Source organism: Spermophilus citellus, assembly GCF_964194105.1.
Source record: "Spermophilus citellus genome assembly, chromosome: 1".
NCBI lineage: Eukaryota > Metazoa > Chordata > Mammalia > Rodentia > Sciuridae > Spermophilus > Spermophilus citellus.
The window spans coordinates 244,124,482-244,187,316 of record NC_138182.1 but is presented as its reverse complement, the minus strand read 5'-3'; the positions used below and the strand labels follow the sequence as shown (position 1 = coordinate 244,187,316).

Here is a 62,835-nt window from a genome sequence, read left to right as displayed (position 1 = left end):
CTCACACAAGGCATTGGCAAAGTTGGCTGAGTCCATCTTTGTCCTCATCTTGAGGCTCTGGTCATGGCTCAGATTAACTAGGTCAAGTGTCCCCTCCCTAGTAACTTGCTGAAGAATCAGGTGGTTTCTGGTTAGCCTCTGGCTGGTCTCTCAGAGCCTAGGTGGATGAGTTGGGGCTGGTTAGTGAAAGTGGGTGGGGATGGGGTATTCTGTGCTAAAAGCTGATCCCCCCGAGAACTCTTCTAGGTCCCAGGGGGTACACCTACTGTCAAATCCATTGGAATCTCTACATTTCATATAAATGATGTTGTATTTTGTTCACAAACATTTTGAAAGGGTTTTATGTTTCCTTCTTGAAATGATTTGACTGTATATAACTTTGTTTTCTGATTTCTCAGGAATCATCTTTCCCTTATTGGGATTCTTTTGAGTTGACAATAATCCATCTATTATAGTTTGTATATTGCTTACAAATGTGATACCATACCACTTTAATAAATTCTGAAAAGAATGAATCTGACATTGTTAAGATGTTTTCCCCCCAGTTAATGGAACATTCTTCATTTTCAGTTCTATAATTTTCTTGTTTTGTTGACAATCACTCTTTTCTTTAGGTCAAGTATATTTCTTTCTTTTTTTTTTAAATTCTTTTTTTTTTAAAGAGAGAGTGAGAGAGGGAGATTTTTTTTTTAATATTTATTTTTTAGTTCTCGGCGGACACAACATCTTTGTTGGCATGTGGTGCTGAGGATCGAACCCGGGCCGCACGCATGCCAGGCGAGCGCGCTACCGCTTGAGCCACATTCCCAGCCCAGGTCAAGCATATTTCTTTAGATCTCTGAAGAACTCACAGGTCTTGGATCCTGCATCTTTAGAGCCAGATGTACTGAATATCTGGCTGAGTGTTGTAATGAAAAAAAAAAAAAAAAAGCCCCACTACCACCTAATTGGAAACCTCTGTGGAAGCCACTGGCATTTAAGATGGACACAGAGCAGAAGCGGGCAATGCCCTTCCTTGGGAGATAGTGGGGGTTCCAGGAGGAAGACGTGGGTCAGAGGTCCACAGAGAAGTAGGAAGATACCTGTCCAGCGGACAGAACCCAGCTGCAATTTCCCCCTGCTCCCTATTTCCAAGAGCTGGTGGAACACTGGGTGTTAAATGTGACTCACAAACAGGTTGTCCCAATGGATCTCCTGGGAGGTTGGGGAGCTGCCAGTTTAGGTGATTATCCTTCTAACCATCACCTGGTTCCTTCTGTGTACACCTTCCCAGTATTAGCCCAGATAGAAGGTTATGGTCCTATGGTCACAATTGAAGGCTGCATTTGTACAGAAGTGAGGTTAGGGATGATATCTTAGGTGATGGTCCACATAAGCAAAGCCTGAGAAAAATCCAAGTGTAACTAATATTATCCCTGGTGAAACGAATAGGGGAGCAAGAGAGGACTGGTGAGAAAGGAAGATTCCGGGAGGGAAAAGCATGGTTTCAGATCCAGTCCTGCAGGGCAGCTCCTGCTTGATCCTGTGGAGGACCCTGGAGGTAAGTGACTGCTCAGAGTCCGTCCCACCTGGGCAAGGGGATGCGCAATTATGCTCCTCCTAAAGGGGGCCATTGCCAGGGACTGCCACATGAGGTATGTAACCTCCAGGCACTTGAGACTCTTGGCTGAGGTCTAGAGCTCCAGCAGCCACAGGGGAGCCATGAAGAGGAGCCACTGGAGCAGAAAGTGGGGAGCAAATCTCATGGCAGCTGGCAGAGATGGGGCCACCCTCTGCAGGGCCAACAAACTCGGCAACAAAAGATGCGGAGCTTGTAATGAGTTCACACACACGGGTACTGGCCAGACCCCCCAATCCTCACCCAGCAGGCATTTTCATGGGTGCTTCTGTTTTTAAGGTGGGACACAGTCAAACATCTGGAGCAAGAGATTGGGGTTGCACCTGCTTATGAGCTCCAGCTTTGCTACCTACTCATCTGAGGCCTCCAAGAGTCCCTCCACCTCAGTTTATCTATAAAATGGGGGGAGGGAAATAATGGTATCACTGCAGATGGAGGAGAGATTAAAAGAAGAAAGGATTATATTGTGCTGAACATACTGCTCAGCATGCAGCAGGTGCTCAGTGAATAACCAGCTGGGCTTTTTGGGTGGGATACTCAATCACTTAGCTACATCCCCAGCCCTGTTTTATATTTTATTAAGAGACGGGGTCTCACTGCATTGCTTAGCACCTCACCATTGCTGAGGCTGGTTTTGAACTTGCAATCCTTCTGCCTCAGCCTTCCAAGCCCCTGGGATGACAGGTGTGCGCCACTGCACCCAGCAACAGCTGTGTTTTTGTGGTTCTCACAGATGAACTCACTGAGCCTGGGGAGTTGTAGCAGTCTGTTGGCCTCCCTAGCCCCCACTTTTTCTAATGGTAATTTTGCATCATATATAGTTTCTGGGTGGGACTCTGTAATCAGGAAAGCTGAACACTGGAGCCTGTAAACAGGCTGTTAATGAAAAGGTAGGCAGAGCCTGGGGAAAGACCCCTCCCCATTTTCCTGCCCCTCACCTTCCCTGATGCAGTCCAAAATGGGGAGGGAAGGGTTCAGGCTGGAGGGACTGCAGAATTTCATAGGAGGCTGCAGTCCTAGAGCAGTGTCCTGGGATGAGATGGTACTCGGATCAAGGAAGGAGGGATGGAGACAATAGGCAGGGTGAATCTGAAAGAGGAAGTGAGCTCTTTCTCAGCTCAGCTCGGTGCCTTGCTTGTAGGAGATGCCCTTGTTAGAGCGCCAGGGCAGTCACAGGCAGGAAACACTCTCTAGCCCTCCTCCATGTAGGTAGAGTCACAGCAAGGGCATAGCATGGGTCCTTGAAGTAAGCCCTGCCGGACTCAGGGTGTTGCTTAAAGCTCAGTCCTCATTCCAGTTTTAATCCAGTAATGAGGACAAGTTTTGAGAAAGAGGAAAAAGAAGTTTCATTGCTTTGCTAGCAGAGAAGAAACACAGGGTAGTCCTGTCCCAGAGGTCGTGATCCTGTCAGGGGGACCAAAGGGCTTTTGAGGAGGTGATTCAAAGCCTAATTCCGGCTGTGCCCTGTCAGGGGTCATAATTGACTTGTAACCTTGAAGAGCTGTTTCTTAGGTCTCTGGGGTGCCAGTCCCAAAGCCTGAATGACTTCATTCCTGTGGTGTGTGAGCTCAAGGGCAGGTAACTCGGCCTAGGATGGGAAGAAGGGCATTCATGTTTCACCCACGGTTAGAGAGGGAGAAGAGAGAGGAGAAAAACTATGTCAGTTTAAAAGTAAACTGCAATGGCAGAGCTGCCAGGGTTATGTTCAAAGCATAAAACGGATCCCTGTTATAGGCATGGGAAGAGGGCCTGGCTTCAAGGGGCCCAGAGCCTGGGGTGTCCCTCCTTGTCTCAGGATGTCTTTCTTTGGACTCCTCTACAAACTTAGACGCAGGGTAACAGTTCCTTACCCACCTGTATCCTTCCTGTCCCTCATTTCCTGGAGCCTGGGTCTGGTGGTCATCAGGCTGCTTCTGAAGGTCTTTGCCATCCTGTTTTTCCCCCGGTCTCAGTCCCCTTTCCTGCTTCATCCAAATCAAAGAAAAAGGTGTGCTGATGATTCACCAAGGGGACCTCGTGATGCCAAGTAGAGACTTTGATGCCCAAGTGCAGGTGAGGAGTTGAATGGAATTGTTTCATAAGATACGAGTGAAAAAATCCAAACTACTTCTACATTCCTGGGTTATCCTGTACAATCTAGGGAACGTCTGACTATTATTAATCAACATCTCTGATGCTTATGATCTAAGTGCTTCCCAAACCATTCCTTAGGGTATTATTGAGGGATTGGCACTGCCTCCTATTTGATTCAGCAGATAAGTTGTAGCCTTTTGTGTGGCCCGACTACCAGTCTTTTTGTATGTGTTCTTTCTTTTTTCTTTTTCCCTTTGATACCAGGGATTGGACTCAGGGGAGCTTTCTGCCAATTAGCTCATCCCAGCCCCTTTAGTTTTTATTTTGAGACAGGGTCTCACTAAATTGCCCAGGCTGGTCTGTAAACTTGCGATCCTCCTCCTGCAGCCTCCTGAGTAGATCGTCTTTCTTTTTTAAATTTTTTGTTTTAGTTGTAGATGAACACAACACCTTTTAATTTTATTTATTTATTTTTTAATGTGGTGCTGAGGATTGAACCCAGTGCCTTACACATGTTAGGCGAGTGCTCTACCACTGAGCTACAACCACAGCCCAGATCTTCTTTCTTAAATCTAAGCCTGATCCTGGCATTTATTTTGTCTTCCTCTCTGAAAAGTAACTCTCCACAGAGCAGGGCTGCTTTCTATTTTCCTCTTGTGCCTAAAGTGTGTGTTTTCCCCTGTGGTGTTGGCAAGTACACAAATTTAACTTCTCAGGACCCTGTTTTCCTTATCACTGGGATGAGGAGTTTGTAAGGATGATTTGTAAGGATCTATCTGACTTTTATTTTCTTATTTTTTAAAAATTTTGCTTTTGGACTCAGTGTACATTTTGCTTTTCAAGAAAGGCTTTGCACTTGGAGGGAGTGGGAGTGGGTGGGGAGGAATCAGGAGATGACTTTATGTTGGAGATGGGAGGAGGCAAATCCCTCATTGTCCCTTGGTTAGATGAAAGCACCTTTAAAAAATAAACAAACAAACAAACACCTTCTCCATCCTGTCCTGTCTGTTCATGTCTTCACATAGTGCGCTTTAACAGACGCATGCTATATACCAAGAACTATGCTAAGTGTTAGGGGACTGGAGGTGACTAAGCTGGGCCCCTCTCTCCAGGGGGATCAAGCTGTCTGCATGGCCTCAGGACAGAAGAGGCCCTTCACTCTGGGGGAAGGACAGAGGAGAAAGCTGGAAGATTTCACTAAGAAGAATCCGTCTGAATGGATTCTTGGTGGACAATAAGAATTTTTCAGCTAATCGGAGATTGAGACCTGAAGACCATTTTATAAGAGGAAGTCATGTGCTTAGGCTAGGAGGATCAAAGAAACTCAGTATGGTCTGCAAACGTGCAGAGTGTGTAGCTGGAGAGGAGGTTATGTCAGGCTGGAAAGAGGTGCCAGGCAGAAAGCAAAAGGAGTGAGCGCTTTTGGACCAGCGGGCTGCCTATGCTGCCCTCCAGTGGAGCTGCAGGGGAAGAACAGGAGCTGTAGCCGCCACCAGAAATCAGAGGCTCCTGAGGTGGGACAGGCTGGGGAAGTCTGGACAGAACCAGTGAGGGCAAGGATGTGGTCTGGGTACTCAGGAACAGTCCTCCGTCCTCAGATCCTTCTGTCACCAGCTGAGGCCAGATTACAGCAATAGAAGATTCTTTGGCCAAGATGATGAGACTGTGGGTGTCAAGTGAAAGTGTGTTTACGTGAAAATGTTCACCTCTCTTTTAGGTGTTGCCACATGGGTTAGGGCAAACTCATAGGTGCTAGAGGGGAAGTTCAGGCCTCAGGGCGAACTCTGATGAGGGCCAAAGGAGGAAGAACCTGATCAAAACACTGCTCTGGGCTCAAGGCTGATTAGGGTGCCTCAAAAAGGAGGGAGGGGGCACAGTGTGAGGGCACCCGATCACAGTGTTCATGGGTGGGAAGGCAGCAACAAGAGGGGAGAAACACTCCAGGTCAAAAAGCGCTGGGAAAACAAATGTTCTCCACAAGTGTTGCCAGGGAGTCCTGGACATGCTGAAAGCCATTTGGTACTGTTGGCCACACACTGAAGGATGTGGGCTTGGAAAGTCGGTTTTGAGTCAGAATTGCATTCTGCTATTTGTTGACCATGACCCTGGGCAAATTATGCAACCTCTCAGAGCCCAGGTCTATAAATGGTGCTGGCATTTGCCCCATAAATATTTCCAAGGATTTAATGACTCAAAGCACACACTCCATAGATGGTAGTATTTGCTCACCTTTGGACACCTGTGTCAGCATGTGGCCCCTGTCAGCTGATCAAAAATGTCTGAGGGGCTGGCATTCTGGCTCAGTGGTAGTGTGCTCGCCTAGTAAGCGTGAGGCCCTGGGTTCGATCCTCAGCACCACATAAAAACAAATAAAGGTATTATGTCCAACTACAACTAAAAAATAAATTAAAAAAATGTCTGAGGGTTTGCCTTGAAGGGGAACAGCCTTGGGCATGCATGGAACAACCTCTTATCCCAGCCACATAATCAGCCTCTGACCTTAAACTTCAATTTCCTCAGAGGTCCTTTCCTATACTTTGATGCTGGCCCGGGAGTCCTGGTGTTTATAAGTCTAGACTTATAGTCGCAAAACCCATACCAACTTTTATTTTTGGATGCCTGTGCAGAAAAGTTTTCTGTTGTTGGAACCTTAGTGGCTTTGAGCACCCTTTTGTTAAGCTATTCCTTATCAGGCCTTTCATTTAAAAGTGATTTTTCCCCTCATAGAAGTTGATAGAATCAAAAAATCAATGGCATTTTTGTTAGCCCATTTAAAAGCTATTATTAGTCAATAGCATTATTCTGGTCATGGCCAAAATTGGAAGAAAACAACTTCCCATCATTATGGGACCTGTTATGTATGTAATAGTTGTTTCCTGGACCAGTAACCTAGATGAGAGTGTCTGACAAAGTGGGCCTGGTGTGAGGCATGCCACTTCTAGTCACTGGGTGGGTGTTATCCAGCCCTCAGGGTTCCAACCACTATGGCTGTTTGCTTCCTCTGGCTCCTCTGCCAGGGTTATGAGGAAGCAAACTGTGACAAACACTTCATCTATTTCTTTTCTTCACTTTTGTTTGTGGAGAGTCCCACTATATGTTTCACTATGTTATCCCAGTAAGCTAGAACTTCATGAAAGGCACAATTTTATAAATAAAATGCCACTGAAGTAGGGAATGGTTCTGGCTAAAAGTTCAAGCATGCGGATTCTAGTTATGTTTTCCTGACATGTAAAAATGACATGACCAGAATCACAAAGAATAAATGTAAAAGAACAGATTTAAAAAAAATTTATTTGTTCTCTTTAGATATACATGACAGTAGGGTGTATTTTGGCATATTATACATACATGGAATGTAACTTATTCTAATTAGGATCCCAGTCTTGTGGTTGTACATGATGCCGTTATGCAGGTCATGTATTCAGATACAAGGATGGAAAAGTTATGTCTGATTACTTCTACTATCCTACCTATTCCCCTTCCCCTCTTTTCCTTTCATTCCTTTTTGTCTAATCCAATGGACTTCTATTATTCCCCCTCCCTGCCCCTTGTTGTGGGTTAGCATCCACATATTAGAGAGAACCTTCGGCCTTTGGTTTTTTGGGATTGCCTTATTTCACCTAGCATGATATTCTGGCAAATGCCATAATTTCACTTTTCTTTATGGCTAAGTAACAGTCCACTGTGTATATATATATACCACATTTTTTAATTCATCCATCTGTTGAAGGACACCTAGGTTGGTTCCATACCTTGTCTATTGTGAATTGAATTGCTATAAACATTGATGTGGCTGTGTCACTGTAGTATGCCAATTTTAAGTCCTTTAGGTATATACTAAGGAGTAGGATAACTGGATCAAATGGTGGTTCCAAGTTTTCTAAGGAATCTCTATACTGCTTCCCATAGTGGTTGCACCAATTTGCAGTCCTACCAGCAATGTATGAAAGTACCTTTTCCCCCACATCCTCACCTAACATTTATTGTTACTTGTATTTTTTTTTATAATTGCCATTCTGACTGGAGATGGAATCTCAGTGTAGTTTTATATTTGCATTTCTCTAATTGCTTGAGACATTGAACACTTTTTCATATATTTGTTGACCATTTGTATTTCTTCATCTGTGAGGTGCTTGTTCAGTTTTTGCCCGTTTATTGACTGGGTTACTTGTTTTCTTCGTGTTATTTTGAGTTCTTTGTATATCCTGGAGATTAATGAATGCTCTGTCTACAGATTTCTAAAACAAGCTATACCTTCTCACTGATTAAAACCCTTAGGGTTGGAGGTGGAGCTCAGTGGTAGAGAACTTTCTTAGCATGAAAGAGGCCCTGGGTCTGATTCCCAGTACTGTAACAAGAACCATCACCACCACCACCACCACCACAACAACAACAAACAAACAACAACAACAACCCCCCCCCCAAAAAAAAAAAACAAAAGAAAAAAAAGCCCAAGTTAAACAAAAACAAACAAAAATCTGCTTTGGCAGTTGGGAAAAAATAACTATCATTTTAAAAGTGTAGAATTTTGAGGGAGAGAGAAGGGAAAGCATATGGAAATTGTAGGAAACCTTCAATGATACACAAAATTATAAGAGGTTATGAGGGGCAAGGGGGAGGGGGGAAAAAGGGGAGAGAATTGAACAACAGCAGGGGAGGTAGAGAGGGAAGATGGAAGGGGAGGGGAGGGGAGGGGAGATAGTAGGGGATAGGAAAGGTAGCAGAATACAACAGTCACTAATATGCCATTATGTAATAATGTGAGTATGTAACAGATGTGATTCTGCAATCTGTATTTGGGGTAAAAATGGGAGTTCAAAACCCAATTGAGTCTAATGTATGAAAGATGATATATCATGAGCTCTGTAATGTTTTGAATAATCAATAAAAAAATGGTAAAAAAAAGTGTAGAATTTTGAATAAAGTTTTTTTCTCCTTCAGTAGAGACAGAACTATTTTAAGCTGTTGAGAAATGAAGAAGCTGGCTAAGGTTTCTCTAGGATGGTGGAGAGGCAGCCTAAACATACAATTGCCCCGACTACCTCCAGACTTGCTGCTTCACCAAACTTTCTCCTTTTCTCTCTCAATGCTCCTTTTCTCACCCTCTTGTTTATCCCATTAACTAGCCAAAGCATTGGACTTACCTGTGTATGGAAGAGCATATGTACTGAGGTAATGTTTTATGTGTTGAAAGTCTAAAAAAGAATGTGTGCTATTACTTTAGAAAGAACAAAGTTTAAATGGAAAGTTAAGTAATCCTGAATCATTTCTTGGCCTTTAAGCCAGAAAAACAAAATAGGCAATCTTTGTGGAAGCAGGAAGGCCTATATCCATTATACAAATTAGGATCAGACAAGAGGCACATACATTAAAGACATCAGGCTGAGACAGGTGCTGTGACCCATGCATGTAACCTCAGCTAGTTGGGAGGCTGAGGCAGAAGGATTGTCAGTTGGAGGCCAGCCTGTGCAACTTAGGACCTGTCTCAAAAAATAACAAGGGTTGGGAATGTAGCTCTGTGGTAGGGCTTCCCTGGGTTCGCTCCCCAGTACTGCCAAACAAAACAAAAAAACAGACACAGCAAAACATGTGATTTTAAACAAATGAACACATGGCCTAGAGCCAAGATATTTCTATAAATGCTGATAATAGATTTGAAGGGATAAAACATTGGTTTGTGGATTTTTTTTTTTACTCACTGCATATTTTAGATGAAATCATAATATGAAGGCATAAAGTTCCACTAGTAACAATTTTTTTTCCCAGGTGGGCTTGTTGACTCTATCAGTTTCATCAACTCTTACTCAGTGATCTCAAGAGAAGCAGTGGGACGCTGTGTGTCAACCTGCTTCAGGTCTCCCAACAAGGAGGGAAACACAGTACAGTGTGGGCATACACAGGCCACAGGAAGGCACGCACCTGTGTGCTAGGTCCCTTTCATCCCTGCAAGAGATTCCAGAACTCATGGAGAAAATCTGGTAAATGAAATCTGCCATCTCCATTCTACATTATTAAGGCTATGATATTGTATTGCTTTTCTTCTTAATCCTATGCCATGATGCCAAATGAACAGTTAAAAAAACCACAGAAACTCATAAAACATTTGTGTTTATACTAAGGCCCTTATTTAACCAATGCTAGTACTGACAACTGCCATTACCTCAAGCATTATGCAGGACAGATGGTTGTAACCACACACAGAAAAAACTTAATGCGAATTTATTTCTTAAACTTACTTAAATGATTAGAATTGATATATAGTAAAATGTTTATGATAATATTTTGAGTTATGTCAACATAAAAATGACAGCTGTGGTTTTAATTAGCACACACAATTCACTGCAATTTAAAAATACATACAAGAGCCTTCCAAATGAAATCAGATGAGGTGGGGTGAGACAGCATGTGAACATAAAGGATTGCACTTACAAGAAATAGGGCACGGCTAGGATGTACACAGGACACACGCCTAATGCTAATCACTGCATGTTGTGCTAGCAAATTGCACATTTAAAGTATATCATTTAATATAATGCACATTAAAGACTACAAACAGTTCTCAAATACCCATCTTTAAATTGTTTCTGACACATCATTTTGGTATTCATGTAACGGCATTTGAAACCTGTAGTTACCAAAGCATGTATTCAAGGGATAAAGACTGGGAATATTTATCACCACCGGCCTTGAGTGCATTTTCATTATTATCTGTCAACAACTGGGTAATGAAACTAACCAGTCTGAGGGAGTTATTGATAGAAAAAAGCCCTTAAAAATATAGGAACAAGTAAGTAACAGAAGAGCTCACCCTGAGCTGTACCTTTTATCTAATGCTGTGTATACTAGAACATATGCTAATGCACAGACTTGGAGAATACATGATGGGAAAAATCAACTAATCCAAAAGATATTGTTGACTTTAGAAATTTTTTTGACTTATATTTTAATTCACTTTATTAACAATCTGAAAAGGAACTGCTGCCAAGGACCAGTCTAAAGAATTAGGCTGTAGGCTTGCTAGTATATACTTTTTTTCTTTGCAGTCTGTGATAATCCCCAGTTTTAGACTAATCCTAAATAGCTGGCCATTATTATGGCTGTGTGTTTTCTAAATGTACATAAAAGTACAAAATTTTTTTTAATTAAAAAGTAATCTTACCTGGGCAATGTAACAGTGATGCCTATAATAGAAAGCTATTCCAATTCTTTGAAATAACATTAAGTTTTACATAGCTTATTGTTTTGATATTTTACTCATTTCACCATAATAAAACTTTACTGAAACACAAGTATGTGGTTTAGAAATTTGCTCTTAAAACCAGCTGAGTAAAACAAAAAAGGAGAATGATGTAGGATATAAGTGAATGGAGGAAGATTTCTCCTTCTTGATTTCCTTGGTTAAACATATGATAATAGACAAATATTTCTGGGAATTCTATCTGATCATCATACTTTTATATATATGTTATAGTTTTAACTAGTTAACATGGGCAAAAAATTACATATTTAAAAATTATTTGATTTCTATTTCTAAAACTACCTTAAATATGAGCTTTAATAAATAAGTATCTTATAAGTATACAAACTTCATTAACCTTTAATTTCAAAATAAGAGCTATGGTCACTGGGTGGACTTCAGGTGGTAGAATCACTTTTCAAGGAATAAGGCTGAAGTTAAATGAACTAGGTAGAGAACAGGTATGAAGACATAAATGGTTTTGCGTTTTTCTCCCTGGTTCTATTCAAATGTTGAGTGTGTTCATATTTAAAAAAAGGATGAAAAATTTATATTTTAACAGAAAAAGCCTGAAGTTTTAATTTTCTGATAATTATTCAGCATTATCCTTTAAAAGACGAGTAACTGACGGTTAAATTACAATAGCAACACATATAACATAGATTGGTTTTTGTTTTTTAATCCTAAAAGGGGCAAACTGCATTAGAAGCAGTGTATTAATTTTGTCCACAAAGACACTGTCTTCTGGCGTACTAGCATTAAACCACACTAACAATTTAAAGAGTAATAAATCCACTAACTTTATTAGACTAGTTTTTACATAAATAAACCAGATTTCTCTGCCTACCTATAATACAATGTACATGCATCAAAAGATTATTCTAAAACATGCTCTATTTTGTATTTAAAACAAGTTTTATGATTGCTTTTCTTTTCAGGGCAAAGTGTACATTACTTATTGGTGTGCCAATATTTTTTTTCCTGAAATGAATTTTTGAACAGTAACAAATGTAACCACGTAACATGTCTAAAGTGCTCTGTGGCATTCACTCACTGGACCATCTTCTATATGGGATTCAACATGCAAATCTACTTACATGCAGTCCTTTCTTCCATGACCCTCCATTCTCATGCCCTTGGGTCATGAGTTCACATTTTATAAATGCTCCCCCAAATGTACAAAGTTTACAATGTTCTTCACAACACTGCTATTTGTTATGAGGAAGGGTAGAGTTAAACATGATCACAATAACATCATTACTTAATTTGAGGAAATAAAAAATAAAATAGGTACAAATTTCCTGACAGAAATATACATAGCAAAAGATACATCTAGTCCTGACCTGGAACAGCATTTGATGGCCATCTAGAATGCTGGTAACACCGTTATCTTGTAGTGTGAATCTGGGTCTCTCTGTCCCTTCTTGACCTCTCTGGGCCCTATTTTCTTCATCTACTTATTCTATCATTTTATTAATCTCAATTTGGTTTTGCCAAAGTAGGAAACTAGATATCAGAATAAAGCATCTACTCTCACAAAGACCATATATGTAAAAGAACTCAGAAAAGTATTAGGCATTATATAAATGCAAGAACACAAATGATAAAATATAGCAGGAAGCCTAATAGATCAATATTCCAAGTAAAAGAATTCAAATATATACCAATGTTTTAGCCTTTTACTCTTTAATAACGTCTACAAACTATTTTAAGTCTGCCTGTTTTCTGAAACTTACTAGTAAAAAATAAAACCCTTTTCCTCTGAATTCACTTGACGGTAGTAGTTAACCACTAATAGAGCATGACAATTTCTTCTCATTTACTCAACCCCATTCTTTAACCCCTGCTTCCAGGTCATGCATAGGTTATCAGAGGATGGCACAAATGAATTAGTGACTTTAAGCTAAACCCTGGAAGCCTGGCTCGCTTCTCCCCTGAAGAACAGAATTGGGAGAGGTTTAAAATATTTCTATATCACAATGTAGAAATAAGTTCCACTCTACCTCAGAACAGGCAGATATTAAAATACTATTCTTGGCAGGTGCATGGCACATGCCTGTGTCCCAGCTACTGGGGTGGCTGGGCAGGATCATTTGAGCTCAGAAGTTTGAGGCCAGCCCAGGCAACACAGAAAACAAAAACTGATCCCTACCCATGCAAAACAAAACAAAAAAATACCTCTCATACTATAATCAATATGTACGTTTTTAGGGTTCTGTTTTTGTTCTGATGAATACTGCCCTCTTAGTTTTCTTCAAACACTTATTAGAAAAATTTAAAGCTTGGTATACTTAAAAACAAGGCATATTCAGTAAAAATACATTTTAAGCTGCAGACATTGTACAAAGTGCTTTGAATTAACCAAATTCTGTGAAGTTTTAACAAGGGTCAATGATGTTTACACATATATATATAAAATGTTAATTTGTCTTAAAAATGACAAACAATTTTTAAGATTCTTGAGACAGTTTGTGATGTTTATTCCTAGCTCTTATAAGGGCCCTCTGCTTAATTTGTGAAATGGATCTTAAAAGAGGATGTTAGTAATTTTTTAAATTTAGTAAGATCTTGATTATATAATATTAAAAATATTTTTAATCTGCCAAGTTAGAGCTCTGGAGTTCCTTTTTTCTAGTAACATTTGACAGCATCATTACCTACATAAGGGAACTGAAGTATATTCTGTGTCCTATAAATGAATACCCCCACCATTTCTTTTGTGAGACCTCAAAAGATGGGCTCAGATAGTCATGCCCTATGGACCTCTTTTTAAATTATGATGTCAGATGAAGTAAAGGATCTAGATCTTGCTCCTCTTTTTGTACATTAACTATCCCTAAACCACTTGTTTTTGATGATTATTCTCATCAAAATCAGTATGACTATTCGATTGCTGCTCATTATGTAAATACTATTTTCTATGTAAAGTAAAACACAAAGTTTAATTCCATAAAGTTCAGATAAGCTTTCTGTTTTTCTTCAGTGCAAACATTGTAAAAGAGCACAAAGTCATTCAGCTATTCAGAGGATAAAGTCTGTTTCTGTAGTGCTTAAAGTAAAATCCCAGTTGTTCTGGAATGAAAACAGTCCAGGTGAGATTTTTGTCCTTCAGGGCAAATGATCATCTTCAGGGAGTGAAGATTGTTTTGTATCTGAAGTCACAGACAAAATATTTTTAGCTTTATTTCATAGGTGTTGAAGTTGAAGGAACTAGTCTTTTACTGAGGCATGTAGCCACCTTGTCTTACAGTCTGTGGTAGGTAACTTTTAGGCATCCCTTCATCAATTGCAGCCTCAATCCCAACTGTTTCAAATCTCTCTACTTGTCCCTCAGTCCCTGGGCCAAAAGCATCTGCTACAGAAACTTCCTGAAACATTTTCATTTGGCCAGATCCAGAGGACTGTGAATTATGATTAGAAATCTGCTGCTGTTTAAGTCTCATAAAATCTTCCTCGTTGCCTGATGAAACTTGCTTTGACCTTTCAAAATGTGAAATATCTGGACTGGTTTCAGGTTGGTTGCAGTTTTGTTTGAAATACTGTTGCCTGGGCAAAATGCCATCACCGCTGTCTACATTATCTACCAACTGCAGATCTTCTGGTCGCTCCTCTGACTCTAACAAGGGCTGGGTAGACTCAGATCTTGAAAAGACCTGGACAGATGGAACCTGGTGTCTGTAGCCACTATGCACGACAGTAGAATACTGCACAGTGCTTGAAGTGTTTTGTGTAGATTCATTTTCATCACTGCTAGAAATGCTTGGCCTAGAAGATGACATGCATGAAGACCCCCCAATACCACTACTGTGTCCTTCAGTACTAATTTTTTCCTTCTTGAACAGGTCCAGTGATTTCAGATCTTCTGGAAAAGGCTTTTTATCATTTGCTTCTATTTCCACAACACTTACATCAGTGAAATTTCCATCTGAATACATTTGATCTTTTGAATTAAAATTGTGCTAGTAAAGAGAAAAAGTGGATTATTACTTTTGCCATAACACTCAGTTAATACATCTCTGAAACTTCTCAATAACTTTCATTGGTGTGGAATTAATGTCACTAAATGACTGTCAACTATCCAAATTGCAGATAATGTTATGTAAAATGAGCTAATGAATAAGTTTCTTAGTATTTCTAAATCAATACTGTTGGTGTTAAATTTTGATAGCTAACTGTCTAAAAATAACATTTAGTATTTTGTGCTTAGAGCAGGCAGCCTAGGATTAAATGGATTTAAAAAAACAAAACAAAACTAGGAAATAAGAAAAATCAGGCTGGATATGATAGTGCATGCCTATAGTCCCAGTGATCCAGGAAGAAGATAGAGGGTCTCAAGTTCAAAGCCAGCCTCAGCAATGTAGAGAGAGACTATCTTTAAAAAAAAAAATAGTGTGTGGGGGGACTGGGGAATGTGTCTCAGTGGTAAAGCATCCCTGGGTTCAATTCCTAGTACAAAGAAAACAAAACAACTTCGTAAGGTTTTATAAAAGGTAAAAAATATACAACACATCTTTAATTTGTTAATATAAAAACTCAGGGATTATTAGAGGATAATAAATACAAACAACTTGCCCTTTAGGACTTTAAAAAATTTTTTTTTTTTTTAGTCATTGACAGACCTTTATTTTATTTATTTTTATGTGGTGCTGAGAATCGAACCCAGTGCCTCACATATGCTGGGCAAGTGCACCTCCATTGAGCCACAGTCCCAGCACCTAGGACATATTTTTAGTTTGAAGAATTTAGTGTAGAAATCATTTCATCAGTATTAAAACAGTAGATTGGTAAACCAGATTTAAATATCAAATCCAATCTTGAATGCTCACATAACAGTTTCTCTCACATTGGCAGTTTTAGCACTTCAAGTTTTCAGCTTGCAAGTTTAATCAAATATTTGTAATGTTTATTGAACAGAACAGAATAAGGAATATCAAATATGCTATGAAATGAACCCCAGAAAGCAGTTGTTATTTAAAATTTTGACTGTAACATTCATCTACATACTATATTATTTTCATTTACTTTTTTTTTTTTCCTATACTGGGGATTGAATTCAGGGGGCACTCTATCACATTACCAGCCCTTTTTGTGTTTTATTTTTAGACAAGGACAAGGTTAGCCTCAAACTTGTGATCCTACTGCCTCAGTCTTCTGAGCAGCTAATTATAGGTGCATGCTACTGCACCTGACACATTTACTTTTTTGATTCAGCCTGATTATCTTTTGGTTAAACTCTATAAATGTATCCTAATATATCTCTGCATTATAAACAAATCAGATGCATTTTATCTTACCCTTGGAGGGGTATGAGGTGACCACTGGGCAATATGACTCTTTGAAGGATCTGGAACATTAGGCCAGATGTGTTTTTTAATTCTGAAGACAGAGAAAAAAAAAAGGCATATGTAGAACCACATGTAATAAACAACTAATATTCTCTTTCTTTCTGAACTGGTCATCTAAAACTATTAAGAAGCAAATCAATTAACTAAAGAACAAAACATACCTACACTTTACCCCAATGCTAAACAAATTATTTTTTTGTGACAAATATAAATATACTGTTAAAATATTTATGGATAAATACTGTTAAAATATATACGGACCTTAATGTATTCACAATGAAAAACAGTAATAAGGCTAAACTCAATCAGTATTCAATTTAAAGTCTCTGATATCCTGCAATAAAATCACTTAAAAATTTAATTTAGCCAAAATAAAATTAAAAGCAAAAAATGTATAATTTCCAATTATCAGTATTCACTGATACAAAATATGATCGATTTTCTTTCTCTCTCTCTCTCTCTCTTTTTTTTTTTTTTTTTTTTTTTTTTTTACAAAAAAGACAAGACAGTGTGGTACTGGCATGAGAATAGACACAGAGTGAAATGTAACAGAACTGAGGGCCCAGAAATAGATATAAACTTTTATGTCCAGACTAATGATTTCTAGAAAAGGTGCCAAGGCAATTCACTAGCAAAACAATAATCTTATAAAAATAAACGGTGTTAGAATTAGGTATCTGTGGGATAAAAATATACCTTCACCCTGAACTCACACCGTGCACAAAAATTAACTAGGAATAAATTGTAGACATGGTAGTGAAAATTACTGAACTTCTAGAAGAAAACACAGGAGAGAACATTTTTGACACTGGGTCAGGCAGAGATTTTTTAAACATGACACAAAATGCAGGAAACAAAATGGATTTCACAGTTAAAAACTTCTGCTGTTTTAATGTCACAGTTAAGCGAACAAAATGGCAATGTACAGCCTGGGACAAAAATTTGCAAAACACATTTGGTAAAAACTTTGTAATGAGAGCATGAACTCTTGCAGCTCAATATTAACAAATCAACTTAAGTTTTTAAACTTCCAACAGACATGTCACAAAAGAAGATATGTGACATATGAGAAGATCCATTAATAGTCAGCAAGGAAATGGATATTAAACCATAATGAGACAATACTATACAACCACTAAAATGAAAAACTGACAGAATCAAGTGTTGGTGATGGTACGGAACACTGCTGGTGGGAATGCCAGATGGTGTAGCCATTTTGAAAAAGTCTAGCAGATTTCTTACAAAGTTAAACATAGGCTTACCATATAGCCCAGCACTCCCAATTATAGTTATTTATTAAAGATAAATGAAAATATATGCCCAAAGTTTTGCACATGAATGTTCACAACATTATTATACATGTTGGCCAAAGATTAGAAACAACCAAACTTCCATAACAAATGGATAAATTTTAACATATCCATACTGCAGAATACTATACAGCCATAGAAAGGAGAAAAGAAGTAAATGCAACAACATGAATCTCAAAAATGTTAAGTGAAAGACATCACACACAAAAGACTACAAGCTGTTTGATTTCAAGTACATGAAATTCTAGATAAGGCAAACCTATAGTTACAGATTAGTAATTGCCTGAGGTCAAGGATTGAGGGAGGAAGATAAGTATAAACAATGAAGAAATTTAGGGTGATGGAAATGTTATACATCTGTGCACTTTTGCAAACTTTCATCAAACCGTAAACTAAAAATGGATGAATTTTAGGGTCTGGGGTTGTGGCTCAGTGGTAGAGCACTTGCCTAGCATGAGTGAGGCACTGGGTTTGATCCCCGGCATCACATAAAAATAAACAAATACAATAAAGGTGTTGTGTCCATCTACAACTAAAAAAAAATTTTTTTAAATGGATGAATTTTATTGTATGTAAATTATAGATCAATAATGCTTGGGGGAAATACAAAACTATGAATATAGGTACTTACAAGTCTCTCTTATTAAAGCAGAACAATACTCCCAGAAGAGTTGTCAACAGGAATGCTAAGCAAACAGGCACGACTATGGCTTCTATTTCTCCTTGCGCTAAAAAAAAGGAAAGATTGTGATGAGAAATAATTGACACACACACAAAAGGGAAATAATACAACCTCCCAACCAATGCCTGTTGAATAGATAAAGTACTTTCTTGATTTTTCAGTCTTTTTGAACTTTAAAAGTGTTCCTTCCCTCCTTGTTAAATTATATCCTAACAATTTCTCCTTACATAGTACCATGACCAGGTAGTAAGCATAAAATACATGTTGGTTGGGGGAATAAAATGACTCAAAAGACAATGTATCTGGTCTGTTAAAGCTTTCAAACCTAACCATTCATTATAATCATGATCTGCACTCAGAATCTTAGCAAAAGCTTAATATTATAATGTTTATCACCATAAAATGGAAAAATTATATCTGAATATGAACACTGGGTAGAACTGCAAAAGCTATGAAACAATTGAACAACAAATTTAACTTTTTTATAAGGAATAAAAATACAATTGAGGGCTGGGGTGTGGCTCAGTGGTAAAATACTTGCCTGGCTCGAATGAGGATTCAATCCTCAGCATCACATATAAATAAATTACATAAAGGTATTGTGTCCATCTACAACTAAAAAAATTAATAAAAAATACAATTGAGGTAAAAATTGTAAGTTATTTTCAAAAAGATAATATACTGGATATAGAGTTGAGAATTTTAGGAAAGATGCTCACGAGGCACGCAGACTGGCACAGAAAAAGTGGCTTTTATGTTTTCATGCCTTGGACATTTGCTTGTGCCACTCTATGACATCTTCTTTTTCCCCAATTGTCCACATCCTAAACTTAAGGCTCCAGCATTGCCTTTTCCATGAACTCTTCTTTAAAGATGAAAATCCCCCTACTATCGTTAAACTCCTACTCACATAGCCCAGTATATTTTTTTTAACTTTTGCCATGTTTCTTCAACTAAGTTATATGTTAGATTATTTATAAATGAGGGATTAAGAATAATTTTTCTTCCCCTTTGTATTTTACTGTATATATTCCCTATAATGAACATTACTTTTGTAATTAGGGAAAATATTTTTCAAGTCTTATTATTTTTTTCAATGCTTTATTTCAAGTATCATTCACTATATATCTATTAACATGTCACAATACAGGACAAACCTTATCCTCAAAACTATATTCATTATTAGCCCTAATAGAAATGCTCAGGACCTTTTATTTTATGTAGTCACTCATCATTTATTTTCTCATTCAGCAATCAATGAACTAATGAGGAACATGTAGATTGCTATTTATCATTCCCCTTATTGAAGCATTTGGGGGGTGAGAGCCACAAATATAATTCAAGAAAATAAGGTAATTTCTATAATAATTCAAATAGTTGGAACAAGAAAGAATGCATTTAAGTGTTCTTTTGGAAGGCTACAGGAACAATAAAAACAAGAAAAGAAGAGGATCCACACTAGGATAATGCAGGACAAGGTGAAAAGTTGGACAGAATAATGAGGAGATTGCAGTTGGAGCAAGCTGCTGCTTCTGAAAGCACAGGGGCCAGCAATAATTAGGTATAACTGATAGAACTTGACACTTGGTGTCAAGGAGGGAAAAAAGAAATTTTTTGTAATCACATCTAAATTTCTGTTTTGGCAGAGCTGGATGATTGTGGCCTGGAACAAAGAAAGAGAAATGTATTCAAGAAGGAAAGAGGATGGTTTACTCATGACAGGGAGTATGAATAGGCAGATAAAGAAATTGGCCAAGAACAGAGTTTTGGGGAATAAATGATGTAAAGGCTGAACAGAAAAAGAATAAGAGGGACGTGCCAGAGAGGAGGGAGATTCAGGAGAGTGCTAGTAGAAAAACAAAGAAAGGTATGATTGGATAAACCAGGGGAGGAGGGAGTTTCAAGAATGGAAAGGCCAAATAGATGCTATAATAAATAAAATGGAAAAAAGGTAAAGTTTAAAAAGTATGCACTGGATATGATGTCTAAGGTCTTCGATGAGAACACCAGAGAGGTTTCAGAACAGTGGTGGAGTGGGAAGCCTGCTTCTAGTGACTGAGCTGGAGGTACTACTAGTGGAGATTCCAAGGTGCACTAGATTTTCAAGCAACCTGATTATAAATGGAAGGAACAAGAGAAGAGAAGAGGAAAAACTATAACAACTAATCCAGTGGAAAAAGATGAACCCACTGAGGGGGATATGCAAGTTCTTGTGGGATTCAGAGTATAGGTGAATTCAGTCAGAAACAGTGTAACACCAAAAAGGTCAGGAATAACATTCCCTATAGTTAAAAGAAACAACTAAACCATATAAATATAAAAATCATAATTTATGAACACTTCATTTTATGAATCCAATGGTACATTATTTTGTTTTATTTTGTGCTGGGGATCAAACACAGGGCACTGTGCACTACAGAGCTATGCCCCTATCGGCTAAAGGTGTACTTTTAAACAAAATTTTAGCACAGTAGGCCCATTTCTAGTCTGTTTAATTTTAAAACAAGATAAAATAAGAAAAAACAATTCATCATTTCTTACCAAACTTTGGTGTAGTAAAAGTGAATTCTGGACCGTCCTTTCCACCTTCATCTGTGTATGCTGTCATCCGTACCATGTACAATGTGTCACTGGTCAAGGAGGACAGTGTATATTCTGTGTGGGAAGAATCCACATTCACAGCTGGAAGAAATAAAAAACAGCTTTATTCAATAATTCAACATTTTGGGGGCTGTGGCTCAGTGGTACAGCACTTGCCTAGCATATGCGAGGCCCTGGGTTTGATCCTCAGCACCACATAAAAATAAATAAATAAAATAAAGGTGTTGTGTCCAACTACAACTTAAAAATAAATATTTTTAAAAAATAATTCAATGGTTTTGCTTTGTCCTATATTTGTTACTGTGCAAATATTTAAAAGTAATAAAAACATTTTCTCAAAAAACAACCTTTATAACTCTGACATAATATTCTTCCTTAAGCACGATGTAATAATTTTTAAATAAAGCCATGAACAAGCATGACATATTCTCAAGTGTCTTAAAAAATAATATATGTAAACAACAATAAAATATATGCAATAAAAAGATGGATAATGCAGCAAGATGAGAAATTAGTATTTAATAGCTTAAGAAAAAAATATAATTCTTAGTAACTGATACAGTTTTATTATTACCAGTTTCATTTCCAATGATGGTTCTGTAAAATATAGTGTAATTTCTGATAAATCCATTCTGAACATCAACAGGAAGTTGGTCCCACTCTAAGACAGCTTCATTCTTCCCCACTTTTTTTGTCCGAACAGTAGGTCCTTTGGAAGGTGCTATAACAGAATAAATGTATTTGCTAATTATAAAGCAACAGAATTTAGAAACTAACTAAAATTATTTGAATATCATGAGAAGTATCCTTACTTAAAGATGATAAAAGGTCTTTGTTAAAACTAAACAACATTCTTCAATGAAAGTGAGTGTGGACTTACGAGCTTGTTTAAGGTATGCCTTTGTAGATTCAGGGCTTCCTGGTCCATTGGCATAAACTGGAGTAATAGTTATCAAATAACATTTGCTCTCCATTAGTTTCCCTAAAGTAAAAATAGCAGATTAAGCATTTTTTTGATAATGAAAAATACAAATTAATTCTATGATCTATTTTCACATTATAATTTCATTATCATTACATTTTCCTTTAAAATGGCAGTTTTCTAAGTAAGCATTATCTTTTATTTATGGGACTCAAACTTAAGAGTAAAACTGTTCATAAAAAGTCAATATTACTTTTATTGCCAATACAGTATATAAAACTACTTATATTGTTAATAAAAGCAGTTATTATATTTACATTCAGGACTTATAAAACACTGACCTCAAATTCTTCTAAATCTTACTTAGTTTGACAACTCATATCTTACCTAATTCTGAGAACTGCCTAATGAGCAAGATGCCACTAATAGACCTAAGGGAAAGCATTAAGGGTTATGGCTTCTCAGGTAAGTTGAAAAAAAAAATTAAAAAAAGTGATAATTTCCCCTGTAATTTAAAAGAAAAAGTTATCTTAAATGCAGATTTCTTTTATTAATAATCTCTTCAAATTATCAAAGTAATCTATTCTTTTAGTATGTAGAATGAAGTTTTCCCTTTTTATACAGTGTATTATCTATCCACATCAGAAAATAGTGTTTATCCAAAAAAACAAATAGCTCTATCAATAAATGGGCCAAAGACCTAAATAAACACTTCTCAGAAGATATATAATCAATTAACAAATATATGAAAAAATGTTCATCATAGGAATTAGAGAAATGCAAATCAAATCTACTCTAAGATTTCATCTTATTCCAGTCAGAATGGCAGCGATTATGAATATAAACAATAGTAAGTGTTGGTGAGGATGTGGGGAAAAAGGTGCACTCATACATTGCTGGTGGGACTGCAAATTGGTGTAGCCAATATGGAAAGCAGTATGGAGATTCCTTGCAAAACTGGGAATAGAACCAACATTTGACCCAGCTATCCCTCTCCTAGGTCTATACCCAAAGGACTTAAAAAACAGCATACTACAGGGACACAGCCACATCAATGATTATAGCAGCACAATTCACAATAGCTAAATTGTGGAACCAACCTAGATGCTCTTCAATAGATGAATGGATAAAGAAACTGTGGTTATAAGAAAAATGTGGCATATATACACAATGGAATATTACTTAGCAATAAAAGAAAATAAAATCATGGCATTTGCAGGTAAATGGATGGAATTGGAGAAGATAATGCTAAGTGAAGTTAGCCAATCCCAAAAAAACAAATGCCGGACCTTTTCTCTGATATAAGGAGGCTGATTCATAGTGGGTAGGGAGGGGGAGCATGGGAGGAATAGACGAACTCTAGATAGGCCAGAAGGGTGAGAGGGGAAGGGGAGGGACAGGGGGTTAGAAATGATGGTGGAATGTGATGGACATCATTATCCAAAATACATGTATGAAGACACAAATTGGTGTGAATATACTTTGTATACAACCAGAGATATGAAAAAGTGTTCTCTGTGTGTGTAATATGAATTGTAATGCATTCCACTGTAATATATAAAAAATTAATAAAAATTTTAAAAAGATATGCAAACATACACACACACAAAAGAAAATGGTGTTTGATATTGAAGCTTTTATCTTCAACAAGAACTTGTATTTCCTTAACTATTATTCATAAAGTTATATGCACATTTGCCTTCTTACACAGAGTAATTTTACCTTTTCTTGAAGAGACCACATTATCAAGAAATACGCTATTTTTAAAGTCTACTGTGATAGTGATGATTTCAGGCCTGTTGAGCCTTGAAACCCTGATGTCTCCAGAACCTACACTAGGCTTTTTAAGCTTCTTAGGTCTAGTTATTTCCAGTCTGTCTTCTCCTTGGTTCCACCATTGCTTTTATTCAATAAGGTTGATAAACTAGACAATCAGGCATATTTAAACTGTACATTAAATAATAGGTTAGTAAAATCCAAACAACCTACCTAATGAATAAAGCTCAAAAAATTTATGGCAGGTTCTCTCTCTGCTTAGGGCTTTTCTCTGATATTATCTACAGGTTAAGTGTAATGATTATTCCCTTCTTTATTAAAAAAGCACATACTCACTGAATGTTCTTATTTTCTCTTCATAGCCATTATATATTACAGCCGCGTAAGTAGTTACTCACCACACAGAATAATTCTGTTTGGAATGCTACAAAACTATTATGTTTTGGAGTTGGGGATGTGGCTCAGTGGTAGAGGGCTTGCCCAGCATACGCCAGGCCCTGGGTCCAATCCCCAGCACCACAAACAACAAAAACAACAAATCAAAAACCCCAAACAAAACACATTATTTTCTGTTCTGTTAGCAGTTAAAATTAAAAGGTACAAGGAAACCTGCATTCTGGTTGGACTACCCTAATCTATGGCTCTAAGAAGTTCAGCAAGTCATCCAAAGGCTATAAGGAACTATTTTCTCATCGGAAGAATGAAGAGTTAAGTCAGGTGCAGAGATACACAACCAATCAGTACTCAAGACTAGATTATTTTATACTTTTTTACGGTTTTGTGAGTGTTCTTGTGGTGATAAGAATGATATTTGGGTATAAAAAGCCAAAAAGACAGTATTACCCCTATTCTGTCCATAGTTCAGAGAGGTTAAATGTTACTCGTTGATAGTCACACATTTAGTAATTAGTAGGGTTACGCTAAATTGGTTCTTTTCAATGGACTACAATGCGTATAAGCCAGAAAAGAATATGCAAAAGAAAAAGCTGTCTAAATGCATTAGAAAAAGGATATCAGCTTAGATATTTCTAGCCAGGTATACCTCTTAAATAGGTGAGATGCACGGTACCATCTTCTTGCTGCCAGTCTGGGATACAGGGTGATTTATCCGACAGTACACACCATTCAAGTATATATTTCTTTACAGATTTACTTGGAGCAGTCCATTCTACCCAAAGCATGTTATCTTTGGGAAACGCTTTCAGATTTGTTACAGGGTGAGTAGCTTTAAAACAAAGTTTGATGTCAATACAATGAATGAACATTTGTGATTTCAAACTTCAATCTCTTATAGTCATTTCTAAGTGCAATTTATCATGTTTTGTAGCACATAACATTTATTTCCATGAATAAAAAGCGCTTTCTTTTAACTTACATGTCAACTGATCTTTAAAAATTCTTGTTTTCCTTAAATTCTTTAAATATTTTGTGTATTCAAGTTTGTAACAGTAACTTTCAACTTTTTTCTTCTCTGAAAACCACCAATAAACAATATATGCATAGAAACTTCTCAAAACCTTAAATATTTCTAAAATTAGGTTAATCAATCAGAAAATGCTTAAATGAGCTGAACAGCATGCTAAAAAGTCTAAATGAGTTACATGGGGATGGGAAGTCATTCCATGCATTCTAAAGAAATCTGCTTTCTGACTGATTTTTGAAAATACCATCATCTCTGATACTCAGGTAATCTTAATTCATTTGTGTTTTTACAGGATCCTTATCTATACCTAACCACTCTTTTCATCCATGATCCAGACTCCATTTTACAGACACAAACCTTGAAAGTCAGAGGCAGGGATAGTTAAAATGGAAGCATCTGATTTGCCAACTAGATTTCTGGCTGTCAGAGTTGCACTATAGCGATCATTTGTGAGGTTTACTGTCAATTTTGTGTCATTAACTGTGTAATTTTGTAAAAGTGATTTCCATCTTGTAAGAGTCACTTCATAATCCAAGATTTTCCCATTGGCTTCAAAAGGAGGCAATGTCTGTAATAAAATATTATTTTAAAAAGTTTCATAAATATTGAATAATTACTTTTTTATATTCACAAATTCTACCATTATATCAAACCTCTAAACATTTAATTGGAAGAAACTGGTAAATTTATTTTTTAGTCAGTACTAAAGTAATACCACTATCCACTGGATGAAGAGTAAAAGAATGAAGCTCAACTGAACAAGGGGAAGTACCATTTTTCAGTTAGCTTCCAGTTCTGCACAGAATTCTGCATTATGCTATGTTGGTCTATATTATTTATACTTGGGTATTTTCTCCCTACTCTTTTTAGTATGATGTACTCATGTACACATATCAACTTATTATAATACATTTTGATTACTGCAAACCTTTATTGCTTTCTATGAGGCACCCTGGTAAATTCAATAAAGTATACAAAAGGGTACCTCTTGTAGGTTTTACACTTTCATATAACTGTGCTGAAATAACAAATGAGATATTATTTGCAGTTTATGAACTTAATCCCTACATAAAGCTTTGTTAAAAATATCAAATGCTGATCTTAAGATGAATAAAAATTAAGTATTAAAAAACTTACACCAATAATAACATTAAAATATACTTATAAGAGAGATAAAAATAGAAATAGAATTTTTTTTTTTTTTTACCTTCCATATAAGTTGTACAGATCTATAGCCATGAGAATAGGATGGATTTATCCTATACCAGAAACTTGGTGCTTTGGATGGTCCTAAAGAAAACACAAAAATTTAAAATATTTTTATCTGAATATAATAAAATCCTGTAAATTATTCTCTTACTTTGTTCTTAATATTCTTTCCCTTTCATCTCATGATGTGTCTAGCTCTTCACAGCATTTTCCCATCCCATCAAGATATATCTGGGTTTTCCTTTAGACATGGTAATAGCTTGATGATTTAGATAATAATTTTAATTTATTTTTTTGAAATAGGATCTTGCTATGTTGCCCAGGCTGGCCTTGGACTCCTGGGCTCAAGTAAGCTTCTTGCCTCTGTCTCCTAAGTAGCTGGGACTACAGGACAGGCCTATACTACCGAGCCTAGCTACAGATTAAAGAAACTTTTTCTAACCTCAAAATTATAAAGATAAAAATGTGTTCTAAGCAATAACCAAAAGATGTCATTATTTATTTCTTACAATTTCATGTTCTTTATTCTGCTCAGATGCTGCTCTATACATGTATAACATGTACAATCATGTTAATCTCTGTGCTGACAGCCTTTCCCCCAGCCTTCCTGATTTGCCTAACCTCTCCTCTCTGCTTTGTCATTTATAATTGCCTCTTCATGATCAACACATTATTGCTTAACTTATTCTAAATCTTTTCTCATTCTAATGAATACCATATCTTACAATTATAATACTTTTAAAAAATCAGTCAATACTAATGACTTTTAAAAAAGAAAATACAGGCCTGGAGTTGCTCACTGGGCAAGACACTGGGATCGATTCCTAGCACTGCCCCCCCCCCCACCAATGAAAAAAAACAGTGTGTGTATACATGATAAAAATCAACTGATACTATTTATTTTTAAATATCAAATTGAAAAATCATACAGAAATACACAAATATATGCCTAAAATATGACTAAAACCTCTAAGTATATAAACATAATATAAAAAGAAACTAAATGTAGTAAATGTCACAAAAGTTTATTGCTTTATGTTGGGATATCAAAGAGATAGAAGAATATAAGTATTAAATACTACCAGGCATGTGGTGCATGCCTGTAATACTGGTCAACTGGGAGGTTGAGGCAGAAGGATTGGAAGTTTAAGGCAACCCTGGGAAAATTAACCAAAACCGTGTCTGGAAATTAAAAATGTTAAAGGGCTGGGGATGTAGCTCAGAGGTAGAATGTTCCTGGGTTCAATCCTTAGTACCTCCAAAAAAAAAAAAAAAAAAAAAAAAAAAAAAAAAAAAAAGTGTAAAGTACCAATATAGTATCCATCTCTTATCTGCAGAGAATGCATTCTAAGAACCTCAGTAGATGCCTGGAACTCTGGACAGTACTGAATTCCATATATGCTATGTTTTTTCTATATATACAAACATGCATAATAATGATAGATTTTAATTTGGAAATTGGGCACAGCAAGAGATCAACAACAATAAATATGTAGTAATAATAGTTATTTTAAACTTATTAAGTGTTTCTCTGGAATTTTCCATCTTGTATCTTTGGACTGTGGGAAACTGAAACCATGGAATGTGAAACTACAGATAAGGATGGATCACTGTAATTAGGTTTAAAAACATTCCTGTATCTGATATTTCAAAAATCTGGTAAGTATAATTACAAGCCCCGTATTCAACAGAGTAAAGTCAGAATCAGAGTAAAACCTGAGCAGTGATATCCTGGCCATGAAGATATACGGATACATGACAAAATAGAGAATAGAACAAACAGGTCAGGAAAGCTGGGGAAAAGGCTCAGCCTAAGAGGTTCACATAGACATATACATAAGTCTGCTGCGGCACCCAAACAAAATAAAGAACATAAAATTATAAAGAAAAATTTATGGGCCAGAAATATTTTCTAACATCAAGAGAAAGTAGAGGCTTCATTCTTTAAGCTTAGGAAAAACTTTGTCCAAAGGTTCATAATGTTCTTGGCTCCAAAGATCTCTTATCTAAGATTATACACCCTCACCCCAGGGAGATGCATATGCCAACCACACAATAATTTTGCCTGCACTTTGAAGTGCTTCATGAACTTCCCCAAAGGATCCATGTAACTCTATAAAGGTCCTAAGAATCTAATTCCTGGTCAAGTCAAAGGAATCTGAGGACTCTCAAATCAGCAAATAGCAAGACTGCTAACCTGGCATTTCTGAGAGCAGAGAGAGTAAATTCTGAAGGGAGAAGGTTACTTTTGACATTCTCAATTCACACAATGACCTAAACCTTTAACACAGTTGGAAGCGAAGGGATACAGATAAGCCATAGCTGCTGTTGCTGACAACTAAAGAGTGAAAACTGCAATAGGAAATGATTCAAAATGAAAAATCTATACGCCTATAAGCAATCTATTATTGCTTGATGGCCACACAAAAGACTCAGTAATGTTAATGCTTTGTGCAGGAAGTCTTACTCTAGACTTTACACCCTATTGTATTCTACACTATACATCTTCTATTATCCATGAGGGGGGAAAAATGAAAATCAACCAATTCAGATCCCAGATCACTTCATTTCTAGGGACTTATCAAGTGCTGGTAGAAATAAATGAATGAAAGATATAATATAAATATCTTTTCTCTAGTTAGGGGTATTGCTGGACTACTCTCTCTGAATAAAATGTTCTGTACTTATCAACAGTTAAGTAAAGGTTTTTTGATGGCATTTAAGGTACCTTCCCATGACAGTTGAAGTATAAAATAAACTATCAATAATGCATATTAAATCATCTATCTCAATATCCTTAAAAAAAGTATGACACTTTATTTTGAATGATCATAAAATAAGAAGCAATGAGATCTGTTATTAAAACCAGACATGATTCACAGACAGAATTCTACTAGCTTTATATCCTCATTTATTTACTTACTATCTTCATATGTGATCCCACTTGCATCTTCACTCCAATCACTCCAAAATCCCTTACCATCTTCCTTCATACAGCGAACCCTAAACACATATTCTGTAAAAGGCTTAAGGTCCTGGACAGTGAATGAAGACCGGGTAGATGCTGTATCTTCAGGAGGAATCTGAAAATAAAGCAAATTCAGCAACAACAGAAACAAATCGCCAACAAATTAGGACTAAATTGTATACAATTTCAGAAAACAGTAAGACTAACAAATTAAACTCAACCTCTGAGGAGAAATAAATGCAAATCAAAATCAGTAAATGTTATTGGGTTTAATTTCTTTCCTTCTCCCTCCTTCCTCTTTTTCCCTCCTACTCAGGATCTCAGTATGAAATAGATGGTACACCCCAGTTAGAATGAATTCAAGGAGGGTTATGTAAAAGAACTATGGTCAAAAGTATAGGGATTTCTTAGTGCAGTTAACACTCTGGAGCTTATAGCTATTACCACCTCTAAAGGCCACAGGGAAAAGGCAAGGCACCAAAGCCTGAAAGAAGAGGATCAGATAGAGAGGGCTGCCTTGATGGGCACAACCTTAGGTGGAGAAAGCAAGGGAAATAAACATGATGATCTAATTTTTCTTTTATCCCTTCTCTCTTTTGCCAAGACCCTTCACCACCACCCCAAGCACCCACCATAGAAGTTGGCAAACTTTCTATAAAGGGATAAATAGTAAATTATTTGACCTTATTTATTTTTATGTGGTGCTGAGGATCAAACCATCAAACCCAGTGCCTCAAGTGTGTCAGTCGAGTGTTCTACCACTGAGCCACAACCCCAGCCTGTAAGTTATTTCAGCCTTAAGCGCCAGAGAGTCTCTGTTGCAAGGGCTTGACTCTTTCCATTTTTTGCATAAAAAGACAGTATGTTAACGAATGAGTGTGGCTGTGTTCCAATAATATTTTATTTGCAAAATCAGATGGCAGGCTGAACTTTGTTTGCAAACTGTAATATGCCAATACCTGCTCTACCTTAATCCTTGTAATCCATTTATTTTTGTTCCTCTACTTAATTTGCTTCTTATTACTTGTGTTCCTTTTACCTACCATCAAAAATGCTCTTTCCTGTCACCCTTCATCACTTCCATATGTCATTTAAAGGTTACTGTACACAGCATAGCTGTATTTTTCTATCTGGATGTCTTCCTGTTTGCTCTTGTTAGAAATAAAGACCTACAACAGTTGTTAAGCAAAATATTTCACATAACCAGAAAATCAGACATTCAGAAAAATGATTGAGACTTTTAGGTTAGAGAGTTCAAAAAAGACTATTTGAATAAACAGTAACTTTCAATTTACCTGGTTCCAAGTTGAGGCATCTTTGGTCCTATATTGAATGTCATATTTCAGTCTTATCACACTCTTAATACTTGGATTGATCCAGGATAATTTTAAGATACTGGACAGTTCCTCTGAGTTGCTCACTGATAAATTACGTGGTGGATTAGGCTTCACTAAAGAATAAAATAGAATCTGATGTTGATCACATTTTACTTTTACAACTTCAAAAAGAAAATCAAATGTACTCTTTTTATATTTTTCTTTATTTTACATGATTCACTTATTTTTAGCACATGAACTAATTTCTCTGAAAATGGTATTGTGATACATTATAAAATGGAAAGAAAATATTTCTAAAGAAACTAGTTTTCCTTGTCAGTTTAGTATATTATGTTTTTCAGGTTCAGATATCAAAAGCAAGTAAATGTTTATGATAAATCAAAAGTTTGAAAAGAATAACAATGGAACATGTATACTGTGATTGCAATGGTATAAAACGTTAAGAGAATGGGACAAATACAAAAAGATAACATTTGAAGTGAAAATAGTTGTTAGTATGGTTAGATTATGGTTACTTTTCTTTTCCATGATTATATTTAATATTGACAATATAATGACTTTGTAAAAATCACTACATTAATTAAACAAATGCTTGTTTCTACATTAATTAAAATCTGAAAAAATAACTGATAAATCATTATTTAATCTACAAAATTCTCAAATTCAGTTTTATAACTACCTTTATCTATAGGATCAAAATTGATATGGTCTGATGTAACGTTCCCCAGGGCATTCTCTGCTTCTACCCAGACTTCAATGTTGACAAAATACACAGGAGAATAGTCAACAAGGCATGAGTTGGGGGTGTCAGGTTTTGTTTTACAATCATCAAACTTCTCTGTTGCCCTAAATTAAAAAAAAAGAAAGAAAGAAAGAAAGAAAGAATTAATCATTAAAACTAGGTTTGAAAAAAGTAGTGAAAAAAGTTACTTGAAAAGAAATTGATGAGACAGATTGTGCAGCAGCAAAGTTTACACTTGTTTTAGTTTATAACTAAAATCAAGTAACTTTTCTTAAAAATAAGCCTGCTTTTCTATAAAACTCTATATCTTAAGACAAAATTATTTTCAAAGTTTTAATCAAATAATACTGTATTTTAGAATTTTATGCTCTATTTCTTATTGATCCTTCTCCAAAAATTATCAGTTTCCTTGTGATCCTAGTACAGTAAGTAGTCCTGCTCCATCCACAAGGGTATACAGTTCAAGACTCCTCAGTGTGTGCCTGAAACTTCAGACAGTACTAACTCCTATCTACAGTATGTTTTTACCCATTATATATACATACATATATATATATATATATATATATATATATATATACACACACACACAAGTTTAATTTATAAATTAGGCATAGAAGAAATTAATAATAGTACAGAAAAATTAGCCAATATAATATAGTTATGTGAATATGACTCTCAAAATATCTTACGGTACTAATCTTTCTTGTGATGATGTGAGATGATATAATGCCCACCTGATAAAGATAAAATAAGGTGAATGATATAGGCATTGTGAGGCAATCTTAGAATATTACTGTCCTCCTGACAATAAGCCAGAAGAAGAATCATCTTTTTCAGAAGATCATAGACAATAAAACCATGATGATGTCTGGAGCAAATGATGTCAATAGTTGGGGATCCTTGATAGTTGGAAGTACCCCCAACCCTGAAACCTTTTGGAAGAACATTATAATTGGAAATTGTTATCTCTTTTTAACTCATCAAGGTGTTGCTAGAGAAAGTAATCCTTTGGTGATCATAAAAGTGCTTTTAATTCCATCTGGGGATTATATTACATAATTTTGTTCTTTAATGTCTGTGCAATTCAAAATAGTTTAGCAAATTTCAGAAATGTTTACATTGCTGGTTCTGTTTCAGTTTCTTCTTCATCTTTTTCCTTTGTAGAGGAATGAACAAGTTCTTCTAATTCCTCATTTGTTAATATATCTCAATGGCCTTCAATATTGTTTTTTACTTCTCTAGCAAGCACACTGGCAAATCCTTCTCCACCAACTTGTACTGCCATATAAAAGATTTTCCAAACTTCCATGAGAATCCTTTAAAATCATTTACAACTTCACTTGATAAATTTTTTTAGTGGGTATTTACAGTTTCTGATTTTCTTTTTTTTTTTTTTCATACTGAGGTTTGAACTCAGGGCCTTGCACATGTGAGCCAAGTGCTCTACCAGTAAGCTAGATTCCCAGCCATTTTTTTTTTTTTTTAATTCTGAGACAGGGACTCACTAAGTCTCTCAGGCTTGAACTTAGTGATGTAATGGGATGTAATAAGGTTCAATATCAGATGCATTGTACTCAGTCATAAAAATTTTTCACAAGAGTATATACTGTATTGTTACATATTATGTGACATTCGGTAACAGGCAAAAATAATCTCTATGGTGAAGAAATTCAGACAAGGAGTGGCCTCATGGGGTGGAGTGGTGACTGGGATTGACTGAGAAGGAGCATGAGAGAACTTTTTGGGAGTGTAACAAAACTCACTAAAGGATGTACTTCAGATCGGTGTTTTTCACTACATGTAAATTTTACCTAAAAAACAAAATCAAACCTGTAAGCAAATACTGAATTCAATCATGCAAACACTGAAAAGTTTAAGGATTAAAAAACACCCATGCCTGTACTTTGAAATGTGTTAACAAAAAGAGATGGATTAATAGATGGAGAGAAGGAGGCATAGATAAATAGATAAGGCAAATACAGAAAAATGTTAATTATAGAATCTAGATGATTTTTCAAACTTTTTTATGGTTAAACAAATAATTTAATCATGTATATACTAAAATGTTTAATAATGAAAACTACTGATGCCTATACTTTGAAATGTATTAACAAAAAATATGAATTGACAGATCTATATATCTATCAATCAAATAGAAGGATGTATATAGATAAATAGATGTGTAATAAAGCAGATACAAAAAATGTTAATTGATAATGGGTATGTATAAGTATTCACTATAAAATTCTTTCAACTTTTTTATGTTTGAAACAAACCAACAAGGAATTTTTCTTTCATTTAAAAAATTTCTTTTGGTACTAGGGATTGAACCCAGGGTTTTACACACTGAGCTATAAACCCTTAGTCCTTTTTTAATTTTGAGACAGGGTATCACTAGGTTGTCCAGGCTGGCCTCAAACTTAAGGATCCTTCTGTTTTAGCCTCCTGAATAGCTGGAATCACAGACACAAGCAACCACACCCTAATGGTAAACTTTAAAAAGAATGAATAAGGCTGATAACACCTGAAATCAATGCTCAATTTTAATATCAGATAAACATTTCAATAAAACACTATGAAGTGGTTCTTCATGGAAGTATATCACTCCTATGAAATAGTTTCTGGGGAAAAAATAATCAAACCCAAATTTGATTAAATCTGTAGCTCTTGGCACTTTTTAGTGAGGAGAGAATATGTTCAATGAGGTATAATAGTTTTCTTAATAACTGAATTATAAGGAAAAAAATCAGGAAGCAGATAGAATCTATGGTTAAGAGAGACAAATATCAATTTGCAATGTATAGAGCTTATTTGGATCTCAATTGAAACAAATATAAAACAGACACACACACATAAACACACATATATACACATACACATACATTACATGAGATAGCTGAGGTAATTAATACTAACTGAGCATTTAAAGTACTTTAAATTATTTTGGTATAACAATGGTATGTGGTTATGTTTTTTAAAAGGCCTTGTCTTTTAGAGCTATGTACTGAAATATTTATGAATGGAATATGTCTGTTGTTTTCTTGGAAACAATATGGGGTAGAAAAAGTAAAGTAAGATTGGTCACGAGTGCTATCATTGTTGAAGTGGGGTGATGGGTACACATGGGAATTTATTATAAAATTCTTTCTACTTTCATATATATTTGAGATATTCCAAAATAAAGTTATACTGTTTAAAATTTTGGATTCAATATTATTGCTTGATAAAATAAAACTTCCAGTGATAATGTCTAATAAATACATCCAACATAGGATAAACTTAAAATAAATTACCATTCAGATTTTAAAGTGAAGTTTGTTTCCAAGTACGTTTCCCTTCCAGGATCCCACTGACACATCATTTTTCTTCCTTCATTCACAATGCAATTCAAGTTTTTAGGTTTTTCTGGGGGAACTAAAAGGAAATGATCATTTAAAAAAATTTTATATCCACAAACATTGTCCAATTTATATACCCCCTTAGATAGAAAAACAAACCCAAGACAAAATTGTGGACATAATGAAAGACTGGTGACTAAAAAGTTAATTTCTTTCTATTAAAACTTTAAAACTCAATTATAGGTAGTAATACATATTTTATATCATAGCTGTCATTAACTAGTTTGTTTCACATTAATTTTCTACATAAAAATCAACTTTCATGGGCTGGGGATATAGCTCAGTTGGTAGAATGCCTCACATACACAAGTTCCTGGGTTCAAACCTTAGTACTACAAAAAAAAAAAAAAAAAAAAAAATATATATATATATATATATATATATAAACTTTCATTAATAACTGGATTAAAAAATCAATAATAACAGGCAATTAAGTAGAAGCAAAATAATTCATTTATATTTCTGTTCCTACTGTTTTCTCAAACTCTACTGGAAGAAAAACAAATGCTGAAATTTTAATGGTTGGAGTGATCTGCAAATTTGGTAACCTGCTTTTGGACCATAGTTAACATTCTTTTCTTTTGTAAGATGGGTTGAAGCCAGGGGCATATAACCACTGAGTCACATCCCCAGCCCTTTTAAAAAAATATTTTATTTTAGAAACAGGATCTCGCTGAATTGCTTAGGGCCTAGCTACCTCAGCCTCCAGAGCCACTGAGATTACAGGCAAGTGCCACCACACCCAGCATAGCTTACATTCTTTACTATGTGTATTAAGAATTGTAATGCAAAAAAAAAAAAAAAAAAAAAAAGAAGGGCTTTCTCCAGTATTTGTTTACTACCTTCAGGGAGCTGCATTACACATGCATTTTCACAGCAATTAAGGAATACTGGAAGTTACTATGAATATATTCACAGACTTCAAAATCAACAATAACTATTTTTGGGGGGTCAGGGTCTCAAGCCAAAATATTTTTCTAGAAAACTGGAAAAATGCTTGACTTTCATGAAACAAGAGAAAATCTCTGTTATTCATTAGGAATCTGAATATTAATGAAAATGTAGGTCCTATTTCTATGCTTATTTTTTTTAAATATGTCCAAAAGTCACTGAGTCCACAAGTTACACCATTTCATAAATTTAATTCTAAAGGACAACACTAAAACTGTAGTTCAATAGTCATGACAAAATCAGAAATATGACTAAAACAAAAAACAAAACTTACATCCTGAAAGAACTGTAATTCCATAAACATTCTGCTCAATTTGTCCGAATGTAAGAATGTTGCAAGTAAGCTGAAGATTTGGTGAAACTACATTTGTAAAGGTAACACTGGCTGCTGTTCTGTTTATGATGGTATATTGTTCCTTAGGAACAGTTAGATGGTTTGTTTTCCAGATAATGTAATTAGCATTTACATGAAAATAATCCATACATTTTTCCTTTAGCACACAAACTGCAGTGAAATTAGAGCCACGTTCTATTATTGGAGATTCAGGGTTGATGTGACCACAGGGATCCAGAAGTTCACCTGAAAGAAGGAACAAAATTTTTTAAAACATAAAAATAAACTGGGCAAAAGATGTAGTTCACTGGTAGAGTGCTTTTCTAGCATGTTTAAGGGCATAGGTTTGGTCCCCAGAACTGTTAAAAAAAAAGAAAGAAAGAAAGAAAAAAGTTTTTCTGGTACAAAATGGTTTCTGGCTGGTGTCACTCAATGTGATTCCTTGAATTTTCACTAAAATATTCCCTAAAAAAAAGAAACACAACTAAAAATGTGGTCTGAATTTAATACCTAAATTTGTAAAGAAATACACAAATTACCAAACCGGATTAAGAAAATTTATACATGCTTCAGCTCATATTATAATAGCCGAGCTTTTTCTGACTGACTGCAGCTTGACTCATATTTGTCCACCATCTGTCCTGTTCCTTGATTTGAACAGATCTTAATTAATTCTGCCTATCTCCAGAAGATAGGCAATGGTAGTCTCCTTTCTCCAGTTCTGAATGCTGCTGGGAGAAAGAGTGGTATAGATGGGGTACAGAAAGACAGAAACATATTATCCATGTAGCAAAATGTGGTCAAAAAAAGGAAATAGTAAGGGGGCAACAAAAACAGAATAGAACTAGATGACCAAATATATTAGTTTTAACAATAAATGTAGGGAATAGAATTTCCTATTTCTTTTAGCAATTCTTATTAGTCTTAATAAATGTATTAGAAATTTAATAAATTACATTTATTTACATGTGTTAGAAATCTATTAGTTTTAAATTAATGGGATAAGATTTCCTACTAAAAAACAAAAAATTAGATTGGGTCAAAAAATAAAATGTGCCAGCTATGGCAGCACACACCTGTTATCTCAACTACTTGGAAGGCTAAAGCAGGGATTGCAAGTTTGAAGTCAGCCTAGGCAACTTAGTGAGATCTGTGTCAATAAAAATAAAATAAAAGGGCTGGGGATATAGCTTAGTGGTAAAGCACTTGCTTACCATGCATGAGGCCCTGGGTTCAATCCCTAGTGTCAAGAGAAAAAAAACAAAAACAAAAACAAAAAACCAACTAAAAATTCTGTTGAAAGATTAGAATAGGCTAAAACTAATAAAACAAATTTGCAATGGAGAAAGTATCTATGTATCTATTTAGGTTTTTTCCTCCTTTCTTCTTTTTCTTAAAACAGTGCTGGGGATCAAACTTAGGGCCTTACAACATACACAATTCATGTGAAAATAATCTGAGAATATTTGTTCATTACTAGCTTAACATGAAACATTGCTATATAACAGAGCCACTAGTTAGACCATGTCTACTTCAGGTACTTTTTAAAATAAAGTGTATTTTATTCAATCATTTTTATAATATTATACCATAACTATCCTTTTTATAATGCTTACTGTGAGCTGGGCACTAGCCTATCTCCACAACAAACCTAGAGTTAAGGATCATTATTTTCTCTATCTTATAGACAGGAAAATTTGAGGCACAGATTAAATGAGTAGTCAAACTACTATATCTCTTAAGATGGAGAACTGGGGTGGTAACATGATGAGACACAGGTAACCAAGAAAAGAAGCAGGAGGGCAATGAGCATGTGCAGGATTAGAAGCCACATCCTAAAATAAATGACTAGGATAACTGGCTAAGTTTAGTTTGGGAAAGAGGGCCTAGAGACACAGAAAAGTGGTCCTTCAATACTTGAAAAGCTGAACTGTTGGGAGAGAAAACAGGTATATTCTAAATAAATAATTAATGGGGAAAATACAAAAAAGAAATTTGGGTTCAAGAATAAGAGAAGTTATGAACTGGGGATACAGCTCAGTTGGTAGAGTGCTTGCTTCACATGTACAAGGTCATGGGTTCAATCCTCAGCACCATCAAAACAACAAAAAAGAATAAGGAAGGTTAAATTGGATGTAATGGTGCTTGCCTGTAATCCCAGCTACTTGGGAGGCTGAGTCAGGAGGAACACAAATTCAAGGCCAACCTGAGCAACTTATAGAGTCCTGTCTCAAAAACTAAAAAGGGCTATGATGTAGCTCAGCAAGTGGTAAAGTAACACTGGGATCAATCCCCAATACTGCAAAACAAAAACTCAACAATAAGGAAAGTTAGCTGAGGGTATAGCTCAGTGACACAGTGCTTGCTTAGCATGTGCGAGACCCCGGGTTTAATCCTCAGCACCACCATGTTAAAAAAAAAAAAAAAATGAAAGGCCTTTCTAAGAAAGAAAGATTTTCCACATAAACTTTCTGTCCCCAAAGCAGTTGTATTGATATGATTTGGAGAGGGTCTGATTTCTGATTTAAAGCAAGCTTTCTTAAACTATCTTGATGAAAGATCAGTATTTCCTTTATTCAATCCATCACAGACTACACTTTTTGTTTGCTACGTTCACTAATCCTGTGCTGGGATGTCATGGCTACACCAAATTGTTAAAAGAGTTTCTAAATGTATGTTCATTATTTCTGCATTTATCTCACTATGGACCAGTAATGACCAGTTCTCAGATGGGCATCAGGCTATGAACTATAATTTAAATAGTACTATTTCAGCTATCTCTTTATTATAGTAATACAACCACACTACTCAGAGACACTTTTGGCAATTAAAGAGTGAAGTGCTAAGATTTAACATATTTTTCTCCTTTTCTTTTGCTCTCCCCACCTTAAAGTTACTGGAAAATAACTAAATAACATTTATGATTACTGAATGAGAACTTACATAAAACAAATCATCAAGAATATTTTTTATTTATTTAAATCATTTTAAGGCAACATTATACACTCAATAACACTAGAAAGAATAAAGACATAAGCATAATAATGTATTATTGAACATAAGCTTAATTATATAAGTATATAAAAACACATAAACCTAATTTGTGGAGATAGAATGTAGGGCATTTCATTAACCTTACCTATAGATTCAGTTGTGAGGAAAATAAGCAAAGCTTTCACTAGCCAAATCTGCAACATCAACATCTTGCACAGATATTTCTGTAACACACACATTTAATATTATTTTTAATATTTTTATATACACATAGTTTAAAACAATTTTTTTTTGTTTCCATTGTGTAATTGTTTTCTAACTGGTGGTAAAACTCTTATGAGAATGCAGAAAGCTAGTCTTCAAGATATTTTTCTTTATTTCTGCTTAAGTTATTACATAAAATGACTGAAAAACATAATTTATACTTTCAGCTTAAGAGACCAATCCTGTTTCTGTATTTTATGAAGTCTAACACATCAGTAACTGAGATTAAGAACTTCAGAGACACAATTTCTTCAAGGCAAAACCCACTATTAGTAACCTTAAAAGACACTTAACAAGTGAAAAAAGAGTTTATAATTTATAACGTGACCAAAAATATTCCCTAATATATGAAAAATGGCTATAAATCACTAGAAAATTCTTACACCTACTAGAAAAACAAGCAAAAATATTTGAAAGGCAGTATATAGGAAAGGAAATATAAGTAAACAAAATGTATGAAAGATACTTTCAAACTCACTGGAAATGAGGGATGAAAATTAAAAATACCCAGATAAGAATGAAAAATTACGCAGCCACTTTATCAAGTTAAAAGCACACTCTAAGACTTGAAATTTCTACTTCTAAGAATGTACCTAGAAAAATTAAAATACATGTCTACATGAAGACATAATTAAGTGTTCATAGCTTTATTCATAATTGTCTCAAACTGGAAGTAACCCAGAACAGTATTCAGCAATAAATGGGAATGCATTAGCTGTTGAGAGCCACAGCCAAAGGGGCCCCAGCAAACTTCCAGCTGCCAGCAAACTTCCAGCTGGCAGCTGATGATTGGCTCACAGCGGCCCCAGCAACATCTAGCTGATTGGCTCCTCTGTGGTGATGTTCATTGGGCTGTTTCCCTGCCCTTCAGACTGCCAGCTGATGATTGGCTCACAGTGGCCCCAGCAACATCTAGCTGATTGGCTCCTCTGCGGTGATGTTCATTGGGCTGTTTCCCTGCCCTTCAGACTGCCAGCTGATGATTGGCTCACAGCGGCCCCAGCAACATCTAGCTGATTGACTCCTCCACAGAGCTGCTCATTGGGGGACTTCTTTGGCTCCACCCATGCAACCCAGCCAATCGGCCTCAAGAGCAGGAGGATTGTGGGAGGTGGTGAGGCTTGTGTGGGTGAGAGGCTTGTGAAAGCCGGTGGTGGCAGTTGGGCTCTGAGGGTTTTTTCCTGAGGAGCTGTTTTGTTTGGTGTTTGTAGTTCTAAAAATAAAGTTAGTTTCTTTTGACAAGTGGCTCCTGAATTGTGCCCAGCCAGACTGTGGCAATTAGCAATACATGCAATAGTATGAATGAAGCTCAAAAGCATTATGCTGAATAAAAGAAGCCAGATACAAAAGGCTGTACTATATAATTCTATCTATAGTAAATTCTAGAAGTAGCAAAACTAAGGTGACAGGTGGCAGATCAGGGGTTTCCTGCACTGAAGTAGAGAAGGGACAAAATAAACTTTTTTGAGTGATAGAAATACTCTATGTCATGATTATAGTGATGGCTATAAGATGCTATACATTGGCCAAAATTCATTGAATTGTGTCAAGAACTGCAAAGGTTCTGAGGTGAGATTTTTACCTTACATTTGAGCTAACAAGTTAGCCTGCCAGAGTTTCAGGGATACTGGCAAAAGATGAGACTTCTTAAGTCAGAGACATAAGACTTTATTACTCTTAACAACAGCAGTCATCAGAGTACTTTTTAAAGTGCAGTACTTTTTAATGTGCCAGATATTGGAGCCCCAATTCCCACAGGGTATTGTGAAGAGTCAGGTGGCACCTTACAGGAGAAAGACCAAGCTTATAAGAAACTCAAATCTTTAAAAAATGAGCAGGAAACATGCTTGATATTTACTCTGGAGGGAGACATTAACTCTGTCTTCTAATGCTATAAGAAAACCTGCCCCCCCCCCCCCCCCCCCCCGCTTTGCAATACAGGGAGACACCAATTCTATCTTCCAATAAACTTGAAAAGATAGTTCAGAAAAAAAGGCAGTCAGGGCTTTTGCTTAGAAGACTGCAGAAATGCAAAAGACTCATGGGTTTCCTATCAAATTGTACACCAGGAATTGGTAAATTTTGCTATTTATAAATTAGACCTCAATTATAACCAAACAAAAGCTACACAAACAAGATTTAGAGCCAAATGAAACCAATGCTTAATTCTTCCAAAGATATATAGAAGAACATTCCCTATCAGTAAAGATTGGGGGTCTAGCCTCAATAGCAAAGCATATGCTTAATATGCCTGTAGGTTCTGGGTTCAATCCCTACCACCAAAAAGAAAAAGAAAAAAAAAAAGATACATTGTGGTATATTTTTTCAAGTAACTGAGTAATGACAATAACAAAGAATTATTTGCAAGTACACACAGCACGTATGAATCTCATGTATAAATCTCACGTATAATACAGAATGAAATAGACCAGACATTTGAAAAGGTACACCCTACATGATTGCCCTTATATTAAGTTCAAAACAACCAAAATTTAACTTTTGGTGATAGAGGTCAAAGAGCAGCTATTTTTATGTACGGAAAAGGACAAAAGGGAACATTCTCGGGTGTGGAGCAGGTTCTGTATTTTGACCTGGACAAGGTTACGAACTCATTGGGTTGTATGCTCATGAGGTCTAGACTTTACTACATATGAAAGTAAACAAAAACAAACCAAAAACGATCTCTATACCATTCTTACCTATATAATATTGACAAAAACATAAATTCCAGAAAGTTATCAACATTGTTGTGAGACTAAAAAATAAAGGCCTCATTAGACACTTGCAGGTTACAGCACAAATTAATTTAGATCCTTAATAAATCGTACACTTAAAACTAAATATTTATTGTTTGTAAATTAGATCTTAATTAAAAACAAAGATGGCTGTACCCAGATAAGGTGCATAGCCATATAAAGCATACTGCAATATCAGTTAAAAATTAATACATACACATTTATTTCTAGTTATTTTATCTTTCAGATATGAGCAAAACAACACATGTATAAGGTTATTCACTGCAGCACTCTTTTCAACAGTAAAGGGTTGAAATAACCTAAAATTTTTTGATAGGCCACTAAATTATGGTATGCCTAAACACTGTATACATGTAGTCATTAAAAAAAAAAAAAAAATTCTAGGCAGGGCACAGTTGAGTGTGCCTGTAATTCCAGCTACTTGGAAGGCTGAGGCCTTAAGCAACTTAGTAAGAACCTGTCTTAAAAAAAAAAAAAAAAAAAAAAAAAAGGGCTGAGAATATAGTTCACTGGTAAAATACCCCTGGGTTCAATCCCCATTAGTACCCCCCCAAATCCTGTGTTATAGATATATAACATAATCTAAAGTATATTGTTAAGGCACAGAATGTATATCTGCTATTGTTTGTCAGTAAACAAAATTAAAAAGAAAACAAAATATACTCATTTCATTATTTATGAATAAAATATTTCTAGAAGGGATAAAAATTTAATGTTGGCTGTGACTGAGAAACTGGGGTGGGAGGGAAACTCTCTACTTTCTTTGGAATTTTTCAATGATGTACCAATTTTACTTTAGTACTTATACAAAAATACAGTTTGGGCTGGGAATGTAGCTTAGTGGTACAGTACTTGCGTAGCATGTGCAAGGCCTTACTTTCAAGTTATAAAACATACAATTTAAATAAAAAAGAATGTGTAAACTTTTTTTCCTAAGTAAAACTACGGACTTTTTGATTGGTGCTTCACAGTATTACACTTAGAACAGAGTATTCTTTTATTAAATATATAGTTCTAGGGGCTTGTTGTGGCTTAGTAGTAGAGCACTCACCTAGCATGCGTAAGGCCCTGGGTTGGATCCTCAGCACAATATAAAAATAAATAAAATAAAGGTATTGTGTACAACTACAACTAAAAAAATAAATATTTTTAAAAATTATAGTTCTAACTTGACTATGTATTTCCTAACCATGTAAATCACTTTGTACAAAACAGATAATGAACTGTTTAGACCACATTAGGAGAGGTATAAAAGAATTAAGTTGCAGAGGCCATTTTCTTCCACCTGTTTCTTCCCTTACTCCCCAACTTTAAAAAGTCTAACTTAGGAATGGGGACACAGTTCAGTGGCAGTGCACATGTCAACATGTGCAAGGCCCTGAAACTGATTCCATGCAAGGTTAAAAAAAAAAAAAAGGTGGTGGGGGGAGCACTTTAAATAGCCCCATACTAGAAAATTCTACCACAATGTTTAACTGCTCATGAAATCAGAAAACAAAGAAAATATGTGTGGTAATGTGAACCTGACCACTCATTCCACCAAATACCTCGGCTAACATTGTAAAGATTTCTCTACAGTTCTGGAAAACTGTCAATCTTTCTATTGATGTACCATATTCTTATAATGAAATTCAAAACAAAATATTTATGATTATAGTGTAAATATTTATGATTACTTCAAAGCACTCATTTAACTGAGCAGTGCGTGAGACACAAGTAAAAGGACACAAGCAAAGAGGGGATTCATATTTGCAGTTATAGCACAAAGTACCGTTTCCTAATTTTAAAGATTATTATTGAGATGCGAGAGGGAACATCTATTAAAGCACTTGATTTCATATATAATTCTAAGAGATGGAGATAATAGCAGCACTTTATAAAATATATGCAATACAGTTAACTTTATTTGGGAGCTCATCTTGTTTTAAAATTGACAGAACTAACAATATTCTGCTTATTTTTCCCTTTCATTTTATTGACAGTAAACACTCAATTTAAAATTCTATTAATGGTACTACCCTCTCCTCACTTCCTGTATAATTTTCTATGCATATATTGCAACAATCCTGCATACATTTATTTTCCTTATAATCTGCACATCTATAAAGCCAAATCATGACTTGTAGACAGACAAAGCAAAGAAATGAGTGATTCTTCTATGACAGTAGTTCTTCAACCATGGTAGTTCAACATAACAGTGTTAAAAGTAGCTATGAAATATATCATAAGTAATTTGCTACTATTAATGTTAAAGTAACAAAGTTTATGAATGACATTTAAAAAATTAGAATATGAGATAACTGTTATAATTGTTTATTCTCATTTACTTTGATTTCCATGGATTTTCTTAGGTAGGAGGAAAAGTGTAGAGATACAATTGATGAATATTTAGTAGTTGTGACTCCTTATAAATTATTTTTATTGCCCATAATTGTGACTTTTGTTATTTTCTTTTTCTTAAAAATAGAACTCAAGAACAAAGAAAAACCATGAAAAGATGCATCAGAATTACATTACACATGAGGAGGAATATCAATGTGAATTTTGTTACCATGGTAAAATTACTACTATAATTATAAAATAAAAAGCAAAACTGTTCGTGAGGCACTGGGTTCGATTCTCAACACCACATAAAAATAAAAATAAATATATTGTGTCCACCTAAAACTGAAAAATAAATATTAAAAAAAAGCAAAACCATGTATTGAGTATTAAGTTGAACAGGGATTAGGATGAGGAAAATTTCTGTTATCTTTTACAGTACATTGTTAATTTAAATAAATTTGCAAAATGCTGATCATATCTACATTAAATAATTAAACTAATTACTTAAAATGATATACCCTCAGCTCTATTTCACTAGAACCAATTATGAGTTCATTAACACTTGGATACTATTTTACCTTACACAAAATACTTTCACATAAAATATTTTACTTGATTCTCCTACTATCCTAGGGAATCAGGTGGGTAGGAAAGAGATTATTTACTGGAATTTTGCAAAGAAAAGACAAAAGTTCAGATGAGACAAATTACTTACCCCAAATCACAAAATTAGTAAGTGAAGGAACAGGAATTTGAAACTAAGTCTTCTGCCTCCAAATGTCATGTTCTTTCTATTGGGTTTTGCTGTAAAGAGAGAACAGCCTTATTCAGAAAGCCAACATATTGGTAACATTTATTATACATGTGCTTCTAAAATCCTTATCTGCTATTAGGTTTTCAGGTTTGCATAAAGTATTCCATTTTAGAGACCTTCTGAACTTCAGAATAAAATAATCTCAAAAACACTTGTGTAAGAATATTAAATAGCCTAGGGTTTTTTTTTTTTTTTTTTTTTTTACCGTTTTCTTTCTTTCTTTTTTTTTTTTTTTTCTTTTTTAAGACAGGGTTTTGCCATGTTGCTCAGGCTGGCCAGAAACTACTGGGCTCAAGTGATCCTTCTGTCACAGTTTCAGAGAAATTGGGACCACATCAGCCCAGTAGTATGTTTAGATACACACTTGCAAACACTAAGGCTCACTTACACTTAATTCCAAATTCCTTAATATCTATGGAATACCACAGAAATGTGAAAGGGATGCTTTGCTGAATTCAACGAAAGCAGCAAGGCAGTACTTTGACAGAATCCTAACTTTTTTGTCTTTTGATAGCACTAAATTAAAACTGCTGATTTTCCAAATGCCAATGTATTCTATGCATGAAGACACAAATTCATTTTAAGGTTTGCTCAGTGCTAGGTTAAATTCTAGCATGAGTAGTGATGGCTCCTTTTTTGAAATACAGTTAAGTTAAAACTTGGGCAAAGAATGGAATCCTCCATCATTGTTTAAAACACATTAAGCCTTTGATATAATTTAATAATACAAGAAACCATATTTATAATATTTTTAAAATTTTAAGTGAAAAGCAGAAAAATGCCAGGTGGAAATGCCCTGTAATTCTACCAAATAGCCTTGCAAAAATTTCTATGAATACATTATAATTTTATATTGTTTAAATATATACTTTTATACTTTACAAAGATAGGATCACAAGTGATAAATATTCTATTACTTGCTTTTTTCACTTAACACTATATATTGCACATCTATATTAATACAAAGATTAATTCCTGCCAGGTGCAGTGGTACTCACCTATAACCCCAGCAACTCATAAGACCAAGGCAGGAGGATCTACAAATTCAAGACCAATCTTAGCAACTTAGGGAGACACTGCCTCAAAATAAAAATAAAAAGGACTGGGGATATTACTTGGTGGTAGAGTACCCCTGGGTTCAATTCCCAGGTCTGGGGGAAAGAAAATTCTTATAGCCTTTGCTCAAATTCCCCCTAATATAGAGATCTTCCCTGATGACAATGTATTGCTTATTTTGGCTCTTTTCCTATTTTAGTCTCCATAAACTTAAGACCTACTATGCAGGATGGCAAATATTCTATGTAAAGGGTCAGATAATAAATTTTAGATTTAGTGTGCAACTAGGCAACTTTGCTACTGGAGTGCAAAATCGGTCATAGTTAATATGCAAACAAGTAGGCATGGCTGTTTCCATATAACTTTATAGACTGCAAGCTGGGTTTGGTCCACAGGCCAGTTTACCAACCTCTGTTCTAGAATAACATATAGTGTACTTATTTTGCTTAATGTTTGTTATGGGTTTAATCACATTCCCCTAAAGATATGTTGAAGTCCTAACTCCCAATATCTTAAAATGTGACCCATTTGGCAATAAAGCCATGGCAGATGTAATTAGTTAAGATGTCATACTGGAATAGGATGGGCTCTTAGTATGCCATGACTGCTGTCCTTTTAAGAAGAGAAAGACACACAGAAAAATGTCACGTGACAAAAAAAGGCAGAGACTGGAATGATGCTGCTGCAAGCTAAGAAAGCTATAACCAGAAGCTAGGAAGAGGTAAATGCTTCTTTCTAGACTCATGATTTCTATATTCTAGAACCTTGAGAGGATAAATTTCTGTTTCTTTAAGCTACCCAGTTTGTGGTAGTTTGTTACAGTAGCCCTAGGAAATTAATACATTGTCTATATTACCAAAACAGAATGTAAGCATATAAGGTAGAAATTTTGTCTATTTTGTTCCCTGCTATATTCCTAGAATCTAGAATCATACTTAGCATAGAAAGCACTTGACATATATCAGATGAAGAAACACTTCCATTTTTGAATATGTATATTCAAAATTTACTGTAATTTAGTGCTGAGTCTTTGTAAGGACAGATGGTTTAATTTTGGGGGAGGAAATACCAGGAGTGGAATTGCTAGGTCATTTGGTTAAGTGTGTATTCAGCTATATAATCTCTTTGGTGATATATCTGTTCAAATAGTCTATTTTTTAAATAGGTTTCTTGTTTTCTTATTACTAAATTTTGAAAGTTTTAAAAATATATTCTGAATGCAAGGCCTTTGTTAGAAAATTTATTTGCACATAATTTTTTCCCTGCGGTTTAGTCATCTTCTTAATATTGTTTTTTGAAGAGCAGAAGGTCTGATTTAATGAAGTCTATTTTAATGGACTCTGCTTTTAGTGTTGTATTTAAGAAATATTTTCTAAAAGTCACAAGGTTTTCTTTCTCTTGTTTTCTTCTCCAAGTTTTAGGTTTTATGTTTAGGTCTTTGAATCATTTGAATTAATATTTATACAGGGCATGAAGCAGAAATCTAATTCATTTTGTAATATGAATAACCAATTATTTTAGCACCATTTTTTGAAAATGCTATTCCTTCTTAAGAGAACTGCCTTTTGCACCTTTGAAAAAAATTAGTTGTTTATATATATGTAGATTTATTTGTGCTTTTTCATTTCTAGGAGCGGGCAAATTTTTATGTAAAGGGATAGAAAGTAAATATTTTTGGCTTTGAGGGCCATGAGGTTTCTGCTAGAATTGCCAATCTACTGTTGTGACACAAAAGTAGCCAAGATAATAAATGGGGATTGCTGTGTTATTATACTTTATAAAAATAGGAGGTGAGCTACAGTTTGCCAAATCTTGTTCTGTTCCATTAATCTATTTACTTATCTTTATGCAACTACTATACTGTCTTGATAATTATAGCTTTACAAGTCTTGAAATCAGTGTTTTGTGGGCACTTTAAAAAAAATCAGCTATCATGCCTTTCTTTATTCTTTTGCATGAAAGGTCTTTTTATGCCTCTGGCTGTGTATAGGATTTATATGTTATCAATTTGATTGAGCAACTGAGCAACCTTTTTGTGATGCCCCTTAGCATAGTTTTCATCATGTTTCTTACACTTGAAGTTTGTTGAGCTTTTTAGAGATGATATCTGGGGCTAATTATATTCCTTCTATTGGGGTAAGACTTTTTTGTATATTCTCCCTAATATCCCAGGAACCAATATGTTTTCTAACCTGGCTGGTAAGAACAGGTACTATTTCAGACTTTGTGAGAATGTCAGGCTTTGTTACTTCTAATTCTTTTTTTTTTTTTTCCAGTTTTTTTCCCCTGGTCCTTCAGTAGTTTCTTTATATGCTCACATTGATCATTAATCAGCTGAATAGTTGAAAGGGACCTCTGAACCTTTCCAAAGTTCTCTGTAGTGTCCTCTTTTCTTTATTATTTTGTTCTATTGACTCTACTAACCACTTTTGCCTCCCCAGACACATCCTTCAAATTAATAGTATCCAATAGTCTCAGTCTTGGATTTCCTACCTGTGTCATAGCTTAAAATGTCTCAATGCAGTGAGCAAGGGCAACTGCAGGGTTCACCTCATTTGTTTCTCATCTCTCAAGATCACTGTCTTGGTTGGCCTGTAATCCTAGATAATTTAGGTGGCTGAGGCAGGATTGCAAATTCAAAGCCAGTCCAAGTAACTCAGTGAGGCCCCTGGCAATTGAGACCTTGTCTCAAAAAATAAAAAGGGCTGCGGGGCTGGGGTTGTAGCTCAGTGGTAGAGTGCTTGCCTAGTACATGTGGGGCACTGGGTTCGATCCTCAGCATCTCATAAAAATAAATAAATAAATAAACAAAAGTATTGTGTCAATTTACCACTAAAAATTTTAAAAAGTGTATGTGTGTGTGGGGGGGCCACACTGGGGATGTGGTTCAGTGGTTAAGAGGCCCTGGGTTCAATTCCCAAAACCAAATAAATCAACGTCATTATATTTCATCATCTGATGTTCAGTCTTTTTTTAATACATATATAAAATAAAAACCATATATATATATATATATATATTTATATTTATATGTGTTTTTTGGTTGTGTCAGGTATAGGAGTAAATCCACTGCTTGTTATTCCATCTTGGTCAGAAATGTAAGTTGCACATACATTGGATACCAAATAAATAAAAATTACATAACAAAAGTATTATCAAAATTATTATGAACATTTGTGTGAAAAAGCCTCAATACATTTGAAAACAAAACCAAAATGTAAACACTAACAAGTACTTAGCTTAAAAATGTAAGCATATAAACCTATAGCAATGGTTTTCCACTCCATGGTTTCAGTTACCTATAGTCAATCAAGGTCTGAAAATATCAAATAGAAATTCCAGAAGTAAAAAATTCCTAAGTTTGAAATAACTTAATATAGTATATTATTAATATGTTCTACCTTATTATTAGTTATTGTTGTTGATTTCTTCTTGAGCCTAATATATATATTTTTTATACATGCATATTCATAAATATGCATGTATAAAAATATAGCATTTATGGGTTTAGTACTATTCATGGTTTCAGATGTCCTTGAAACATCTTGGATTATAGCCTCTATAGACAGAAACAGACTACCATAGTTCAAAATGAAAAAGATATTATTGTTACTATATTAATAGATTAAAGAAGAAAAACAACACATCATTCTAACAGTTGCTTGAAAAGCATCTGGTAATAGTCAATAACTGTTAACCTAAAATTTAAAAATAATAACAAAGCATCAGAAAAATAAGAACTTTTTGTCTCTTTTGAGACTATCATTTTAATAAATATGAGCAGGGAATCTGAACCAGATTGCCTGTATTCTGATCTCAGACCCTCATCTTAGAAAAGTTATATAATATTCCTCACTTTTTTTTCCTTGTCTATAAAAATGGATATAACATCACTACCTACTTACCACCTAGGAATGCTGTAAAGATTAATCAACACTCAATAAAGGTAACAGCTACCAGTAGTACAGACCTTGCTGTTGCTGCTTTAAGTACTACTATAACAAACCTACAGTAAGCATTCATAGGTTTAAAGGTAAAAATTGGAAGATTCCTATTAAAGATTCAGACAAGATGATTTGAGTCACATTTGTTCAACACTGATCTAGAAGGGGGAACCAAAAATAAATAAGATAAAATGTAAAAGGAAAAAAATTGTAGGTAAGATTGTCTATCAACAATGAGAAAATGATAAACTACTAGAATTATTGAGTTTAACTTAGTATTGAACAAAAGATTATCAAAAATTACAGCTTCCCTATACATCAATAATAACCAATTAGAAATTATAATAGGAAAAAATCCTCATAAAAGCCCCCCAAACCATAATATTTAGAGAAAATATAATCAGAACTATCAAAGAACTTTATGGAGACAACTATAAAATCTTACTAAAAGGTGCATTAATAATGTCTAAGATCTTTATGTAAAAGGTTGGCATGCTAGGGATTTAGCTCAAGTGGTAGAGTGCTTGCCTAGCATTCATGAGGTTCTGAATTGGATCCCCAGTACCACTCTTTCTCTCTCACACATAAAGACTCAAATAATCAAATTAATATATAAATGCAATACAATTTTAACCCAAATAGCAAAGGAGTTTTCCTAGGGAATTTTGCAAACCAACTTAAAATTTCATATAAAAAATTTTAAAATAGCCAAAAGCCAATTCGCCAAAAGTATAAAGAGACTATTTGCTGTACCATCATCCATTAAGTCACACTGGTAGAATAATTAAAACATGACTAGTACAGGAGAATACACAATGAAATTAATGGCACAAAATAAAAGACTCAAGGACATATACAAATTTATAGGCTGGGCACAATGGTGTGCCTATTGTTCCAGATACTCAGAAGGCTGAGGCAGGAGGACAGTTTAGGCCAGGAGTTTGAGGCCAGTGTAGCCCAGGAATTTGAGGCCAGTCTGGGCAACTTAGTGAGATCACATCTCAAAAACAAGAACCAAACACATATACATACACAAAGGAGAAATTTAATATCTGAAATATTTTAAAAGGCATCTTACATTAATGGGCTAAAAAGGACTGACTATTCAATAAATATTACTGGGACAACTGGTTCCACAAACAAAAACAATAACAAAGAGCCCTATTCCATCCAGTGCACACAACACTCCAGACTTATTACAGAACTAAGTACAAAAGCAAAATTATAAGTGTGCCAGAAGAGAATATGAAATGTATTAATGACCTCACAGTAGAGAAGGCCTTTTACAAATTACCTTTGACTGTTTTATTAGCCAAATGAAGAGGTTTCAAGTGTACTTTGATAAGCATCCAGGTTCTCAACATTGCTTAAGAAATAAAACATGACAAACTGGGTGTTGTGGCACATGCCTATAATCCCTGTGATTTGGGATGATGAAGCAGGAGAATCAAAAGTTTGAGGCCAGCCTGAGCAACTCAGCAGGAACTTATCTCAAAATAAAAAATAAAAAAAGGGCTGGGGATGTAGCTCAGTGGCAAAGTACCCCTTAGTTCCATCCCTAATACAACAAAAAAGGAAAGAAAGAAATTATAAATGTAATTGGATCCAAATAAATAATTCTTATAGTCAAGAAGTTCAAAGTTTAGAGTGAGAAAATTAGGGTAAGAGTTTTCTAGACAGAGAAAATAGCAAACACATGAGCTATAAATCATTGATTCTGATTGTCAATTAAGATTAGCAATGGTAAAATCCCAGGACACCAGTCTACCTGACCAGAGTTGTGCTATACAACATATAGCTCTGATGAGTTTACTTTAAACTAGGTGGTGGGATTGAGGGACATATAAAACAGAACACACAAATGAAAGAAATTATGCTACTCAGGAAGCAGGAGTATCCCAAATTCCAGGCCAGCCTGGGCAACTCAACAAGACTCTGTTTCAAAATAAAATTTAAAAAGGCATTGGGGATGTAGCTCAGTGGTAGAGCAGGGCCCTGCATTCAATCCCCAGTACTGCCAAAAACAAAAACAGAAAAAGACTGTGTGGAAGACACTGACATTAAACCCAATTCAGAAGTAACAATTAAGCCAATCTCCATTAGACCAAAGGATGAAACTGATTAATGAAGAGAAAATGAAAATTTTGAGGCAAAACAATTTTGAATTTATTGTGCTAAAGGGAATGAAGTTCTGCTCTGGATATGTATACATGAAGCTTTAAAGCAAAAATTAAAACAAACAAAAAACACCCCAATAATCTACACAACAGTCATATTAACAAAGTTCTCTTATTCATGATCAATCAGATAACTTATTTCTTATTAAATTTCACTAAAATATATCATATAGCCTGGAGGAGGGGGGATCTATAGCCTTGTGACAACTGTTTCTGGCTCCTGTGTAACTAAATGATATAGTTGAGTCTTATCTCTTTTACTGAATTCTCTGGCTATGAATAATAAAGTATTTGGCAGCTACTTTTAAAATGCCAGTTTATTTGAATACATGTCACTACAACTATTACCTGAAAAATAAATAATTTTAAGAATTCTGGCTTGGATCTTTTTAAAATTTCACCAGCATGTCACCATCTTGCATATTCTGCCTCTGACTCAAATCAATTTAAAAGGCCTAAAAACAGAACCTATATACATACATGTTCATGCACACACATATTGATACACACTTCTTTTTTTTTTAAATTACAGGGACTTACATTTTGTCCCCACCTATAAACAACTCACCCTATTCAATTGCCTGAGTCAGTATAGTCCTCTGTTCTCTTATTTGCCCATTATACTTTAGCTTTTCTCAGTTACAAGTTTGATCCAGATTTCTTTCACAATATCTTTCCCACTCATCTTTTTATCCTCTACCACAACCAATTTAATTTGGTCATCTCATTACTTATAACAACCTTCCTACTTCTAGTCTCTTTCCTTCCTCCCATTCTGAACATTGTCAGTGGATGAATCTTTCTAAAACACTACCTCTAAGCTGTCATTCATTCTTAAAAGCTTTTTAAAAGGTGAACAATTATGCCAAATATTTTAGCTACTTTAAGTACCTACTTTTTCCAGTTGATCTTTCCCAATATTCAAATCTCTGTTCTTAAAAAAAAAAGGGTGCTGGGTGTGGGGGGGGGCGGAGACTGTAGTTCAGTGACAAGAGTTTGCTTACTATGTGGGAGGTCCTGGGTTCCATCCCCAGCACCTCAAAACAGATAAATAAAATCCTTTCTTTAGACTTCTCCCTCAAGTTACTTCACCACTACACTTCCAGAGAGAACTGCAAGCAATCTGGCTTTTACTCCAATCATGCTGAAATTATTTTTGTAGTTTTCCAACTGCAAAACAAATATTGATGTTCCTCATTCTGTTTGGCCTCACATGTCATTCACAGTTTGGTCTTTCTTACCTTTCATTGTTCTCTCCTATCATCTCTAGATTCTGAGCTCAAGCCACAGCACTACTAGACTTCCTCTAACATACCTTTTTCTTTCAGTGTGTGTGCTTCTTTATATGTTATGCCCTGTCTCTACAATGCCTTCCTGACTCAGCTTTACTGTTTATAACTCAGATGGAACATCTCTTCTGTGGAATTTCCCCCATTTTCACAAACATCTTTGTTCCCAATGCACTTTTATATAGTTCCCTAAAAGGATTCATAACTTTGCACAATAATTATTTTACACATCTTGATATTTAACATCTTTCAAGTACTCACTAAACAACTAATAGTGGGTATTTATTTATTTATTTATCACTGTGCTGGGGATGGAACCCAAGGCCTTGCACATGCTACGCCAGCTCTCTATATAAGTGGCTACATTTTCAGCCCAAGAGTGGGTTTAACAGACCTATGGTACGGCCATATTATTCTACTCACTGTTACTCAAGTACCCCAAATGAAAAAGCATATGTATGGTTAAGAGATTCTGAAGCCACACTATCTAGATACAAATTTAGGATCTACCACTTATTAACTAGGCAAGGTAATTAACCCTTCTGTGTCTGGCTTTCCTTTTGTGTAAAAAAGATCCACCTATGAGGTAGAGGTTATGATATTTAAATACTTTATTAGGAGTAAAATGCCTACAATATATACCAGTAGGAAATAAGCATTAAATATGTATTGGCTATTGTAACTAATATACCTTAGTTATTTCTGACCCTTTTCACGTGAATAATCAACATTCACCCTAACATTTAACTGCAATGCCGATGTAATAGTCCTCTATTACATTCTTTAGGTTCCCATTCTACATTACGTCCTCTGTTTTATATTATAAATGGGCTCCCACTATTTTTCCTTTTATCCAAATCTTACCCAGGTTTCAAGGCTGAACTCCAGCAGATTCTTTGTTCATTCCAATTCTTAATTGATCACTCTTTAACTTAAATATCTGTAACATTTTCTATATCGCTCTATATTTAATTAAAACTGCTTTGCATCCATATAATTTTTCACATTGGTCAACCTAATTTTTTAAAACTCTTTGAAGGTCCTGATGACATATAGGCATCTTGTGAGTTCCTGTAGCAGGTAGTAACTGATGAGTTTTGTTGCATAAAATAATAAAGCTCAACAGAAATCTCAACTCTGATTACACTGTCTTTGCAATAAAAGAAATGGAGAAACCTGTGAGAACATTCCATGCTTCCCTAGGAGCCAAGATGCAAATACCAGGGAATTCTGACTGCCATTAAAATGAGAAGCTCTGAAATAGCTTCTAAGGGAAAAAACATGGCTACCTCTATAGAGGAGTTCTGGTTTAACATTTAAGCTCCCCAACCAAATTGTAGCACTGAACTCTCTGTGAGAAATCTGTCAACACAAGATGTTTGTAGCAAAGGATTTGGAGCCACACAGATAGTTTACAGAGGGACCCTGAGCCTGTTTCCTTGTCTATCAAGTAGATAGTTTAACACCTACTTCACAGGTATATAATAATCAAGATTCACCCAAACATTTAACTGAAATGCCAAATTCTCTTAAGAAAAAAAATTTAAATGAACTCAAAACACTGAAACTCATAAATAAAAATGAGAACATTTTGAGTTATATAAGAATATGCTTATTAGCTGGCAGCAATGTTTACAATGCTCTAAATTACCTATGAGAAACTTAAGTAATAGTATTATTAATACAGATATGAGATGAGGTAAATATTCTACTACAAAATTTATCTTTGACACTTCTTCTTAGTAATTTTTTTCTTCCACTTGTGATTAAAAACAAATGTCCAAATTATGCCCCAAAAGAAATATTTGGAAAGCACAGCCTAACTTAGTCTCAAGTTGGTTTTGTAAATGTAGTACTCCAGTTTATAGTTCAAAAATATTTCCAAATATGTATTAAAGTAAATTTAGGAAATCAAGATAATGGCGAACAGCTCATAAGATAGATCTGAGTCAGTAATTTCAAATTAAGAGTTGTTCCAACTTGAAGCTGGCAGTCACACACAGTCTAAAGGGTTTGTTTACAGCATGGAACAAACTAAACTAAATAATCTTTTAGAAGATTCATCCTGCCTTTCCAATAATAATTAATTATTTTAAAGCAGATAGTTGCTGAAATACAGCTATACAACTACACAAATAAAACCGAAAGAAGTTCCCTTTTAAAGAAAAAAAGGAAAAAGTGGTAAGCTTTATTTCTAACTTTAGTAAAGACCTTATTTTAAACCTGACATTTCTTTTTCAGTGTGAGGTTATGAATAAATGTTCAACCATAAAGAACAAAACCCTGCTACTTAGAAAAACCTTTAAATTTAGGGAAGAAAGGAAAAACTTTAAAGATGGATTTGTTCTTTAGGATACAGCGGCATATGGGATTTGTCAGAACGATACATAGAAAAGATAAAAATAAATGTCAATAATATGTATAACTATTGTAAACTTACAACAATGCTGATTGTTACAATTTAAGGTTGAAAAGAAGGATCCGGGAGAGAAATCAACCTCAGAGTAGGGAATGAAGGGTCAAGTACGGGGCTAAAGACATTTAAGGGAACTGGAAAAACGTGGGATCTGATAACTAGAGGTGGGATCTGATAACTAGAGGTGGGATCTGATAACTAGAGGTACGGTCACCAAGGGAGTTCTGGGCGGGAGCTTCGGAAGGGTGTGCCAGCCTGTGCGCCGAGTGTGTGCGTGATCGGGTTAAGGTCTGTACCTAAGATTGAGACATCTAGGTGACAAAGTTGGGGAAGTACAATTCGGAGGTGGGAGCAGGGAGACAGAGGAATGTGGGGATTTCCAGGCTGAGACTGACAAGTTCGGGACTCGCGCGCGTCCGGGTCCGCCTCTCTCGTGCAAGGCAGGCCCTTCGAGTGCCAGGTCGCCGGTCCGCGCCGACGAAGCCCCTACCCTCCCGCCACACCACCCTTCCTTCACCCCGCCCCGGCCCTCCTCACCTCAGGCCGCAGCGCCTCGATCCTCAGCGTTTCCACCGCGCGCGTCCCCCTCGACGCCAGGCCCTGCCGGACCCGTCAGCCTGGCGGGCGCAGTGCTCAGCTCAGCAGAGTCCAGAGGTCCTCCACAGCTCCGCGAGTCCCCTAGCTGCTCGCCGGAACCCGAGGTAGCACGCAGCTCCTTCCCAGCAGACGCGGCGCGCGGCCCTCCTCCCGCGCCAGGGCGCAGCGCTCCCCTAACCCCGCCTCGCGGCGCCCCCGCCGCGCCCCGCCCCGCACCCAGGGCCTGTACGCTGATTGGCTCCCGAGAGTCTCAGCGCACCCCAGCATTGGCCCAGAGGCCGCCGACAGCGAGGAGGCGGGACTGCAGGCGGCTGAGATTCCCGTAACGCGGCTCCCGGCATCCCGGATTCTGGTGGCTGTGCCTGTCTCTCCCAGACGAGATCGAAGGCGTCCCCCACCTCCCCTTTACGGGCGGAAAGAGCAGAATGTTCCATTTTTCCGTGGAATAACGGGGTCATGAACTGGAGGCGCGGTGCTGCCCGCGTCTCACCACCGTGCCTTCGGCCTCCCTTCGTGGCCTTTCCCGAGGGACTCAGAGCCGCGAGGGACTGCCTTGCTCCCTAGCGGACCCGGGAGGCGTGGGAGCGCCTTGGGGACTGTGAAGGGTTTGGTGGCAGTGACTGAACAGGAGATTGCCGCGGGTTGTGGTGGCGGCTTCGGTCCAAGTCTTGTAAACGACTTGTATAGTTTTTTTTTTTTTCTTTTTAAGTTAGTAAATGAGTTTGGGTATGATTTATCAGTGAATCCCAGAACTGGTAACCTGCCAAGAAATTAAGTGTTTTTTTGCGGTTTGTTCCTCCCAATCTGTGATAAAAAGAAACACCGAGTAAAAACCAATTTCAATGAATTCACCCCTACTCCCTGACCCTGCTGCCTGGAAAATGAATCTAAAGGCTCACGCTGATACACATATTTTTTTTTCCAAAGCAAGATGAGAAGCTTAAAAGATAAGGGGTGTGTCTGTAAAGAAATACAACATCAGTATCTACCTTGGAAGAATGGCAGGCCATAGAAAGACAATAATGGTTTCATGAACAAATTACACCCCTGAATTAACAATTACTAAAGTTATTCATTATGCTGAGGATTCAGATGGAATTAAACATCAAATTATGATATCTTAGTTGTTGAATAAATAATTTTTAAAAAACAGTGACATGTATCTATTAAAGGAGTCTCAGGTAAACTTGAGAATGATACTGCAACTCAAGTACTAATCTCTTGCTGCTCCTTATCGTCTTATATCTAACCTGCAGAAGGAGTCCAGATTATATTCCAGCTTTGCCCTTTATAGGTGTGTTTATTCTACGACAAACTATAAAAATTTGGAAAATTTACAAAGAGCTAGCAAACTATTTAGAGACAATATATAGTGATTAAGCTGTTATCAGACTGTCTAAATTTGAATCCTGGTGCTGCTGCTTCTTATCTCTGAGATTGGGCAAGAATTTTCAATTTCTTCATCTGCAAAATGAGGATAATGGTAACAAGCTAATAGGATTGTTCAAAGAATAAACATGATTAAAATACATGAAGTGCCTGGCACATGGTAAGTGCTCAATAAATATCAGCTGTTATCATTTTTCTCTGCTTTCTGTGTTAATGTTTCCCAATATTTTTTTTTATCATGATGAAAATGATATTTCTCAGGGTTTGGGGTGGAGAGAAGGGGATCAATACACAACCACACACTAGCCTACCTTGGTGCACTGGTTGGAAAAGTGAGGTTCTTTTGTGGGTTTTTAAAATATTGATTTAGCTTAGGCCCTGCTGCCAAGAAGCTCACATTTTGTGTGGGTGGCTAACGACCTAGGTTAAAATTACGAATCAATATTAAAGAGAATTTTCAGAACAACAAGACAGCAGGAAACATCTACTCTGCTGGACTTATATGACTTTGCAGACACCTCTATAAAGTATTGGCCCTGAAATGACTACCTTCAGATAAGAATTTATCATTAGAAAGCCCTGTTAAATGGAATGGAATAGAAGACACAGAGACAAACCACACAGATACAGTCATCTGATCCTTGACAAAGGTGCCAGAAACATGAACTGGAGAAAAGACAGCTTTTACACCCATGGTACTGGGAAAACTGGTTATCTATATGTAGAAGAATGAGACTAGATCCCTGTCTCTCACCCTGCAAAAGTCAATTCAAAATGGATCAAATACTTAGGAATTAGAACAGAAATTTTGTAACAGCAAGAAGAAAACATAGGGTAAATACTCCAACATGTAGCCATAGGCAATGATTTCTTCAATATGACCTCCTAAAGTTCAGGAAATAATACCAAGAATTAACAATTTTGATGGCATCAAATAATACCAAGAATTAACAAATTGGATGGCATCACAGCAAAGGAAACAAGTGTAAAGAGAGAAACTATAGAATGGGAGAAAATCTTTGCTAGCAACTTTTCTGACAGAGGATAAATTCAGAATACATGAAGAGCTACACACACACACACACACACACACACACACACGTTGAGAGCCACAGCCAAAGGGGCTCCAGCAAACTTCCAGCCGCCAGCAAACTTCCAGCTGCCAGCTGATTGGCTCCTCTGTGGTGATGCTCATTGGGCTGTTTCCCTGCCCTTTCAGACCACGGAGCTGCTCATTGGGGGACTTTTTTTGGCTCCGCCCACATGACCCAGCCAATCGGCCTCAAGAGCAGGAGGAGTGGGGGGGGGGGGTTGAGAGGCTTGTGGGAAGCCGGTGGTGGCAGTTGGGCTCTGGGGGAATTCCTGAAGAGCTTGTGTGGTGTGGTGTGTGTGTGTGTGTGTGTGTGTGTGTGTGTGTGTGTTTGTTCTAAAAATAAAGTTAGTTTCTGCTTGATAAGTGGCTCCTGAATTGTGCCCAGCCAGACTGCAGCACACACACACTCAGAGCCAATCAATAAGTGGGCAAATGAACTACAGATACATCTCAGAAGAAATAACAAATGGCGACAAATATACGAAACAATGTTCAATATCTTTAGCAATTAGGGAAATGCAAATCAAAACTACCCTGAGATTTTATCTTTCTCCATTGAAATAACAGCCATCAAGAATACAAACTACACCAGGCAGGGTGGTGCATGCCTATAATCCCAGCAACTCAGGTGGCTGAGGCAGGAAGATTACAGGTTTGAAGCCAGGCTCAGCAAATTAGACCCTAAGCAACTTAGACCCTAAGCAACTTAGTAAGACCCTGTCTCAAAATTTTAAAAAGGCTGGGGATGTAGCTCAATGGTAAAGTGCTCTTGGGTTCAATACCTAGTACAATAAAATAAAATATCCAAACAACAAAATCTGAAGAATATGTGTGGGAAAAGAAACACATAGTTGGAGGGGATGTAGATTAGTATAACCACTATGGAAATCATATGAAGTTTATTCAAAGACTAGGAATGGAACTACCATATGACCCAACTATACCAGTATTTGGTATTTATTCTAAAGAATTAAAGTCAGCATACTATAAAGCATACCTATGTTTATAGCAGCACAATTCACAATAGCCAGTTCAGGAAACTAGCCTAGGTATTCATCAGCAGATGAAATGGATAAAGAAAATGTGGTAGCTATACATTATGGAGTTTTGTTCAGCAATAAAGAAAAATGAAATTATGTCATTTGCTGGTAAATGGATGGAACTATAGAACTTCATGCTAAGTGACATAAGCCAAACTCATGAAATCTAGGGTCAGATGTTTTCTCTCATGTGAAAGCTAGAAAGGAAAAAAATGTGTAAGAGTGTATGTTTATGTGTGTGTGTTGAGGTTGGGGGATCTCATGAAAATAGAAGTGAGACCAGTAGAGAAGATGAAAGGGATGGGGGCATGAAGGGAAAAGGGTATGAAATTGATCAAATAATGCTGTTATAAAGTACACATATGGATATGTAATAATTTCACTGTTGTGTATAATTAGAATGCACCAATAAGAAGAAAGAACAATAAAACACCCATCAAAGATTGCAATGTGCACCTTTTAAAAAATAGTTGTGGCATCTTGTTCATAGCAAATATTGCTTTGATAATAATGGTTTTCCTGGTGGGGAGAGAGAGGAAAAAAGAAAGAAAACTCTATCAAAATGCAAAGGTAAATGGAGAAAAATGGCAGGTGGCAAGTTCTTCATTGCTGCCTGCCTTTCTATTTACCTAAATCTGGCCCTGAACAGGCATCCATCTACTTTCTTGTCTGGGCCTAGTTGTATTTCTGAAACTGTGTCATTCCTGGACCTAACCACATATCTTGTGTCAATCTAATGATGTCAGCATCTATGATAATTAATCAGCTTCTTGACCTCACAATTCCTCATCCTTTTCTTTTCTAGCGCTCAACTTCACTGTATAGAAGCAACCAATAGATAGAGCCACACCTTCAACATAGTCATTGAATGAAATTACCTTCAGAAATTTTGATTGTTTCCTTATTCGTATCCATAGCCACCTATCCCTCTGCCTCCCTTTGTGCTCACTCCCACTGAATTTGTCCTCAGTGTGACTTCCAGTCTTTGTTCTTATAGCTTATCAGTTATTTCCTACCTTCTCTTATCTTCTAAGTAATGAGAACCCTTTGCCAACTGTTTTAACTGCACTTTCACTAGTATCTTCAGTTCCCTTGACTTTCAGCCATGTTTACCTTATCAGTCTGTTTCCTATTTCTCTTTTCCTTGAACCATTAGCCCCACCCAGACGTTGTTGTTGTTGTTCCCCCTTCCCCTTTCCCCCTTCCCCCTTTTCCCCTCTCTCCCCCTCCTCCTCCTCTTCTTCTTCTTCTGTACCAGGGGTTGAACTTGGGGCCACTCAAAAACTGAGCCACATCCCCAGCCCTATTTTGTATTTTTTTAGACACAGGGTCTCATTGAGTTGCTGAGTGCCTCCCCCTTGCTGAGACTGGCTTTGAACTTGTGATCCTCTTGCCTCAGTCTCCCTCCCAAGCCGCTGGGATTACAGGTGTGCATGCCTGGCCAGACATTTATTCTTGATACAGAACCTTGTTTCATTATTCCTCAGAGAAATCAAGACTATCATTTTCTGAGCATCTTTGAGTTTTCTACAACTTAGGATTCAACTATTATGTATATTTATCGTTTTTCTCTCTTTTGCCCTCTGCTTCGGAAGAAGAAAGGTCCCTTTTCTTATAGAAATTCATCCTATATGTTTTTGCTCCTCTTCCTATTAAATTCAATACTGATTTATATTTTACATTATTAGCATAAAATATTCTAGAAATAAAAAAATTAAATATTAACTCAATAGTGAGTTGGGGACAACTAATTCTAGAAATAAAAAAATTAAATATTAACTCAATAGTGAGTTGGGGACAACTAATTCTAGAAATAAAAAAATTAAATATTAACTCAATAGTGAGTTGGGGACAACTAATTTGTATATCTTAAAGCCTTTGTAAGATAACAGCATCAAATTCATAAATGAAAAGTAGCTACTTCAATATAAATCTCAAAATGAAGCAGATTGATTACATTGTAATCCATTTGATAAAAGGAGCTTTAGAAGTAATAAGAATTTAAATCAAGCTATAATTAAATTTCTAAGTTTGAAAACAGGCAATGTTCATTTCATGACAATAAAACTAATAAACATTATGACTATCATTTAACAAATTTATCAATGACTAATATGTATTAAGAAAAATCAATGTATTATAAAAGTATAGCTTAAAATTTTTTTCACAAACTGGATATACTCAGATAACTGGTGTCCAGATGAAGAAAGAACATAACCAGTACTTAAAAGATCCCTCCAGTTCCCTTCCAGTTATACTTGCTTATTTTATTTCATTTTAAATGAACAACTACAATAGAGCAAGAGTTTGAAATAAATTAAGTGCTGCTCTGTATAAAGGTTGTTCATAGGTGCAGATTGAAGAGGAAGGGGTCTAGCTTCTGAGTTCTCTGGACCTCTGGGAAACACTGTCAAATGGCCATGGGCTGGACAATGATCATGAGACACCCTTTTTCACACAGAAGATTGGCTTTGGGAATGAAGGCCAGGGTGGACGTGTAGTTAGGAGGATTCCATTTCCAGATGTGTGCATAGGATAAGGTAATCAGGTATTTGGGTCTGCAACTTCAGAATGGCTCAGACTTGCTTCAGAATCCCATTCTGGGGAGTTTGAGGGGCTAGCACTTTCCTTGGTTTACTCTCCTTTCACTTATCTTCCTGGAGAGGATATTCTGCAGTTACAAAAGAGATTCATTGGCTCCAAGACTGACACTTAATGCTAAAACCAAAGGGGTAAAAAAATATCAACATGA

The 62,835-nt window shown here is 35.9% G+C and overlaps 1 protein-coding gene across 2 annotated transcripts; it reads right to left on the bottom strand.

The window, feature by feature from the left end:
• Window positions 1-11,703: 11,703 nt before the first annotated feature.
• On the bottom strand, window positions 11,704-56,751 carry IL6ST (interleukin 6 cytokine family signal transducer). Of its 2 annotated transcripts, XM_081279699.1 has the most exons (17): window positions 56,502-56,751; window positions 44,984-45,072; window positions 39,069-39,147; window positions 35,870-36,175; window positions 34,540-34,660; window positions 31,181-31,347; window positions 30,460-30,614; window positions 29,120-29,279; window positions 26,195-26,277; window positions 25,345-25,555; window positions 24,607-24,789; window positions 21,747-21,848; window positions 21,441-21,587; window positions 20,807-20,947; window positions 18,215-18,311; window positions 16,223-16,304; window positions 11,704-14,887 (listed from the first exon to the last, which is right to left on the bottom strand). In XM_081279699.1, the coding sequence occupies exons 3-17, from the start codon at window positions 39,130-39,132 to the stop codon at window positions 14,147-14,149; spliced, it is 2,760 nt and encodes a 919-aa protein (XP_081135825.1). In that variant the 5' UTR covers window positions 39,133-39,147; window positions 44,984-45,072; window positions 56,502-56,751; the 3' UTR covers window positions 11,704-14,146. The 2 variants fall into 2 exon arrangements, with proteins under 2 accessions (XP_081135825.1, XP_081135826.1); XM_081279700.1 differs by lacking the exon at window positions 39,069-39,147.
• Between the last annotated feature and the right edge of the window lie 6,084 nt (window positions 56,752-62,835).

Excerpts from the sequence above, each read along its gene's own strand:
- IL6ST (XM_081279699.1), bottom strand. The coding sequence starts at position 39,132 with ATGTTGATGTTGCAGATTTGGCTAGTGAAAGCTTTGCTTATTTTCCTC. Across the intron at positions 29,280-30,459 it reads ATGCCTCAACTTGGAACCAG|ATTCCTCCTGAAGATACAGC; the intron begins GTAAATTGAAAG and ends CTTTATTTTCAG. Across the intron at positions 21,588-21,746 it reads GGCATACCTTAAACAAGCTC|CACCTTCCAAAGGACCTACT; the intron begins GTAAGTCCACAC and ends ATTCTGTTATAG.